Raw genomic sequence first — 61,825 nt, forward strand, 5'->3', positions numbered from 1 at the left:
AGAAATGTTGTGAATAAAGTCATTCTTGTTTATATACATGATAATTATAATTTATATATTCATTTCTTTTCATGCATATATATCTCATTGTGTAAATTGTTTGTCATCATCAAAATGGGGGAGATTGTTGGCCTTCTTGTTTTGATGATGTTTAACAAATAATTTACAACTAATATTGTTTGTCTAGTATTTGTGTTTATTTATTGGGAAAAATGCTTCCAGCCCCCAAAAGCTAAGGAAATGTGCTTCCCATCCCCAAGACTTGGTCAATAGGTGTTTTACCCCTAAAAATAAAGATTCTGTTCTCTGAGCCCCAAAACACAAAACCCAAGAGATTAAAATATGTGAAGACCGTAATACCCTTCTCTCTCTCTTTCTTTTTTTATTAAAATATGATGAGGAATATTTTATTATTTTCGTTTTCTCTCTCTTTTTATCATAATGTACTAAGATGATAGTTAAAATGATTGATGATGATTATTTTATTATTTTTGTTTTTTATTAATTTCGTTGTTTGTATTAGGAGATTGTTAAAGTTACGGGTTAATTGTTAATGTTACGAGTTAATTGTTAATATTACGGGTCAATTGTTAAGGTTCTCTCTCTCTCTCTCTCTCTCTCTCTCTCTCTCTCTCTCTCTCTATCTATCTATCTATCTATCTATCTATCTATCTCTCTATATCATGATATTAATTTGATGATATTGAAATGATTAAAGAGAAATATTATTTTATTATTTTTGTTTTTTATTATTTTTGTTGTTTGTATTAGGAGATTTTTAAAGTTACGGGTTAATTGTTAAGATTATGAGTTAATTGTTAATGTTACGGGTCAATTGTTAAGGTTATGAATCCTCTCTCTCTCTCTCTCTCTCTATCTCTCTCTCTCTCTAACATGATATTACTTTGATGATATTGAAATGATTGAAGAGGATTATTATTTTATTATTTTTGTTTTTTTATTCTTTTTATATTTTTAGAATATTTGTTGTTAAGGATAATGGTTGGTTGTAAAGGTTATGCATTGTTTGTTAAGGTTACGGGTTGGTTGTGAAGGTTACGGGTTTGTTGTTAAGGTTATGGGTTTGTTGTGTAGGTTACGAATTTGTTGTTAAAGTTACGGGTTTAATTGTTATGGTTACGGGTTTAATTGTTAAGGTTACGTGTTTAATTATCAAGGTTACGGGTTTAATTATTAGGTTACGGTTTAATTGTTAAGGTTACAGGTTTAATTGTTAAGGTTACGGGTTTAATTGTTAAGGTTACGGTTTAATTGTTAAGGTTACGGTTTAATTGTTAAGGTTATGGGTTTAATTGTTAAGGTTACGAGTTTAATTGTTAAGGTTACCGGTTTAATTGTTAAGGTTACGATTTAATTATTAAGGTTACGGGTTTAATTATTAAGGTTACGAGAGAGAAGGGATCCATAACCTTAATAATTGACTCGTAACCTTAACAATTAAACCCGTAATCTTAACAATTAAACCAGTAACCTTAACAATTAACCCGTAACCTTAACAATTAAACACGTAACCTTAATAATTAAACCCGTAACCGTAACAATTAAACCCGTAACCTTAACAATTAAATCCATAACCTTAACAATTAAAACGTAACATTAACAATTAAACTATAACCGTAATAATTAAACCCGTAACATTAACAATTAAACACGTAACCTTAACAATTAAACCCATAACCTTAACAATTAAACCCGTAACCTTAACAACAAATCCGTAACATACACAACAAACCCATAACCTTAACAACAAACTCGTAACCTTAACAACCAACCCGTAACCTTAACAATCAATGCATAACATTTACAACCAACCATTATCCTTAACAACGAATATTCTAAAAATACGAAAAGAATAAAAAACAAAAATAATAAAATAATAATCATCTTCAATCATTTCAATATCATCAAAGTAACATCATGATAGAGAGAGAGAAAGAGAGAAAGAGATGATTCATAACCTTAACAATTGACCCGTAACATTAACAATTAACTCGTAACCTTAATAATTAACCTGTAACTTTAACAATCTCCTAATACAAATAACAAAAATAATAAAAAATAAAAATAATAAAACAATCATCATCAATCATTTCAACTATCATCTTAGTACATTATGATAAAGAAAGAGAGAAAATAAAAATAATAAAATAATCTTCATCGTATTTTAATAAAAAAAAGAAAGAGAGAGAGATAAGGGTATTATGGTCTTCACATATTTTAATCTCTTGGGTTTTGTGTTCTAGGGGCTCAGAAAACAGAATCTTTATTTTTGGGGGTAAAATACCCATTGACCAAGTCTTGGGGGTGGGAAACATGTTTCCTTAGCTTTTGAGAGCTGGAAGCATTTTTCCCTTATTTATTTATTATAGACAAACAACAAGTTGGAGGATGGATGAAATTGCGTATTCACGATCATATCCAATGGAGGTTGGCGGAATTATGATATGAAGCCTTACAATTCAAGTTGAAGATCCAAGTTCAAGCTTTATCCGTAAAGTGTACCAAGTCAAGCTTATTGAAGATCAAGATTACTTGGGTAAATTTAATTTTAGGTTTTATATTATGTGTGTTAGTACTTTAAGCTCAATCATATACACATATATATATTTTAGTTTTGTATATATATAGTTATATATATACATATATGTTTTGGTTTGATAGTTTTAAATTTTTAATATGAAACAATTGAATACAATTAAAAATATAGTTCTTGTTTCATACTTATATGCATATATATGATTTCATCAATATCAATTTTATATAGTTCAATGAAATCATATTTTAGTGTATTATATGTGTATTTTGATAAAATACTATATTCATTATTTATAGACTTCATAATAATAGTTTACATCTTTCTTTAAGTCTATAAAATCATTTTGTAATGTTTTAAAACATGGTTAAGCTAAAATGTCAAAACTCATGTGTTCATATTTTCATGTTTTGGACTATTTTATAAAATGATGATATTTCTTATTTGGAAGATCCTTTTTAAAAACCAGTTTTTGTAGCATGTTCATTATCATGTCTACAATCATTTTTCAAAGTTTTACATTTTTTGGAATTTGTTTGATATTTTTAAATAGGATTTTAAAATTAAAAAACAACTTTCAAACTTGTCATTTCTAGTATCAGTTTGCGGTCGACCGCCACGGTCGACCGCCCTTGAGTCCAGAGACTTAGATTGTTTTTCAAAGGCTCATGATCGACCGTGACGGTCGACCAGATGCACTTCAGAGAGTCTCGCGGTCGACCGTGGCGGTCGACCGACTGATGTCCAGAGACTTTTCTCTCTCCTCAGGCGCTCGCGGTCGACCATCGATGTTACCGTTGGCTGGTAACGGCTAGTTCCTGAGCTGTTTTTCTATAGGTTTTTTGGTCAGTTTTGTGGGGGTTTTGTTGAAATTTTGAGTGGGTATAAATACCCCATTGTCTTCAGCTCTCCTACCAACAATGAGAGTGTTTTAAACAAGTATTAACAAGGGTTTATGTTTGGTTTAAGTTTTGTTTAGAAAGCTTTTAAGCAAATTGAGAGTTTGTTTTGTAAAATCAATTTCACAAGAGCTTGAGGAGATCAACCATTGGTGTTTGAGCATCCAACTATTCATCCTCTACCTCTTGATCTATTGAAAAGTTTTCTAAACTCTATTTCTAGCTTTATATCTATTTGTTTGATTATCATTTTGCTAAAGCTAGTTTTATATTGAGTTTAAGATTTGATTAATCTCTTTGTTACACACATCCACATTGAGCTTTTAGTATTTACATACATAGTATATTAGGGTTGTGAGAGATTGTAACATTGAGTTGTGCTTAATTGAGTTCTTGCCTTGTATTAGAGAACAAATCATTTATTGTTATTTGAGAGTGTTGTAGAGTTTTCGGTTAGCTAGAAAACCGTATTGTAAGGTGTGGAGTGTAGACGTTGATCGGTGACCGTTGAAAACCGATATTGTGAGGTGTAAACTTTATTCGGGTGAGCGTAAAAAACCCAGTTGTGATAGTGGATTTCTCCCCGGGAGTGGGGAGCGGAGACGTAGGACGGAAGGTCCGAACTCCATGATCATATCGTTTGTTTGTAATTGCATTGGCGCACCTTTCTTATGCTCACATCTTATATCGCCTTTGTATATTACTTGTTGTTTATATTGTCCACTATCTAGTTTAGATTGTTTACCTTTGTGTTCATTGTATATCCTCGCATATATCTCATAGTATATATCATTGCTAGGATATTGCTCTTTGTTCATATTGATTATTCTTGCTTGTAACATATTGTATATCTCTATTATAAGAATAATTTGTTAATTAGTTTTAATTAGCATAAAATCGAATTAGATTAGCATAAGACCCTAATCACCCCCCTCTAGGGTCTAACAATTGGTATCAGAGCTTGGTGCTCTTTGATTTAAGGTCTAATCGTCTTGAGTTAAAGATCCAAGTTATCTTTTTGTGCTAATCTTATTTTGATTACATTTGTATCCTGCTTGCATATTTTTTACAAATTTTGGATATGAATGATGCATCTTGTTTAGGCTATGATTCTAGTGTTGTTCCTAAATTCAATGTTTTTCCCTATGCTCAATGGTGCTTTAGATTTGATGCGACATAATTATGTACCAAAATTACAAGTGCACAATTGATCAAGTTATAGTATAAAAGTTATCGATCCCACGAGGAAGGTGATTTTAAAAGATTATTAGAATAGGTTCTTATGTTGTGTGCGTGACAAAATAGGATTAAAGAATAAGTATGATTGTGATGAGTGATTGTTGTGAATATATGCAAGAGACAATAAATTGAATTTTAGAGAAAAGAAATAAGAATCAAAGAATAAATGAAATCATAAGGCAAGAAAGAAGAATGAATAAAATCAAGAAATAAAATCAAGAATGAAAAGAAAATTCAAGAAAGTCAAAATGAAGGATTCAATTAAGATATGAGAAATCTAGAATTTAATCTACTAACTAATCTCAATTACAAAATACAAACTATTATCTTTTTATCATATTTCAACTTAGATTTATTAAGCATAGACTATCAAACCATTTAAGGAAAGTATAACCTATTAAATTATCATCTAAGTCAAAATTACTATTCATGATAAGAACAACAACAAGATAGTAATTCTAGAATTCATAAGCATAACCTATCAAACCATTTAAGATAAGCATAGATTATCAAATTCATCTTCCACCAATTAGTTTTCTAGTTGATTATTCTAAACATGAATATTTTAAGTGTAAGAGAATAATTCATACAATATAAATAAAATTAGACTAGTTTCATACAATTCTAAGATTCCTACAAGAATTAATTTCATATCTTAAGAAATAATAACAAGAAGAAAAAGAACTAATTACAAAAATAAAAAGAAAAGAAAAATCTAAACTATGAACAAGAATTAAATCTAACTACAAAGAATTAAAATCTAAACTCAAAATAAATTGCAAAAATTAAATATAAAAAAATAAATCTACTCTACAAATTAAAGTGCAAAAAGAAATAAAAAGACAAGAAAATAAATCTACACTACAAGCATGAATATAAATCTAACTAATAAGCAATAATAAAAAAATTACTAAAAAGAAATAAAAGAGAAAAATAAAAGAAATGCAAACCTTCAAATTGCTCTTCATCTCCATCCTCATCATTCAACAAAGAGGAGAAAAGACAAATTTAAAGTGGAGAAAAATTATTATTGTTAATTGTAACAAAAATTATAATTTTTGGAAGGCCTTCTCAATTAAGAGTAACCCTTCTCTCCAAATGGAGTTACAAAATTTTTCACACCTCTAACCCCTCACTCTCTACCCCTATTTATAGTAAATATCAGTGAATGAGAGCCATTGGATTGAAATCTTATCCAAAAACAATAAATTTTAGCCTTAGATCTATAACAAACTGTACGATATCGATACCCAGCCTTCTCCTGTTGCTGTCCGAGCTTCTCTCTTTCTTTGGGCTTGGGCTTTTTGATTTGGTTTTTCACTTTGGCTTCTTGAATTCCCATTGGGCTTTTCTTCATTTCTTCATACTTTATTGTTTTGATTTTGGGCTTTTGGATAAATTAACAATTTGATTTTCCAATGGGCTTTTTTGGTTCATTTCTTCATTTCTTCTAGGGGTTTTGATGAGAGATGAGATTTTGAGCTCTTATTCTTCATTAACCTGCAAATTAAGATAAAAGCAATTATTAATAGCATATTTATTCATATAAAATAGATAATGAGGGTATAAAATTGTAATAAAATGTGATTATCAAGATTCAAAATATTTGTTTAATCTAAAAATATCAATTTATGGGAAGTCATTGATTGTGCTTATATTGTGCCCACATTGGAGAAATCTAAGTGGAGCAAACATGATAAAAAGATGTTTATAATGAACAAGATTTTGTTAGAATATTTGCTAAATGCTCTTAATTCATTTATGTCTAACAAGTTTGTTCATTTTGATAGTGCTTACAACTTATAAAAACTTATTAAAGCACATCAAGGAGACTTAGAGGCGATCCGACAAGCTTTGGAGGATCCCGCTTCAAGTTCAAAAGGAGCTTCATGCACACGAGCACTAGGCGATAGCCCTAGTGAGGTTTGTGAGTTCAAATCTATTAATGATTTACCTAATGATGAACTTGCTTGTGCTAGTGAAAGATTATTACATGCCTACAAGAAATTACAAAATAATTTTATTGATTTACAAAGCAAGCATGTCATTTTGAAATCCGATCATGAGAAGCTAGCTTCCAATTTTAATATTATTTCTCAAGAAAATGTTGCTCTTAAAGAAAATAATGATATGTTAAAATTAGAAAATGAGAAATTATCATCATCCATTTCTAGCCTATCTCATGAAAATGATAATGCCATGTTAGAAGTAGAGAACATAAAGGATGATACTGCCTCTTCTATAAATAACTATATATGCTCTACTTCTAATAACAATACTTGTATGCATAATGATGAGTTGAATCATGTTAAGGATCGCATATCATCTTTAGATTTAACCCTTAAAATATGTATTGTTAATCATGATAAGCTTATGAACATGTGTGCTAAGTCTCATGCTAAAACATCTAAACATCTTATTCATCATGCACACATGTATAACAAAGTTTACAAATGCTCTATTTGTGACCGTAAAGGTCATTTAGCTAAATTTTGCTATGATGCACACAAATATAAAAATGTCAATGTTCCTTGTGCATCTCATCAAGTTTCTTCATCACATGTACACACACATGCATCCATTGTTCATCACAAGCATGCTCATGTGTATAGATGTGATCATTATGGTCGTTTTGATCATTTGACCGAATATTGTTTTGATTTGAAAAGGAAATCACGTTTGCCAAATGTTACTAGTAGACCACATATGTTTAAATGTGCTTTTTGTGGTAGGTTTGGACATCTTGTAAAATTTTGTTATGATATGTAAAAAACTTCTAAGTTGCAATATGTTCCAAATAGATATTTGTTTAATAATGTTTCTTATTTTTAAAATAATTTAAAAGAAAAATCTTTATTTGTAAATGATTCATGTGCACGAGCTAATGGTCCACAAAAATAAATGGATCTCTTTTATTGCACATATTATAATCAGAAGGGTCATTTGAATGAATATTATTTTGACCAGGTTAGTGCATCACAGGTGCCCAAGAGGGTTCATAACCTTAGGGCTTTGAGCTTAAATGATAGGGGTCATGTCCCTAAACTTTTTGGTACCAAGAATACTTGGGTACCAAAACATATTTGATTTTTTAAACTAAGAATTCTTAGTGTTTTTATGGTTCTTTTTCTTAGTTTTGAAAATTACGTTTTAAAAAAAAAATTGGATATGAAAACAATTTTTCGTTGATAAATTCTTTTGTTTTCATGATTACTAGCTTTGATTTTTGTTGAGAGGTTTGTGTTTATATAACCCCCGGATTTTTTGGGTGTTTATTCTCAAATCTTATTTACCGGGTACTAATAATCTTTATATGGGTGGGAACAAACTTAAGAGCTTGATATATTGTTGCCTCTCTTGCATTTCTTTTATCAAAAATTTTGTTCTGATTTGTTGCCTTGAATTCATTATATAAGCACAAATAGATGATTCAAAATTCAAATATGCTTTAATGTATTCTTTATGTGGTTTGATCAAGTTTTACAAAGAAAATTTCCTTTATTGATCAAATATCATTTTGGGTTTAAATCTTGATTTATGATTTCATTAATTAATTTGTTTTTATTTAAAAACTTTTTGCATGATTTTCATGTTCCTTTTCTTTTGATTTCATAAATCTATTTTTATACATGATTTTTTATGTTTATGTTTTGAGATACATTATTTCAATGGTACATCCATATGTGTTCTCATTATTTTGTAGTATGTGAGTGATATTTAGCATATTCATCTATGTTTGCTCACATATGATTGCCTTAGCCTTCATTTCATATATTCTTTATGACATTTTGATAGGGGGAGTATTCCCTATTCTATTATTGTTTTATACTCACCCATGCTTATTTGTAGGGGGAGCTTTCGCTCTCTTCATTCTTGGTGTTTTTCCCATTTTGATGTTGTCAAAGGGAGAGAAATATTGTGAATAAAGTCATTCTTGTTTATATGCATGATAATTATAATTTATATATTTATTTCTTTTCATGCATATATATCTCTTTGTGTAAATTGTTTGTCATCATCAAAAAAGGGGAGATTGTTGGCATTCTTATTTTGATAATATTTAACAAATAATTTATAACTAATATTTTTTGTCTAGTATTTGTGTTTATTTATTTATTGTAGACAAACAATAAGTTGGAGGATGGATGGAATTACGGATTTACGATCATATCCAATAGAGGTTGGCGGAATTGTGGTATGAAGCATTGCAATTCAAGTTGAAGATTCAAGTTCAAGCTTCATCCACAAAGTGTACCAAGTCAAGCTTATTGAAGATCAAGATTGCTTGGGTAGATTTAGTTTTAGGTTTTATATTATGTGTATTAGTACTTTAAGCTCAATCATATACACACATACACGTTTATTTAGTTTTAGGTTTTATATTATGTGTATTAGTACTTTAAGCTCAATCATATACACACATACACGTTTTGGTTTTGTATATATATAGTTATATATATACATATATGTTTTGGTTTGATAGTTTTTAAGTTTTAATATGAAACAATTGAATACAATTAAAAATATAGTTCTTGTTTCATACTTATATGCATATATGATTTCATCAATATCAATTTTATATAGTTCAATAAAATCATGTTTTAGTGCATTATATGTGTATTTTGATAAAATACTATATTCATTGTTTATAGACTTCATAATAATAGTTTACATCTGTGTATTTTGATAAAATACTATATTCATTGTTTATAGACTTCATAATAATAGTTTACATCTTTCTTCAAGACTATAAAATTATTTTGTAATATTTCAAAACATGGTTAAGCTAAAATGTCAAAACTCATGTGTTCATATTTTTAGTTTTGGACTATTTTGCAAAATGATGATATTTCTCATTTAGGAGGTCTTTTTAAAAAAACAGTTTTTGTAGCATGTTCATTATCATGTCTACAATCATTTTCTAAAGTTTTACATTTTTGGAATTTGTTTGATATTTTTAAACAGGGTTTTAAAATTAAAAAATAGCTTTCAAACCTGTCATTTCTAGTATCAGTTTGCGGTCGACCTCCACGGTCGACCGCCCTTGAGTCCAGAGACTCAATTTGTTTTTCAGAGGCTCCCGGTCGACCGTGACGGTCGACCAGATGTACTTTAGTGGCGGTCGACCGACTGATGTCCAGAGACTTTTCTCTCTCCTCAGGCGCTCGCGGTCGACCATCGATGTTACCGTTGGCTGGTAACGGCTAGTTCCTGAGCTGTTTTTCTATAGGTTTTTTGGTCAGTTTTGTGGGGGTTTTGTTGAAATTTTGAGTGGGTATAAATACCCCATTGTCTTCAGCTCTCCTACCAACAATGAGAGTGTTTTAAACAAGTATTAACAAGGGTTTATGTTTGGTTTAAGTTTTGTTTAGAAAGCTTTTAAGCAAATTGAGAGTTTGTTTTGTGAAATCAATTTCACAAGAGCTTGAGGAGATCAACCATTGGTGTTTTAGCATCCAACTATTCATCCTCTACCTCTTGATTTATTGAGAAGTTTTCTAAACTCTATTTCTAGCTTTATATCTATTTGTTTGATTATTATTTTGTTAAAGCTAGTTTTATATTGAGTTTAAGATTTGATTAATCTCTTTGTTACACACACCCACATTGAGCTTTTAGTATTTACATACGTAGTATATTAGGGTTGTGAGAGATTGTAACATTGAGTTGTGCTTAATTGAGTTCTTGCCTTGTATTAGAGAACAAATCATTTGTTGTTATTTGAGAGTGTTGTAGAGTTTCCGGTTAGCTAGAAAACCGTATTGTGAGGTGTGGAGTGTAGACGTTGATCGGCGACCGTTGAAAGCCGATACTGTGAGGTGTAAACGTTATTCGGATGAGCGTAGAAAACCCGATTGTGATAGTGAATTTCTTCCGTGATCATATCGTGTGTTTGTATTGTTTATTTACACTATCACTCTTATCTTGTTTATGTTTATTTCACCCTTGTGTTAGTTACACTATCACTCTTATCTTGTTTATGTTTATTTCACCCTTGTGTTAGTTTATATATCATTGCATATATTACCTCTTTGCTAGGATATATCTCTTTATTCATATTGTTTATTCTTGCTTGTAACTCTTGTATATCTATCTTGCAAGAATATATTTGTATTAGTTTTAATTGGCATAAAATCGGATTAGATTAGCTTAAGATCCTAATCACCCCCTCTAGGGTCTAACAATCTTTAGTCTTTCTATAACTGTCACTACATTGTTTAAAGATTGTATTTTTTTTTTGCTAAAAATGTTTGTCTTCTAACATCACGCTGAAACAAATACTTAACAATTAAAGTTAACATATGAGCTTTACAGCTAGCATCAAACAATTAAAGTAAACATATTAGGTCTAAAATTAACATCTAATGATTAAAATAAACATGTGAAATCTAATAATAACAAGTGAGATCTAAATTTAACATCTAACTTTAGAATTTAATATAAAAAACTTTAAAATCAGTTATATTTACTTTATCACATGTTAATAGACCTCACATGCTAATTTGCTAACTTTAATTATTAGTTGTTAACTTTAGTTGTCTCAAGTTAAATTAGATGTTATATGTTAACTTTAAATATTAGATGTTAACTGTTTAAGTTTAGTTGTTATTTTTAACTGTTAAGTATCAACTTAGGTGTGACTTTAGGAGATAACTATCTTAGGGAAAAAAGGATCTTTATTCGATGCTGCAATGATTGTGGAAGAAGGAGGAGAGATGATTGATGAAAGAATAAAAATAACAAAGAAGATGTTATGGCGGTAAAAAAATCAAGAAAGGATATGAAGAAATAGAAGAAGGGTGTAATATCAGAGATAGTGTGAAAGAGATAACGGCTGAGGAGGAGAAGAATTTAAAAAAAAATATTCATGGGTTCATGAAAAAAATAGAGCTGAGAGATTGAGGGTAAGAGTTGGTTGGGATAAAAGATATTATTTCTCAATGTTGATATGACAACTATTGGAGCTTTTTCATATGAGAAGTTGGGTCAATGGGTCGAAATACATGATCCAAAGTCAAAATGAATTAGATCACATGAGAGCTCTAATTTTGGGGCGTGGACACAAAATATCCTTAATTGAAACAATAAACAATTTTAAAACAATGGGAAAGAAATTTATGGAGTAATGAAAAGAAAGAAAAGTATCCACTAACAACTGTGCGAGCAATCAGTTCGATTTATCCAAGTTAAAATTCTCTCAAAATGAAATGAATGAAAATATATTTCAAATCATAGTGAACTGTTAAAATTCAATCGATTCAACCGATTTAACCAGTTCAAACCACTTAATGCTCACCCTAGTGGTTATCTACAATCTATCCTAAATAAAATTACCCCGATTTGATACCCTAATAATGGCGTCATATGATTTTAGGGCCTGTTTGTTTGCCTAAAAAAACTGTGAAAAGGAGGAAATGAAAACTGACAAGAGCGCCATCTAGGATTTTTGTTTCCAACCTTTTCCATTTCATATGTTTTGTTCGTCAAATGATTTAAAGAAATTGGGTTGTAAAATGGGGGTCCATGTCATTATTTGTAGAAATGTGTTTTCAGGGGTTTAAGGCTTGAAAACGGGTGGAAATGTTAAGTCTTGGAATAAAAAAAGAGAAGGGAACGAGGACTGAGGTGGCGTGCTTCAAAACAGGTTTCTTCCTTCAGGGTTATCTTCACCGCCACTGAGTGCTTCCCCCTTCCGTCTCTTGCCTTTGTTTTACCATTGCTCTGATCCTTTGTCGCCATTTTTTCCCTCCATTTTCCCTAAAAAAACTTACAACCAAAAATGGTCTGCGCTTAGAATGCATCGACGAACTTTTGGCGTTGTTTGCTGGGTTGCTGCTCCAGATCTAGTAGAAAGTAATGGTTTCTGGACAGATTTGTAAATTTCCTCCTCTTGTACTTGTTGCGGTGTAGGCAGATCTACACCCGTTGAAGCCTGATTATTGCTTGTTATTGGGGTTTCCCTTACCGCATTCATCTAGAAGTTCGATCTCTATTTCTCGTTATTATCCCTTGTAGAAAAAGCAGTTTAGTTTAAATGATTTTTAGCATACATCTGATTTTGAGTATCTAACGTATTCTATTAATTTGAGATTTGGTTTTTATTAGATCTTAACAACTGCTGCAGGCAATTAATTGACCAGATTCACATATTTGTTATCTAACCTGTTATTTGGTTTTTATTAGATCTTAAGAGCTGATTCTCGAATTTGTTATCTATTTAATTTTTTTAAATAGAAATTATCTAAGATTTAGGGGTCAATGCTATGAGAATCGATCTGCATTTTTCTAAATGGTGTGCTTCATTTTGTTGTTTTTTGGAGTCCATTTTGACAATCTGCACCTCGTCTTTTTCTACTCTTATCTCCCAGTAATTAACATGCACACATATATTAGCCAACATTAGCAAGCTATTTTCTATCTCTGCTGTAATATCAAGTTTGTTCGAGAGCAGAATTCAATTCTTCAGTTTAGCTATGGTTATTTTTTACGGTTTGGAATTTAATGCGATGTATCTATAAATTTAACTGATGGATAGTTCCAGCTGAGTTTAAATGGGTTGCATAGAAAAATATTTTGTTGCCTAACACCAAAACAACTTACTAAATTTCATTAGAATTTTACAATATATACTTTGTGCCATTTAAAATGATGTGAAGCAAATTATTTACTAAAATCTCAGCTGCTAATTTTGTTTGTGTAATACATATCAACTGCTTATTATGTAGCTAGGTACAATGACAGTTGCCAATGATATATTGCTTGTTTTGTTAAGCTAGAATGAGTATTATCAAGTCCAAAGCCCTACTATAAGCATTTCTTGTAGGGGTTTATTACGTATCTTTTTGGTTTTTAATGTATAATTCTAATTGCTAAGCAAAAAAAATATAGATGGATGGTGATTATGATAATGAAGAGAGCGTTATAAGAATATGTGTTGGGGATGCATTTTCTATCATGGTTCTAGTGGTAACATTTTTAGGAGAATGAAGTCTCATTGCAGATCGATACGATCTGGACCAAGTGCAGAAAGACTAAGGTATGAAAAAACTAGGGCAGAGTTGATGAGTTGTATATATCACGGTTATAGTGATAGCTGTCAAAACTTTGTTAGAATGCGATCAGGTGCTTTTATTAAACTAGCAAAGATAATGAGGACAAAACATCTCCTAAAGGACTCAATATTTATAACAGTAGAGGAGCAGCTTGCTATAACGTTGAATATATTGAGACATAAATCCAAAAATCGTATGATGAGAACACAATTTATACGATCAGGGGAGACAGTTAGTAGATACTTCAACAGAGTATTGTAAGCAATTTCGTGCATACAAGGCTGATATATGAAACAAGTACCAAATGAAGTGCCTCAGGAGATCCTAAACAATCCATCCTTTTATCCTTTTTTCAAGGTATATCAACCACTCTACCTACTAGCACAAATAATTCTCTTAACAAATCATTCATTACATTAACATAGCAATTTGTACTCTATAGGATTGCATAGGTATGATAGATGAGATACATGAGGATGCTATGCTACCTGCTTCACTTGTTGCGCGTTTTAGAGGGCGCAAAGATGTCACACAAAATATTCTTGCGGCTTGCACACCAAACAAACTGTTTACCTACGTTTTAGCTGGGTGGGAGGGGCCGGCTAACGATTATAGAATCCTTCAAGATGCTCTATCTAGACCACAACCATATGGCTTACTGGTGTACACTGGTAACAATCTCGTAAACTCAAAAGTAATTGCTCATTAGTCTAATATTCCTCACTAATATTTACACAGTCATATCTCATTAAAATACTTCACATTATGTAGGTAAATATTACTTGTGTGATGCAGGGTACACAACCCAACCGGGTTTTATATCCCCGTATCGGGTGTTCGTTATCATCTAAAGAAATTCACGGGGAGAACACCTCAAAATAAGAGGGAGTTATTCAATCTTAGACATTCCTCTTTGAGGTTAAGGATTGAAGCTACCTTTGGTATATTAAAGAATCGTTTCAAGATTCTCATAGCAAAACCCCACTACCCCTTCCAGGCCCAAGTCGACATTATCTTGGTATGCACGGTTCTCCATAACTACATTGCAACAGTGGACCCAGACGATGACTTGCTGAATGAGACTATCGACATCGAAGAGGACGATACTGAAGAGGCAATTAATGAAGAAAACAACGTTATTGATTTCTCGCAGTCCCAAACAGTTAAAGAACAAGGTGCCTCAAAGAATGAGTGGAGATCTCGCAGAGATCAAATCGCTTTGGACATGTGGATTGACTATTATAGTAAATTCCGACATGGTGACACGACTGAGTCTGCGGTGTGATTTGATACTATTCCCTTTATTTGTTAGTAGTTCGTTATGTTTGTAGTTATTGTAACTTAATACATTGATGTTGTGCACTGTGAATTGCCTATATGACTTTGCCCACTTATTACGCACTTTGTTCTTATTGCTACATTAACATGTGTTTGGTTATATCCAATTGTGTAACTTCTTTCTTGGTTAGGGCATCAATGTCCACTATGGTCTGTGATGGCTATCATGTTTTGTTCTTAATGTCATCTACTACATTTGTTTACAACACATGTATGATGCTTTCCTATCACGTACAACATTTGTTACTCTATTCCATTGCTATCATTTAACAATACCCACTTTTTCCTATTTTTTGACTAACATATGACTTGTTGGACTATAGGAAATGGCTGATAATGCAAACAATGATGAGAATGAATTGGCCAATGTGAGGACTACCACTCACTCCCCAACAGCTAGGGGCCCACCACCCTCTCCCTTGTTTCCGGCAAGCAGTGGGTTCAATCACTCATTCAACCCCATATTCTAGCCATCCTCCCCCTACGTGCAATCATCCTCTGTTTTTCCAAATGTCCCGCATACCGATGGTAACTTTTTCCCTATGCTTCACCCTATTTCATCTTACATACACATGCTCACTAATGCCCCATCTTTGCCACACCCTTTTTAAGGCTCCAATTCCACCTGATACTTTTATTCTCCAACTAGTATTGCAGGGACTACTTCTGATTCAGGTAGCAATAAACGGTTGGAAAGGGATGAAGTAGTAGCCACTTCAGCTAGTACACAAAAAAGGCCAAAGCTGTTGTCCATAAGAAAAGAAAAATACCACTTGTTGAAGCAGCTGCAGCTGTGTCCCCAATCAGATGGTGGACCTCTACTCATGATGACATGCTCATACCATTTCTTGCCAATTTGGTAAGGTCTGGTCTTAAGCCAGATAAACACTTTAAGCAACATGCATTTGCAATGGCGGCAGCTGAAGTGAACAAGCAATTTGGTACATCATTTGTTACCAAAAAGTGTTGTTAACCATATGAAAATATTACATTCTTGGTTTCAAGACATGCAAGCTGCTCGTAATATTAGTGGTGCAGGTTGGGATGATGAAACATAGACAATCATGTTGGATCCCGAGAGTTTTGATACGTGGAATGAGGTAAATGAAGCGTGCATCTCTTTAAAATGTTGAATGTTTGACTAACATATAATTCCCCTTCGTTATACTGATGATGTAATTAATGCATGCAGGACAAAAATAAGAGTAGGCTTAAAGATTACATCAATAAGCCGCTGAAACATTATGAGAACCTAGCTATCATCTGTAGGGATGATCAAGCAAGAGGTAACTTTGTCAAGGCCTCTGTGGAGAAATTTGGTGGGTACGATGCAATCAACGTTGGAGATGATGATGATGATCAAAATGTTAGCATGCTTTTGAATCAGAAGTCACATCCCACAATTAACTTTTTAGATGAAGAGAATCAATCTCAAACCAACAATGATAAAGCATCCAACAATGACAGTCATAAGAAAATACCTTCGGTGAAAGGTCGCACGAAGAAGGCAGACTTTGGTCATGACATCATGCAATAAATGGTGGATGAAGTTAAACACTTTTCCTTATCTCTCAACCTTGTTAATCAGCACTAGACTAAGAAACTGTCCACAGCCATCTTCAGGCACAAAGAAACTTATCCAATAGAAGTCCTGGAGCAATTTTATGATACCACATTTGAAAATAAAACCACAGCGAGGCATTTTATAGGTAAGAGTGACTTTGGCCAAAGGGCTTTGTTGGACAATTTCATGAAGATGCAAGGTGGAAGAAGCTAGAATGGGGATGAAGGTAGGCGTTTACACTTGTGCTTTTATACTTGCACTGAAATTTTTTGTCAAACTTGATGATTTCATATATATTTTGCAGGACCAGTTTGGAGCTAGCTATATCATATATATTTTGCACGCCAAAAAAACATGAGGCTATTATGTTGTTTAAACTTCTAGATCTGGTATGTTTGTAATATCTTTGAGAGCACACGACTCATCTGTTACAAAGGCACAGTCATGAGCTGGCTATGTACCCTGGTTTGACACAATGTCACACTTTATGAATTCCATGACTATTGCTGGTTTGTTATTTGTGCACTTATGACTTCAGCCATTATGACTCATTGCTGGTTTTGGGTTTTAGGGAAGAACAAGCTGCCTTATTTGTGCAATGATGAAATTAGCTTGTTTGATATTCTAACCTAGTGATTATTGCAAACAATTATTTAGCGTAGCAGTCCCAACCTCCAATTATTGAGCTAAGAATAAAGTTTATCGGGCATGCAGCCAACATTGTGATGTAATCGTTTGCTGATGATGAATATATAATGAAGTAGGTCCATATTTGAGCACAAAACTTGATCCTCTCTTTTATCACACTACTGTTTATTTGTGCAGTTTTGACACCCTTTATTCCAAACCTGATTGCTTAACTACATATGCTGTTTCCTAGTTAGTTTTAGCTCATTTTGTCGAAAATGTTGTGCTTGCTTAGCTACATGTGCCGATTCCTTGTGCTTTTTAACTGTTTTGTTCTTATAAACTACTCAATACTTATATGTTTTATCTTTGTACACACTGCTGTTTATTTGTGCAGTTTTGACACCCTTTATTCCAAACCTAATTGCTTAACTACATATGTTATTTCCTGGTTAGTTTTAGCTCACTTTGTTAAAAATGTTGTGCTTGCTTAGCTACATGTGCTGATTCCTTATGCTGTTTTGACTGTTTTGTTCTTATAAACTACTCAATACCTATAGGTTTTATCTTTATACACATTGCTGTTTATTTATGCAGTTTTGACACCCTTTATTCCAAACCTGATTGATTAATTACATATACTGTTTCCTGGTTAGTTTTAGCTTACTTTGTTAAACATGTTGTGCTTGCTTAGCTACATGTGTTGATTCCTTGTGTTGTTTTGACTGTTTTGTTCTTATAAACTACTCAATACATATAGGTTTTATCTTTGTATGTTTACCATGCTCATTTGCCTCACTGCTTCATGCACCAGTTTTAGCTAATTTTTTGTTATCTTTCAGTTTGTTAAACAAGTTAAGATTGCTGAATTCTTGAGCTGCTTTCACTAGTTTGCCAACTCTAAACCTCTATACACTTATTAGTGGTTTCTGAAATAATCAAATAGTACATGTTACTTTTCCAACATCATTAGCATATATATTCATGATTTGGCTCACCTTGCTCTAAAACATTTTTTATTGCTTCCAGTATCTCTCTGGGTTGAACTTTTGGCAATGTTTTATGTGTTTTCATTTGTCTTGGTTCAAAAAAGTCTGGGTTGAACTTTGAAAACAGTTTTGAGTGGTACAAAGGATATTGGTTGCAGAACACTTTTGTTTCACAAGATCTGTTTTCTCTTTATTTTCCGGTTTGCCCAGTCCCTATTTGTGCAGTGATGAATGTCATATTTTCTGATATTCTAAACCAGTAAATATTACATGCAATGATATGACGAGGCAGTCCAAACTGATAATTGTCTAGCTCAGAAATATAACTGTGGAATGCAGCCATCATTATCATGCAATCGTTTGCTGGTGATGAATATATGATGAAGTTGACGTATACCTGAGCACAATTGCTTATCGTTCTCGCAACTGCGTTATAATGCTTGCACTATTGACTTTCTCATCTTAATTTTTCATGCATGAAGTGCATAAAAAAACTGAGAATAATATCTTTTTGGCTAACATGTGTTTTTAGAGACTTGGCTCTTGTTTCTTTCGTACTTCACAAGACTGAGTTTGCTTGTATGTAATGACATTTACGTGGTTGTGAAGTATTGGAATAGCATTGTTTACAAAAAACAAAATTGTTGAATTGCATTATATTTTCAAAACAGAATTTTTACATAGCACATTTTCATTAGATTTTCAATGTGCAGATTACAATGTTTACAAGAACAAGAAAAATACTAAATATCCCTAAGACAACAATATATTTCTTTAAGTAATCAACTTGTTGAATTGCATGCTTCAATTTTCTTCGCAAATGCTTTGTTTCCAGCTCTTTTAATTCTGAAACTGATTGAAGAAAGGCTTCTTCTTTTCTGGTTTCACTCTTTTTGATTTCATGTTCATCTTCGGCCCACCAAAAGAATTTACGTGATCTATTTGGGTATTTGACACAACCCCAAAAATATTTACCCTTGTTCGAACCAATTTTGCACAACTTCAATGGTGTTGTATATTGCAAAAGCAGTTTATCTCAGGAGATTTGTCTGAGATCTTTGGGATGCAGTCATGGCTAAGCACTGACAGTGAACGAGGCCATTGGGGAATTTATTTGTAAAGGGTGCACCAAAATGAGGAGGCTGAGGTAAATGGAGCAAATGGCTTTGTTGCAAAGGAGAAATAATCAGGCACCACTACTATTTAGCACTGATATTTGACCGTTGCAAGCATTTGTTGAGTGTGCAGTTTTTTAAATTAGGATCGTTGCTAAATATGTACCATTAGGAGAAATTGTGCAGTTTTGGGAGCGGTAAGCTCACCACGGTTTTGGCATTCAAGGTTTCTCAGGTTGTAATGTTTGTGCATACCAAACATTGGAAGTGGAAATGTGAAAATGGGAGATGATTTCTTGTTTTCAAATTGGTGAAACAAACATGTGAAAACAAAAACTTACATTTTAATCAATTGATTTCACTGTGAAACAAACAAAGAAAATCAAAACTGGGAAACCCCAATGAAATGTCTTGAAATCATTTCCTTTCATATTTCTGTTTTCTCTTTTTTTTAAGAAATGTACCAAACATGCCCTTAAAAGAATTTGAGAAGAAAATTATCAGTGAATTTAATGGGAGGGGGAAAAAACTCGGCGACTAATCCCGCAGCCGTGTTCCCAGCAACGCTTCGGTTTCCCCATCGCTGTCTCGGCAGGGACAACGTAGCGTCGGAGGTGGAGCGAAAGCTGGACATCAAGAAAATGACAATTCTACCCTCGTTATGTAACGTAATAACAAAGCCAGCTTAATTTGGTCGAGTGCGAAAATAATTAATTGTTGCGCTCCTCACTGCCAATTTGACAAAAGAGTACCAAAATCTGTTCCCGATTCTTTGTCGGCAGAACATGGTGTTTTCGTCAAAAGTTGGTTTTGCTGTGGAATTCATTATATCTTCGGTCGATTACAATAAATTCAAAAGAGATAGCCCTTTTATAAGACTTCTTTTACACAACAAAAGGAAAATTACAACTTTTTAGAAACAAACGCAGGATCGTTGTTTGGATCGCTGCTTGCGTGGGATCTTTGCCTGTGTCGGGAGCGCTTTGACTCGTGGACCACCAAATCAAAGATTCTGATTGAATCGTGAGGGGTTAAGTGATTCTTCCTTCGTTTATCGAAGTGAGAATTTGAAACGAGATCTTATCAAAGTAAGATAGTCGTTCTTCTCGAGATCAAGTCAAAGCTCGAATCTCAAGGAATTACCAGAAGCTCAGAAACTCTGCTCTCTCTGCTCCGAAGTGCTCAAAAATGATCAGCCCCCCTCAAAAATGGCCTTCGGAGGGTATTTATAACCTCCAGGACAAAATCTGCTTCCGAGACAGTGTTTGCTGTCTCGGCGGCCGAGACAGCAAAGACTGTCTCGGGTTCCGAAACAGTAAAAGACTGTCTCTCCAAACAGTAAAACACTGTCTCTCCAAACAGTAAAACACTGTCTCTCGAAATAGTAAAAGACTGTCTGGCGATACAGTAAAACACTGTCTGGCGCCCGAGACAGCAAACACTTGTTTCTTATGTTCTTTTGATCTTTGGATGATCTCCTTTTAAGCTGTATTTGGATATCCATCAGCATTTTTTGACGCTTACAGATACCCCCTCCAAAGTATTCCAGACTCATTCCTTTATAGAGGAGTCTGGGATACTTTGGATAAGATGGGTCTAACTTTTAATCCTTTCAATACTTGATTGAGTAGATCGTACGGGAGGACCCATAAATGGCTTCAACTCTTGACTTCTTCATCTTTTAGCCTATTCAGTGCTTTGTAGAATAACTAAAATTCCTTCGGTGCTGCGTTTATCGCGTGACCGTCGTCGAAGTCTTAAACTAGAACTGCTATTGAAGAATGAAGAAATAGTTTATACTCATATACTTTATTGGAGTGTTCGGAAAATAGTTTAACCTCATATACCCATTAGGAGGTAATCAGGTTATTCTTAAGAATATTATGAGTAATATTCTCCAAAAACTTCCTGTTAAGAGTAGGGAAACAGTTTAGACTCGTGTACCTATTGGAGTAACATGATCTCTTTTTTGGTGGTAGAGATGAACCCAATGATGGAGAGGAAGAATTTTATATTCTATCTCCTGGTCTCTTGTTTATTGGTAGAGATGAACCCAAAATCGGAGAGAAAGAATTTTATATTCTATCTCCTGGTCTCTTGTTTGTTGGTAGAGATGAACCCGAAATCGGAGAGGAAGAATTTTATATTCTATCTCCTGATCTCTTATTTGTTGGTAGAGATGAACCCGATGATTGGAGAGGAAGAATTTTATATTCTATCTTCTGGTGCAAAGAAAACTCGAAGTGGGATCTCCACCTAGAGAATCTGGATTGGTTTGAATAATCCTAACTGTCATCAGGTTTGATTATCCAATTCAAAGTTGGACCTTTCGTTCTCAAAATGAATCGAAAGGAGATTTTGGCTGTGGTTTTAACTGTAGTAAGGTTTAACCAAGTGGGAGTTTCGAGGTGATCCTAACTGTAGGAAGGTTTGATCACTCGATTTATGGACCTCTCGTTCATTGAAGGAATCGAGAGGGGATTTTGGCTTTGGTCCTAACTGTTTAAAGGTTTGACCAAATAGGCAGTGAGATGATCCTAACTGTTTAAAGGTTTGATCGTTCAATTTGTGGACCTCTCGTTCATTGAAGAAATCGAGAGGGGATTTTGGTTTTGGTCCTAACTGTTTAAAGGTTTGACCAAATGGGAATTCGAGACGATCCTAACTGTTTAAAGGTTTGATCGTTCAATTTGTGGACCTCTCGTTCATGGAAGGAATCGAGAGGGGATTTTGGTTTTGGTCCTAACTGTTTAAAGGTTTGACCAAATGGGAATTCGAGACGATCCTAACTGTTTAAAGGTTTGATCGTTCAATTTGTGGACCTCTCGTTCATTGAAGGAATCGAGAGGGGATTTTGTTTTTGGTCCTAACTGTTTAAAGGTTTGACCAAATGGGAATTCGAGACGATCCTAACTGTTTAAAGATTTGATCGTTCAATATGTGGACCTCTCGTTCATGGAAAGAATCGAGAGGGGATTTTGGTTTTGGTCCTAACTGTTTAAAGGTTTGACCAAATGGGGACTTGAGATGATCCTAACTGTTTAAAGGTTTGATCGTTCAATTTGAGTGGACCTCTCGTTCATGGAAAGAATCGAGAGGGGATTTTGTCTTTGGTCCTAATTGTTTAAAGGTTTGACCAAGTGAGGACTTGAGACGATCCTAACTGTTTAAAGGTTTGATCGTTCAATTTGGGGACCTCTCGTTCATGGAAGGAATCGAGAGGGGATTTTGGCTTTGGTCCTAACTGTTTAAAGGTCTGACCAAATAAGGGTTTGAGACGATCCTAACTGTTTAAAGGTTTGAAATCACCGTGGGGATGTAGTGTTTATCACTTTGTTTGTAATGATCGGGTTATCCCTAAGAAAATTACATATAGCATTCTTCCGAGAACTTCCCGTTACATGAACCAACCACCCCCAGCTTCCTTCGCGAAACTGGGTCTAACATCATACTGATTTACATGACCGGGTTATCCTTAAGAATATTACATGTAAAAATTCTCCAGGAACTTCCCGTCAAGAGTGGGAAATAGTTTAGACTCATATACCTATTGGAGTATCGAGGAGCAGTTTATACTCGTATACTCTTTGGAGTGAGGGAAAATAGTTTATACTCGTGTATCCAATGGAGTTGGGGGTCATTTTTATTTGGCTTGTTTCGCCGTTATGACACCGGAGTCAATTAAGGCTTAGATTTTATTTTTGAGTCCAAAGCAAGTCTCGGTGGGATGAAGAACCCTTTTGTGGTATGCACAGTAGTTTGGATTCGTAACCCTCTTAGCTCCCTCCTGATCTTTAATAGGTGGTAGCTCAATCTTGTCGTTAGCGAGGAGGTATTTCAAGATGGCTGGAGCTTCATCATCTTCGAAAGAATACTCCTTTTGAAACCTCGGATCGGGATTCGCGTTACCAGTGATTGCAGATGTCGTCGATCGGCTTCTCTCAGCTTTCTTTCTTTTAAGAAAATGTTCAGCTTGTTCACCACGCATTTTCAAATCTTTCCAAGTTTTGGATGGTACGACCCCCAGGGCTTCCAGGACATCGATAGAGAGATTATTGTGGCATGTTTGCAGGATGAACTCCTCTGTAACAGGATCTCTGCAATTCATTGCCTTGTTACGGAAGCGCTTGACAAAATTGTCGACTGACTCTCTGTCTTTTTGCTTCTCATCCAAAAGGGTTCCGATTGACACTTCGGTGTCATCATCGAAGAAATTGCTGAGGAACAAACTTTCCATGTCATCCCAGCAATTAATGCTTCCTGGCTTGAGACGTCGGTACCAATCGAAGGCGGGCCCACGAAGGGTGCTAACGAATGACCGGACCATTAAAACCTCATTTCCAGAGATCATGCCCAAATGAGACTTGAAATAAATCAAGTGATGAGTAGGCGAGTTTTTCCCGTCAAACGGTGTGAAGTTAATCAAATTGAATTTTGCCGGGTACGGTATTGAATCCCATTCTCTTGGATAGGGATATGGAATACCCGTCTTTTTCACTTCTTGAGCCGTCATCAAAGCATTGACTTTATTTTTAAGTTCTTTCATTTTCTCGTCATCGTCTATGTCTTCATTCGAAGGACGTTGAGGAGAATGAGTTAGGCCACCCCCTGTAAGAGGTGCCATTGAACCACCCCCAATATCGTTATTAGGAGGGTGCGTTAAACCACCCGCAGCGTTATTGCTATTGGGAGGTGTATCAGTCATAATGACTTTATCTACTTCTGGATCACTATCATCTGCCACATTCTGAGTGTGGCGGCTGGATTCAGCTCGCTGACTGGACTCAGGAGGTTGAGGCCGTTGAGTTAGCAATTCTCTCATTTGTTGGATAGCTAACTCCATCTCTGTCTCCATCTCAGTCTAATTTCTTCACGTTGCTTCGTTAGAGCTTCTTGAGGAATTTGAGCAAATTGATCAGAGGTGATCGTGAGGACTTCTCTGGTTTGTCCTGTGCTAGATACCGTATCATCCGAAGCGATCGCAGAACAAGTGTCCGAAAGCTCATCCTCTGATGACATTCCTTCATGCATTCTCTTGTAGTCCCTATGTCTGATGGCTCCTAACTGGAGTCGGGACATCCGTTTGGCAATTCTTGAATTGACTTTTCCTCTCGGGGAAAAGTCAGGATTTGATTCACTTGAATACCATTTAGATTTTCCTTTATCAGCCATGTTGATGGTGACTTCAGGGAATTTGTCATCTTGGACAGCTGATCTTCTTTTGTGAAAATGTCTCGGCTTAGGCTTCGACATTTTGGTGAAAAGACTGTGGAATACCGAGGCTCTTCGTGGGATGACTTCTCGTTTTGTGTAGTTATATTCCGACAATGCTGCTTTTATAAGTCGCGCACAGGAACAATGAGAGTTTATTTCTCGAATAATTCTCTTTTGAAATCTATTCAAACCCACAGCTTGATAGTACGATTCATCGGTATGATTGCCGGAAAATCCTATCATCTGTTGGTATGACCTCCCAGGTATAACGATGTCTTTTGGCGAACACGTTTTCTTCTGGGGGTGTAAAACCTTGTTGGCATTCTCAGGACAAATTATTGTTGCCTTTGAGCGATCCAAGGTTATTTTAGGAGTCACACGTTTAGAACCACCCCTTGCGGATGTGGAGTTTTAACGGGCTTCGAATGCTGATTTTGCACAACTCCAGACTTTGGAATCCAAACTTTGCAGAGTTTTGGTGATTCTTTGGCCACCGTTTCCTTGTTTCCTTTTCGTCTTTGTTGTAAGAGAGCACGGGCATGAGCAGCGTTTGTACGACGCTTTTGTATGCGTTCTTTGAGGGTCGAGCGAGCCCTCTTGACAAAAGTCCATTCATCTGTTGTGAGTTGTGCAGAGATATGAGTGATTGGTTGTTGAGACAACTGAACCACTCGATGCCTCCTCGACTTTAGGTCCGCGTGATAACGAACCCCGTCGGTTTGTTCCAAGGCCTTAACTATTTGGCGAGCGCGGCGTTGACGTTGTCTCTGACGAGCCCTCTTCGTCAGTGCCGGTGGGCTTTGATTCAATGACTCTTTAACTAGATAAAAGTCATTGTGAGCAGAGGTGTTGCGCGTAAAATCCTTAGCAACAATCAGGCGAGAGTCTTCATTTTGTGCCTTCTTTGGCATGTAGGTCTTCCTCAATTGTGAGATCCTCTTGTACTTACGAGACAATGAAGATCTTGAAGAGGATGATGAGAGATATTCCTCAAATTTGGTTTGGTCGAATTCGTATTCGACCATGGATTCAACTGGAATCTTGATCGGCTGCGACACGACGGTCTCGGCCGCGAGACCGTTGGCTCCCACTGTGGTCGCCAGTTTGTTTTCGTCAAAAGTTGGTTTTGCTATGGAATTCATTATATCTTCGGTCGATTACAATAAATTCAAAAGAGATAGCATTTTTATAAAACTTCTTTTACACAACAAAAGGAAAATTATAACTTTTTAGAAACAAACGCAGGATCGTTGTTTGGATCGCTGCTTGCATGGGATCTTTGCCTGTGCCGGGAGCGCTTTGACTCGTGGACCATCAAATCACAGATTCTGATTGAATTGTGAGGGGTTAAGTGATTCTTCCTTCGTTTATCGAAGTGAGAATTTGAAACGAGATCTTATCAAAGTAAGATAGTCGTTTTTTTTGAGATCAAGTCAAAGCTCGAATCTCAAGGAATTGCCAGAAGCTCAGAAACTCTGCTCTCTCTGCTCCGAAGTGCTCAAAAATGATCAGCCCCCCTCAAAAATGGCCTTCGGGGGGTATTTATAACCTCCAGGACAAAATCTGCTTCCGAGACAGTGTTTGCTGTCTCGGCGGGCGGGACAGCAAAGACTGTCTCGGGTTCCGAGACAGTAAATACTGTCTCGGAAATCCTCAACCGCCCAGCAGTTTTCTTGTAACTGCCTTCCCATGTTTTACAACTCCGTTATTTTGGCAGTTATCAACGTGATTCTCGCCCACAACGTTCCCCACGTTCTTGAACAGTTGGTGGCCACGTGTCGGCGGTTACAAAACAGTTTTTGCCAAACAATAAACACTGTCTCGCACGGTGAGACAGTAAACACTGTCTCGCCTGCGAGATAGTAAACACTGTCTCGCACGGCGAGACAGTAAACACTGTCTCGCGTGCCGAGACAGTCTACACTGTTTTTTGTGTTCTTTTGTTCTTTAGATGATCTCCTCTTGAGCTACATTTGGATATCTTTCAGTATTTTTTGACGCCTACACATGGGAGACCTCAAATTACGAAATCGACCCATCACACCTCTCTCTGATTAGGATATCACCCTCACTGTTGTTTGGTATGACTAAAATGCCCTTCGTTAAGAATCGGATAGGTTCGAGACGCATATTTTGGCTGTTTGATTTGTGTTATACTATAATTTGTTACATGTTATGTTGGCTTTATTTTGTTACGAAGAGGTTTTTTTTTATCATGACCCAAATTGAGCATAAATTCTTCAATAAAGTGAATTAGTAAGGTTCATAAAGGAATTGAGTTATGCAAAAGAATTTATATAATTGATAGATGAAGTGATGAAAAGACACATCATTAGCCTCTGAGAATTAAATTATTCTTTTAAAAGATCTTCTTAGGCAAAGTAACAATTTCTCTACCAAAATGCTCATTTTGTAAATTTATACTTGTTGGGTTAAGAGTGGGAACTTATAAGAGAATATTTTGATTCAATAAAAAGTTATAAAAGTAATTCTGAAATTGGATTAGACAAAGAGATATAAACTTACTTTATCGGAATTCTCGTGAAGTACTTAAAAAATCTATGTGATTTGATATACACAATTAGTCGCACTTGCTAAGTTATGCCGCATATTATTAAAAAAAAAACAAAACAAAGTAACTTATGTACCAATATATTATGTTGTTTTTTAAACTCAGGGGATCAATCAAAAATTTATCTGAATAATCATAAAATATATATCCGTTTTTATATGAGATAGATCCAATGACTTCTAATTACCTCTGTTCAAAATGAGTATTAATTTACTTAATAATTCAAATATAGAATTAAAGTTCAATTTTTGAGTGATATCTTCCAAATTTTCTATTTAAACAAATATGGTGGAGATTGGAGACCTGTTACCAAAAGGGAAGAAGTAATTGTATCCCTCGCTCGCTCGAATATGATTATTCCAACAACTTGGATTGGGGTGGCATTTTTGTCATATTAAAAAAAAAGCAACACGAAAGCAAGTAAGTATCCCATTCTCACTTATACCCCATCAAAGTAGTAAATAAAATAAATGCAGCTTTCAAAGTACTATAAAACCCCAGGGACAGTTTAGTCATTTCGCACCAAGTACAGTAGGGAATTGGTTGGAGGGAGGAAGAAGGAAAAAGTGAAGAGGTGTAAGCTATATTTTTTTAGCCCCTCTCCCTTCGTTCTCCCTCTCTCTCTCTCTCTCTCTCTCCCCCCACTCTGATCAGCAATGTTCCCAGCCCTAAAGATACTTCAATTGGTTTGTCAAGGTAAATTTATTTCTCTCAGTTTCTATCTCTGTCGTTTTTTCTTGATTCATATGTAAATGGGTAAGTTTAGATCTCTGATTTAGCAATTAAATTGGTTTTTTTTTCTGGAAATGGAAATGTGGGTCTTTGTTATCTCGGCGATTTGGGATCTGGGGAGGTAAAAAGAGGTGATCTTTAAAGGTTTAGACTTGGTTGCTGATGTTTTGATGTTTATTAGATTTAGATAGATTAGGAATTGAAACGTAAGTTTGTGGATCTGGGTTCTCTGCTACATGATTTAAATCTGTGAGAAATATTTGAAGATTTGTGGAGTTATGATCTGGCTAGTGTTTGATGCTTGGGGAACTGGAAGATGCCGTAGTTTACTGTAGAGATCTGGTTTTAGTACACAGGTTCAATGTGCTAGAAATGCAGTGAAGAGGTTAGCTCTTTAATTTTTCTTTATTTTTTTCAAAAATATGTGTGGGTGGGATCAGTGTGATCCATCCCAAAGATCATTGTGAGAAAGGGAAAAGTTTTTATTTGATATTAATGATTTGTTATTTTCCACTCTGTTTGATTTTTGCTGACATAGAAGCTACTTTAAGTTGACTTCATTCTTGGTGATCAGTGTCTTGTCCTTTTGGTGGAGTTGGTACAGATCTTACTCATATGTATCCAAATTTGAATGATAGAACTGAAAATATAGGTCTGAGTTGTCCAAATCTTTTATATGGTTTAAGGGGTGTTTTGATACTGCATTTCTTGATCCTTATTAGGAAAACACAGAAGTCTACTTGGTGTTGCCCAATCGTTCTCAAGCAACAAATGAACTGGTACGTCAAGAGTGCCCTTGATTATTGATGTGGATAGATCTGACTTTAGTTGAACGGTAAGGTTGGATGGTCTTATGATTGCCATTTTGGAGCGCTGAGCTATTTGATACCTTGAAAAGCCAAGTTGACCAATGTCTTAGACTGCTTATCAGGTTGAGGTGCCATAGGTTTCATCAGTTATACTCGTCTTGTTAAACCAGCACCCCATAATCCGCAATCATATACTTAGATTATGGTTTAGCGCACATAACATGAAATGATTATACGTGAATGGACTAATGGGGTAAGCATAGAATGTTTTAGTTCTATGTTAAACATAGGTATAGTTCTATGTATGTTCTAATTGAGAATTTATAGCCTGTATTTTTCTTTTAAGCATCGACACTCATCTGGTAGCAACCAGCCACCACTTCCCATTTTCCATATTTCTCTAGCTGGTCCCTCCTTCCTCAAAATTTGAGCCTTTTTTCGTCGAGTTCTCCTCCCTTACCCCTTCCTCTCAAGCTGATCTCGATGAATTTATCCATTATCTGTTAGTTATCTTTAGGATGTTACAATTATCAGATTTTCAAGGTTACACCATTTTATTTGAAAGCGTGCCTACATGATGTCTTGTTCTAATAAATGAAGGACAGCATGTGGTATTGCTAGTGGTGGGAGGAAGCTCTTTATGGTGATCTCGTTTGCATGTACTTTTGCGATATGCTTCCTATATTTTTGGAAGTTGATAGCCATTCAGTAGTGTAAACAAGATGCTATACTCTAACCTGTACAATTCCTTTGAATGACTGGTTCGGGAGATTCCTTTTATTTGGTGACTTAGTTCTGTTTAATATAGAGAGCCATCAAATTAGTAGTTACATGTGATTAAAAGGATGGAGTTAAATTCACCAGCTTATGAGTTAGACAGCTCATGTAAATTTATATTTGGGTTCTTGAGATTGAGATCCCCAAATCTCATCTATTTGGATACAAGTCCCCCAAATCGTCATATTTGGATACAAGACCCCCATATCTCGCCTATTTGGATACGAGTTTCTTGAATATTGTTTGCTAGGATACAAGTCCCCTGGATTTCGTCTATTTGGATACAAGTCCCTTGAAACTATTAAGTTTTTGAAATAAGTCCTCCATCCACTTAATCCATTTTATAATCTAAAAGAAATTGGCTATTGATTTCCTTTTTTCATTTTTGCCTTGTACATATCCTCTTGCTAAGGTAAGGAATCCAATGTATCCTTTGAACCCATTGAAAACCGGCTTTATCTTGCTAATGTTTTGAAAGTCCCTCCAATTTAAAGTCCCTAACAACCCATTTACTTTAGTTGGGTTAAGTGGATGGGAATTAACATTTTTTTTTTTTTTGGGGGGGGGGGCTTTTTTTATGGTTTTGAGAATTGTATTCAAATATGATGATTTGGGAGACTTGTATCCAAATAGGCGAGATTCATGGAATTTGTATCTAAAATACGATGATTTGGGGGGATTTGTTACCAATACATGAGATGTTCAGGTCTATAGGACATCCTCTGTCTTTTCTCTAAGCTGTTAATCTGGCGGTAGTTTGATCATTGTTAGCTTCTGGGTACACATGCCACATTTGTGTTGTGCATAACGGAAATTTCGTCAGCACCTCTGGTGCACAACAAGAGAGTAGATCTCAACTAAATCCCTGTTTCACAAAGGAAACAAGAACCGAAAATAATATATCTCAACAAAGTGGGATATACCCTCTCATCAGTTCTAGGACTGACTTGTCGAGAGAACCTACAAGGTATTACAAATCACAGCAAGACAAACTATTTTACGTGGTTCGGCAAGTTGCCTACGTCCACGGGACAAGGAGGGGAGAGATCTACTATTAGAGGTAGAGAATATAAGTAGGGTGTACAATCTTTCAACCTAAACCCTCAAACAATCTCTCAAATCTCTCACAATCTCTCTCAAAAGAGCTAAAGGAGTCTCTGATTTTCCTGTTGCACGCAGCCCAAGAAAACCCTCTGCCTTTGCACAGCCGAAAAAAAGATTTGTCGTTTTTGTATGTCGCCTTTTCTCTCTACACCAAGCCTTTGCACACACTGCACAAAATCTTATGCAGCTATATTTATAGCTAGTCAAATCGGGTGGGCTTCTTCTTTTATCCGCTGAACAACACGAGAAAACAGCGGATCAAGTCTCTTCACGCGGAACTTCTTAGCCTTTCACGCGTTCACTTTTGCTGGTTCTTAGCTCTTCACATGAATTGTGGTTGGCTTCGATTAGTCCAGGAAATAAAACATTGTTTCCCTCTATCTTTTCGCGAGTTAAAAAACGTGTCTCTGGATCTATCATGAGACACATCCAAGTGTGACCCCCACTTGCCTTTCTCTCATAATTTGAGGGCATCGATTACAACGAGATATTTTCACCCGTTGTGAAGCATTCGTCGATTCGGATTTTATTGGCGTTGGTGGCACAGTTGGATTTGGATTTGGTCCAGATGGATGTGAAGACAGTCTTTCTATACGGAGATTTAGATGAGGAAATCCACATGACAATCCTTGGGATTCAAAGCTGTAGGAAAAGAAGATTTGATTTGCAAGCTAAAAAAGTCTTTTTATGGATTGAAGCAATCATCGCGACAGTAGTACAAGAGATTCGACAGCTTCATGATTGGCCAGGGGTACATGAGGAGCCCATATGACCCATGTGTTTACATACACAAGCTACAGGATGGTGAGCACATATATTTGCTTTTATATGTTGACGATATGCTTATTGCTTTCAGGAATTCTTCGGCTATTCGAAAGTTGAAAGAGGAGCTGTCATCTGAGTTCGAGATGAATAATCTTAGAGAAGCAAAAAAATATTGGGTATGGAGATTGAGAGAGACATGGTGAAGGGGAGATTAAAGCTTACACAGAAGAGTTATTTGTAGAAGATGTTGAAAAAATTCAGCTTTGATGGCAATGCAAAAGCAGTTAGCACTTCATTGGCTCTCCACTTCAAGCTTTCAGCTAGTCTGTCGTCTGTTTCAGTTGAGGACAGAGATTATATGTCGAAGGTCCCATATGCCAGTGCAGTATGTAGCTTGATGTATGCGATGATGTGTACGAGGTCAGATTTGTCACATGCCGTGAGCATGATATCGAGGTACATGCACGATCCCGGGAAGGGTCATTGGGAGTCTGTGAAGTGGATTCTACTGTATGTTAAAGGCACCGTGGATGTTGGATTGATTTTTCAGAAGGATGGGAAGAATGGGCAGGATTGTATTGGTTACGCGGATTCAGATTATGCTGGAGATCTTGACAAGCGTCGGTCTACTTCAGGATATGTGTTTATATTGGCAGGAGCACCAGTATGTTGGAAATGTACACTTCAGTCTATAGTGGTTCTCTCTACTACAGAGGCGGAGTATATGGCGGTGACTGAAGCTGTTAAGGAGGTTTTGTGGCTGCGTGGATTATTGGAGAACTTGGGGATTACACAAGAGATCTTTCGGGTATATTGTGATAGCATGTCAGCTATCTATTTGGCGAAGAACCAGGTTTATCATACGCGCACGAAGCACATCGATGTCAGATTTTACTTTGTTCGTGACGTTTTGGATAATGAAGACGTCATATTGGAGAAGGTCCACACGAAAGATAACACTGCAGATATGTTGATCAAAGTTATTTCAGGTGTGAAGTTTGGTCATTTGGAGTTTTTGAACATTCTTTGGTGTTGAGGCCTTTGGAGGCCCTTTGGGTGAATACGTGAGGCTTGATTCCTTAGGCAAAAGGATACATATGCAGTCTTTATGATGCAGCCGATTTGATGAGTTGGTACTGACATTTGGAGAGTGTTCGCATTCTTATTTGGGTTCTCGACTTGTTGTAGATTGAGTCCGTTATCGTGAATTATTTCACTTCGTACTAAACGCAACAAGTGAGACATTTGGTTTGGTTGGTATCGGCTCAGTTTTGGGAAAACTTCACTGAGATGAAGAATTGTGAGGGGAGAAAGGCAAGTGGGGGTCACACTTGGATGTGTCTCATGACAGATCCAGAGACGCGTTTTCCAACTCGTGAAAAGATAAGGGGAAACAATGTTTTGTTTCCTGGACAAATTGAAACCAACCACAATTCATGTGAAGAGCTAAAAACCAGCAAAAGTGAACGTGTGAAAGGCTAAGAAGTTTCGCGTGAAGAGACTTGATCTACTGTTTTCTCATGTTGTTCAGCGGACAAAAGAAGAAGCCCACCCGATTTGACTAGCTATAAATATAGCTATATAGGGTTTCGTGCAGTGTGTGCAAAGGCTTGGTGCAGAGAGAAAAGACGGCACACAAAAACGACAGATCTCTTTTTTGGCTGTGCAAAGGCAGAGGATTTTCTTGGGCTTCGTGCAACAGGAAAATCAGAGGCTCATTTGGCTCTTTTGAAAGAGATTGTGAGGGATTTGAGAGATTGTTTAAGGGTTTAGGTTATGAGATTGTATACCTTAGTTGTATTCTCTCCCTCTAATAGTAGATCTCCCCCCTCCTTGCCCTGTGGACGTAGGCAACTTGCCGAACCATGTAAAATAGTTTGTCTTGCTGTGATTTGTAATAGCTTGTAGGTTCCCTCGACAAGTCAGTCCTAGAACTGATGAGAGGAAGAGTGTATATCCCACTTTGTTAAGATTTCGGTTCTTGTTTCCTTTGTGAAACAGGGATTTAGTTGAGATCTACTCTCTTGTTGTGCACCAGAGATGCTGATGAAATTTTCGCTGCGCACAACAATCTGAAATTGGTTGAAGCTGTCACCGTTATCCTTTCTCAAGCATGAGTATTACACTACCATTTTACTGTGATTCTAAATAAGAAAGTGAATTTCTGATGTTACCAATGAGAGCATAATTTGCTCTCAGTTTATGGTAAACTTTAGCGTTGGCAGAATTTGCTCTCAGTTTGCGCTAAACCTTAAAGTGGCTATGTGCAGAAGAACTGTTTCGTTGGCCTGTGGCATAAATGTTTGTTTCTTGTGCCATTTTCCAGATTCTTAACTTGGCCCTTTAAATCCTTATTGACTTGGTTAAAGCTTCATATCTATGCCTTTTTGCCTTTTTTTCATTAGATATAGTTCTGTGCTTTTTCTTTTAGCTGTGGGGTTGCTGAAAATCTTACTTTTGGTGCTTCATTTAATCAGTACTAGTGAGTGTTAGGAATGCATTTGTAGTTTGCATAAACAGGTAATTTTCTTCTGTTCATTTCGCTCAGATTTTCATGGCAATGAGTGTTAGGATTAATTCTTAACATTAGTTTTGCACTGCATAACCCTTATCAACTGGAATTGGATATAAGTTCTCAAATTTCTTTTTATTGTTGTATTCAGATGCTATTTTGCTGTAGCATGTGGTTTATGATAGCTAATCCATATTGATATCCTTTGGTCTGATATTCTTCTTCTACTGCATTCATAGCAACAATTTCACTTAGGATTTGTTTTTGCTCTCTCTTTTAGTTTCTTGTCCTTCAATAGCGCTAAGTTTTTCTGTTGTTGCCGCTTCTTCAGATATATCAGGATGATGATGATGGACTGTTGTACTTTGTTTTGATCATTGTGCACATAACTAGACCACTGTATTATTTGGGATCATAAGTAGCATAAACTAGCGGACCATTTAAACCAAGTTCAATGGGCTCCAGATTTCCATCTCATCAGCTTAGCAATGGCCTCTATGTCTCTGGCCGGCCTGAGCAGGCAAAGGAAAAGCTGCCGACTATGACTTCTGTGGCGATGCCTTACACTGGTGGAGATATCAAAAAATCTGGGGAACTTGGAAAGATGTTTGATGTGCATGCAGAGATATCCAAGTCAAGGAAATCGGGACCCCTTAATGCTCCCTCCCGAACTGGATCATTTACAGCTGGCACAGCACACTCGGGACAAATGCCAAATCCCAGCAGCCGGTCTACACATTTCTCGGGTCCCGTTCCATCAGGTTCTGCTTCATCCATGGTTACCGGAGGATCAAAACGGACCAATTCTGGACCTCTAAATAGGCAAGGGGAATCAATTAAGAGGTCATCTGGCCCTCAGTCTGGTAGTATTCCGATGGCTCGGCAGAATTCAGGTCCCATTCCAATGATCCCGGCTACTGGCCTCATTACATCTGGCCCTATTTCTTCTGGTCCACTTAATTCTGCTGGTGCCCCTCGTAAAGTTTCTGGTTCTCTTGATTCTACTGGTTCTCTCAAGCTACATAGCCTCTCTATTGCACATAACCAAGCGGTCACGAACCTAAGCCAGGAGGAGGAGTATTCATTTAAGAAGAGCTTTCCCAAGGCAATACTTTGGTCCGTGATTCTTCTATTTGTTATGGGTTTCATTGCTGGTGGGTTTATTCTCGGAGCTGTTCACAATGCCATCCTTCTCATTGTTGTCGTGGTTATTTTTGGTGCTGTTGCCGCACTTTTTACTTGGAATTCTTGCTGGGGTAGGAAAGCCATAGTTAATTTTATCAGCCGGTATCCTGATGCTGAGCTTAGAACTGCTAAAAACGGCCAATATGTTAAAGTATCTGGGGTATGTGGAGCATCTTGTTCATGCTGTAGATCCCTTTACAAATGCTTGCTCTTTACTCCTGAATATTAGGCTATTAATGATCATTTTCGAGTCTCTGTTACCAGGAAAATAGAGTTCCATGATATATTTAAAATTTCTTGCAGGTAGTCACATGTGGAAATGTTCCTCTTGAATCATCATACCAGAAGGTTCCAAGATGTGTGTACACTTCTACAAGTTTATATGAATACAGGGGATGGGATTCAAAGGCCGCAAATTCCCAACATCGCCGCTTTACTTGGGGTCTGAGATCAGTGGAGGTTAGCATATTGATATTCACGTTCTACTTATTTAATATTCACCTTAATGAAGGTTAACATAGCCACTTTGATATTGCAAGTGAAATTCTTGATGCAATAATTTGACTTTGATCTATTTTATTCTGGAGCTACAAGCCTACACCTCTTGTTAACCTTCATTAAGCAAAAAAAGGGGAAAAAAGGAGGAAGGACCTCTGTCTCTGGTTTTCTTAGTGCATAATCTATTCATACATGATAGACATCGCTCTGGGAATAATTTAGTCCGTGAGGTTGATAACTAATGCAAATCTTCTTTGTTCATAATTATAAAATTTATGAACTTGTAATTGCATTAGCCAAATTTTTTGTACATACCATCTTACAATATGAAAATTGTGCAGAGTTGCTCTTGCGTCAATAAATTCTGATGCCGCATTCCCCTTATCTTTGTTGCATGTATTTGTAACTTCCCATGAATTCCTGCAGAGGCATGTTGTGGACTTCTATATCTCCGATTTTCAGTCTGGTTTACGAGCACTGGTAAAAACCGGTTATGGAGCAAGAGTAACCCCATATGTCGATGATTCCACTGTCATTGATATCAACCCGAATAACAAGGATTTGTCTCCCCAATTTCTCAGGTGGTTGGGGGAGAGGAACCTTTCAAGTGATGGGCGTGTCATGCGCCTCAAAGAAGGGTAATCTCATCCTGACATTTGTTGCAAAGTATCTATTTGCAGAGATTAGATCCAATTCCCTTTTTTATTCAGTGTTAAATTGAATTTTGTGTTTTGGGGATATTAGAATGTGAGACGTAATCAATTGAGGTGGTTTGATCATATGCAATGGAGGGTATTAAATGCACAAGCGAGGGAAGTAATGAGCTTTTATAATTAAAAGGGGCAAAGAGGACAAGAGGTGGACCTAAAAGAACGTGGTTTGTAGCATTTAATAAGAACATGATAATAAGGCTATCTAATAGAGCTAAATGGCGGAATAGGATTCCTATAGCCGATCCCAATAAAACTAGTTACTCGTTCAATTTAACTCAAATCCTAAGCTTTATATGCAAGTTACTTTGACCCATACAAATCTTTTTTCTTCCTTCCCAAAGTGTCAATATTTGTAGCTTTTTGAATTTGGTTTTCATTTATTTCTTTGCCCTCATCTGCACCATACTCCTTTTTCATCAAGATGATAACCTTGGAGAATTATTCTTTTAGTGGCAAATGCTCTATGGGAGGATTTAATGGAAACGCTCTTTAGGTTGTATTTCTTGTATAGTTTGCATGGGAGCTCTAGGTATTCTTCTGATTACCACTTGTTCATTGTCTTCTGCTCTCAGATACATCAAAGAAGGCAGCACTGTGAGTGTCATGGGCGTTGTCCAAAGAAATGACAACGTTCTGATGATCGTTCCTCCATCTGAGCCGTTGTCCGCTGGTTGCCAGTGGTCCAACTGCATACTTCCAGTGAGCCTCGAGGGTATCGTCCTCAGGTGCGAAGATACTTCGAAGATCGATGTTATACCAGTATAAATGTTGGCTGTTGTTTCTGCTGATGAAGGAGATGATTTTTGTATAATGGGTTTGAGATCTGAGAAGTGTTGCTTTTTTTCTTTGTTTGGTTGTATAGCTTCCTTTTTTTGGTTAATTCTTCCTATTTTTAGCTAGGCTTGAAAGCTTTTGTATTTTTAACTAAGGTGTGTTAATGAGTACTGTAAAGAGCATCCTTGATATTGCTTTGATGAGGTGGAATGTGGAATATGGTATTCTATTGAAAAGCTCAATAGTGTTCTTTTATTCTTTCATCTTCGCTGTCAACTTTGTGAGCATGTATGTAACCAGAGTTGATTGAATAATTAGTAGAACAGTTTGGTTTTCATTTGCTTAGATGCTCCTGCAATGCAATTCAACTGCTTATCTAAGCAAAATTAAGAATGTTTTAGTGTTCCTTTATGGCTCTAATAAAATATGAATATTCACATATCTATATGTTTGATTGTCAAATATTTGTAAACTTGTGTTTAAATATAAATAATTTTCGTTTGAAGTTTTTAGATTGTGATGTTGATAAATACTAATCAAGATTTTGCAACTGTATCATTTTTTTCAATAACTCAACTATATGAATTTTGAATAGTTAAAAGAATCAAACTTTTAGTTTTTTTTTTAAATCAGAATCAAACCTTTTAAAAAAATTTGGAAATGTAAGAATTTTGCAGCGTAAAAAGTAAATGAATTTTTAAATCAATTATTCACAAACTATATGAATTAAATCACATAGAAAGAAATTTGTCAAATTTGAAGACCATTTTGAGTATGGATTTGCATTTGGAAGTGGTAGATGTATACAAATATACATACCAATGGATTCCATTCGGTTAGTCCTACGTATAAATAGAAAATTAGAAAAACATAAAAAAGAATTATATTGTATTCTAACAGTATAAGAAAGTATTTTTTCCATACTAATTTCTTTACATCTTTAATATTTTAAATTAGTCATTCAAATCATTGAAATTGCTATTAGATCCCCTAACTCGTATATCACTCTTAATTGGAAGAATTAATTTGAAATAATTTATAAGAACTAGCTGACGTAATAGTAATACCAATGACTCAAAGAAACTAATTATGAGGCAACTTAAAAGAATCGCGGGACATAAATGGCAGTGACAATGATATGACGTACCAATGTCAAAATATCAAAGACGTAATGGACCCATGTAGAAAAAGGCCTATAAGAATATATCCAAAAAAACCCTCGTCAAATTTCCGTTACAGAATAGACACTTCTCAAAGAATAAAAACTTACACGATCCCACTGTAGTACAAGCATCATCGAGTATCTTATCTAGATTCATTGAAGGCCACAAAGCCATCAAACTACAAAAATTTTCCCTCTTCTTTCAAATCCCATAAAATTTTCTCCCTCTTTCTCCTCTCGACTCTCAACAGCCTCTCTCTCTCTCTCTCTGTTCTCTGAAACCCAACCAACTCGACGAACAATGCCCGCATTGAACCTCAGCGTCAATGTCCCAGTGGACCCTGTGGTCGCTTCTGACATCCTCAAAGACGCCACCAAGATCTTAGCCAAAACCATTGGCAAGCCTGAATCTGTGAGTTTCATTGATTTCCTCTCTCTTTGCTTTCTGGGTTTCTTTCTATTTGTTGTTTAGTTCGGTGTATGACGTCAGGTGTTTGATGAAATTACTCTGTGAAAGCTCCTGGCTGCTTAATTGGTTGGTCTGTTTCCTTTATATTGATGCTCATTTTTCTTAATACCCAAGTGCAGCACTGTTGACATGAAACTCTATTTCTTGCATCCTTCAGCCATTGGGCTCGGCATTGGTGACATGAAAAAAATTTTTTTTGCCCAAAAGTTATTTTATTATTTCTGTAGTAGTTTAGTACTGAAATGAGCTTAGCTTTGTCAAATATCATTTCCTTCTATTCTTTCGGGTTTTGTGGTTGTTGAAGATTGGCCTGTATATTTTAATTCTGCGTTGATGATTTTTTTTTTTGTTATTATAGCATGAGAGTCTCACCATTCATGTTATTTGGCTGATGTAAACCTGTATCTAAATAAAAGACAAGTAAAAATACATGCATGTTTAAAAAAACTGTTCTATAGATGTTTCTACATTTTTTATATTGTTTTCTAAGAAGAAGTTTGTCAATATGAAAAGTGATTATCACTTGTTAATGTCACCTTCATAAAGAAAGTAACTGTATATAAGATATGACATATACATAGCATATTTTACATCCTTCCTGAACTGAATTTCTTTGAACAAAAATTCACAAGTAGTCCAATTTTAGATGTTTCCCTTATGTTTAACTTTTCTAATGCATGCATAGCTCCATATGAACCACTAACATTTTCCATTACATATTTATCATTATCACATTGTGTGGCATGAGCACAACTCCCTGTTGAGAGGGGCTCAACTTTGAGAAAGTTTATTAGTGTATATCAACCAGATTTTTTTGAACAAAACCTGACCCCCACCTATTTGACTCTTGTGTAGACTACGTGCAAATGGATTAAAAAATAGTAGAATTTATTTTAATCTTAGAATGAAACAATAAATAAACATTTGTAATTTTGAAAGTGTATTATGAGCCAAAACTTTGTGCAGGGTTCATGCGTTGGCCTGTGTTTTGCTCATAACTAAAGTACAGATGTTTATTGCTTTTCTAAGATAAAAAAAAATCTACTATTTTTTAATCCACTTGCATGTCATCTACACAAGAGTCAAAACAGGAGGGGGCTCATAAAAGCACACTAATGTCATTCAGAAGATTCATTAGTGTTCTTGAGTAAATATTCATCATGACTTGGTAAACTATTTTTCTAATTCTAAATGTTGCTTGAGAACCTTTTACATACGATGAGCATATCTCAGTTCTTCTGAAATCTATCATGATGAAGGCACTTGATGAGGCCCTTTAGTTTTTTTGAGTTGAGAAGTGCGATGGACACTAAAAAAATGTTTTATTATTATTTATTTAGGTTTACGACCCTCTATACTCTCTCTATTACAAATACAGTCTAATACAAACTACTACTATACTCTATCAAAGCATCTCTCTCTTTCTCACTTTCTCTCTTTATTTTTCTCTCTTATTTTGCTCTCTAACTTGGGATGCATTACAAAGTGAAGTGAGTGAGTTATTTGTAGACCTAAGTTCATGTTGGTGAATATTATTGGTGATTAGTAATTACTATTATGATGGTGACTGAGGTAGGTGAGGGTAGGTGGGCTATTGACTTCAACACTTCCCCTTTGCAGCGACTTGTCTATCCACAAATCCAAACAGACTTCGAAATTCTACAACTTTGAATACCTCGGTGCTTTGGTGATTATATCACCTACTTGTTCGTTCGTCTTGATCAGCTTCATTACGATTTTCTCCTGAAGAACTCTCTTGTAGAAAGTGATGATGTGCTTCGATATGCTTTGTTCTAGCATGAAAAACTAGATTCTCGGCCAATTGAATTACAGACTGATTATCACAATGTAAAGCTACCGAGTAGTCTGTGGACTGATGTAGATCACTCATTAACTAAAAAAGTCATGAAGAAGAACGATGCTCGACTCCAGCTCCTTGAGAATCAGTTGATGACTGATGACCTTGTAGTAGAAGATTTGACAATCAGTCAGTACCTCAAGCATATAAAAACATTATGTTCATATATTGCTCAGGTAGATCTAGATTCTAGAGTGTCGAATGCAAGGATGAGAAGAATAATCATCCACCGTTTGAGGCCAGACTACCACGAGTGTCACTATCAATTGTATCTTTGTGTAGCAAAAGATAGTTAACGGTGTCATTGTCAACATCAGAGGCAGAGTACAGATTAGCAGCAATTACGTCTCGGGAAAGCACGTGGCTTTTTTAGTTAATGAAGGATCTATATTAGTCCACAAACTACTTAGTAGCTTTACATTGTAATAATTATTTGTAATTCGATTGGCAGAGAATCCAATTTTTCATGCTAAGATGAAGCATATTGAAGTACATCATCACTTTCTATGAGAGAAAGTTCTTTAGGAGGAGATCGTAATGAAGCTGATTGGGATGAAATGACAAATAGTTGATATATTCACTAAAGTACTAAGTTCTTTAAAGTTTTAGAATTTTTAAGTCAGCTTGAACTTGTGGATAGAGAAGTCACTAGTGAGGGGGAGTGTTAAAGTTTCCAGCTCACCTAACTCAGCCACCGTCATAATATTAATTACCTACCACCAATAGTATTCACCAACCACGAACTTAGGCCTATAAATAACTCCCTCACTTCACCTTCTAATGCATCCCAAGCCAGAAAGCAAAATAAGAGAAAAATAAAGTGAGAAAGATAGAGAAAGAGGTTTGTGATAGAGTATAGTAGTGTTGTAGTAGTCTGTATTAGAGTGTGTTTGTAGTTGAGAGACTACAGAAGGTTGTACTACTAAAATAATAATAATAAAATATTTCTTAGTGCATCCCATTCTTCTTCATCGTCTTGATATATGTGTGATGTTGCAACATTGCCTTCTACTGGTCTTCTTTTGTAGCGGCAATCTCTGATGAAGTGGCATGTCTTCTGGTAATTGTAGCAGCTACAGTCTCGCCTTGCTTGGCGATGATCTTGCTTTGTTGTGATTTTTTGGTGCATGGTCTTCTTGGCTACCTCTTTGAGCTAGCCTTCCCATACTGTTTTTTCTTACGCTTTTTGTTTGTTCTCTTTCATTGCTATTGAATAGTGTTTCGTCTTCAACTTTTATTCAAACGCCATCTATTTGTTTGGCTAGGGCCTCCTGTGTAGCGAGCAAGCTCTCCAACTCCAATAGTGTTGATTGAGTTGGTCAGCCGTGTGTAGTCATAACAAGCCCGTGGTACTCTGGTCTCAAACCATTAATGATTATTCTTCTCATCCTTACATCCGACACTCTAGAATTTGAAGTACTGACTAATTGTCAGATCCTTCTATTGAAAGGTCATCAACTGATTCTTAAGGAGCTAGAGTTGGGCATCGTTCTTCTTCGAGAAGAGTGGCGAGCATATCCTATGCCTCATTCGAAGTTTTGGCATCTCGCATATAGTCTACTACATCTTCTACCGTTGTCTTCAGCACGTACATGACTTTACTAGCCTTTATATTCTATTTTCTTAGCCTTTCACCTATTTCTTAAGGTGTTGAGGTTTCGGCACCACCGACGACCTCCCAGAGGTCCTATCCTTGCAAATAGGACTTCGAACAGGTCTCCCAACAACTATTGTTGTTCTCGTTGAGTTTTTTAAATGTAGCGGTAGTGTTTGTCAAATCCGTCATCATGACAGGGTACTGCTTTAGTATTTCCACGTAAGGTTGGTCCTCGACCAATCAACTTCATGGTCCTAAACTGAGCATGAACTTCGGTCTTCACAAACGCCTGTTGGATCGCGTAGGAGAGAGCTGGTCCCTGATCGTCTACTGCGTTACTACTTGTTGAGTTGAAAGTGTAGTGGACACTAAGATATATTTTGTTATTATTTCTTTAGTAGTATTCTCTCTACTACAAACACTCTAATACAAACTAATACAATACTACTATACTCTCTCTCTGTTTTTCTCTCTGGCTTGGGATGCATTACAAAGTGAAATGACAGATATATTTATGGGCCTAAGTTCATGGTTTGTGGGTACTATTGGTGGTAGGTAATTACAATTGTGATGGTGGCTGAGATAGGTAGGGGTAGATGAGCTGTTGACTTCAACAGGTTTGTGTTGATAACATTGCCATGGACAAATTTAGTACTGATGCTGCAATTAGAAAATCTTTGACATTTTCCCTCTTTGTCTTGATAGCTTCTTAGCATTTCCCATCCACTAACTCTTAACTACAGTCTACACGAGAATCATCCCTTCAAAGATCCACATCCTCTCTTTCAATCGTGAAATAGCGTGCAAATGCACGCACAAATATATGTCTTCATTACGATCAGATATGACTCCAATATTTGTACTGACATTCTTTATATTTTTATTTACTCTTTGTTGGTAATGCAGTATGTGATGATAGTTCTAAATAATGGAGTGCCTATAGCATTTGCTGGAAGTGAAGAACCAGCTGCATATGGAGAAGTTATATCCATTGGTGGACTTGGCCCCGGCGTGAATGGGAAGTTAAGCTCTGCTCTTGCAGATCTCCTCCAAACCAAGCTCTCTATTAATAGTTCCAGGTTCTATATCAAGTTCTGTGACGTTGAGGTAAGCAAGTAACTTGTAGTTTGAGGTTATCTTGTTTGTCTTTCTATTTCGTATTGAACCTGCTATTATGTTGGTGTTCTTCAATGAAGACGTTAAAACCTAAAAACAACCATAGTTAATGAACATTCTAATAAACAAGCGAATTGAATATTCCCTAAACTGTGGGAACAATCATAGTTCATGAATAGTTACTTCGTTAAAATGTTTATTGTGCTTGTTTACTTGTTATAAGGTAAGCTTTTGTCTGATACTAGCATATTAGTTCGTGCAAATGCACGTGCCAGTAACATTAATTCTTTATCTAAACAATCTTTGGTCCTACATTTTAATTTTATTATTATTATTATTATTATTATCATTTAATGTGTATTTACTGTATTTCTAGTAAAATACGCAGGTGCATAATTCACGTGATCAAATTAATAAGAACTTTTTTATCATTCACTGTTGTTTCGTGAGGATATATTAATTTTAGGTTGAAGTAACAACTACTATTCCGGATAAGAAAATTCATCCAATCTTAATCATTTTATTACCATAATTATGAAAAATATAATTTTTTAGTTCTTAAAATATTATTTTAATTCTGTATGATATACACGTTAAATAAGACTTATTTAAAATATGTCATTATCTTAGTTTACATTGTGTTGCATTTTTAGTTTTGTCAATTATATAATTTATAAAAGGTTATGTATGAAATTGTAAATTTAAGAAAAAGATGGTGGAATGAAAATAATAGAACCTTCCATAGAGAGAGAGCGCGTGAGGGGATGCATTTAGTGAGAGAAGAAATGGACAAAATGTATACTCAATTCAAAATTACTAATTTGCCCAACACAAAGCATTAACTTCTCTAAAAACTTAATTAATGATTGAGGAATTTTCAATCATTCCTACACTTTTGCCTACCCTCACATATTTTTTGAGAGTAGTATAGATTATTCACCCTGTTCTTTTTGGCTTGTGTCCGACTCAACCTTTTGAAGAGCGGGTGAGTTTGGCTATTTTTGTGCTGGGTTCCAGACTAAGATGTAGGTTTTTTTTATATATATTTTTATATCAGTCACTTAAATCATTAGAATTTCTATTAGTTTCCTCATTCTTGTATCTTGCCTCTGGTTCTCTTGATTGGAGGGATAATTTGAAACAACATATGAGAAATGGGAAACCAGATAGCAATTTAAATGATTTGAGAGACTAGTTTTCGGACAAGTATAAGAATTAAGATTCCTAATAGCAATTTCGATGATTTGAAGGACTAATTTCAAGGAATTAAATCTTTAAGGGACCGATACGAAATGAACTTTACTGTTATGATGGAAGGGTTCAACTATAAAGTAGTTGAAATGACTTCTTCATAGTTTCAATTTTGCTCTCCCTTATTTATGAAACATTCTCTGTTATAGCTTATTTTAGTATAAATTGTGAAATACTGCAGAGCTAACTGCTCTTTGAAGTGAGACAGAGCCATTCATCAACTCACATTAGAAAAAATAAAATGGATATCCTTTTATGTTCGAACTGATCTCACATCATAATTTTCTCTTCATACAGCGCTCGTTCTTCGGCTTCAATGGTTCAACATTCTGAGCTACCGATCTAGCTATTCTCTGAACGAATATCTCAAAACGAAGCTGAGGACAAGAGATGGCATTCGATTTCTCCCTCCTGTGTAAAATTGATGTTCATCTAATTTGAGTTGGTTTTGGTCGTTGCTGTGAAGAAGTCACAAGCGAAGCCTCCTACGTTGATGTATCAGTTGTTCATTAGTGTTGATATAAGAATGTTTCATCTTTATATTTGATCTTCCTCCCTCTTATTGAGCAATTTCCGCTGCATTTCAATGCCCATGCTCATTCTCACTTATAATGGTATTGCGGTGCTTTTCTGATTGTATTTCTGATATCACATTTTTTACAGCCAAAACCCTAATCATCAAGAAGAATTTTGGCCACCAACACCATTGCATTATTGATTAAAGTAAGTAGAGAACTTGATAAAAATTGCAACCATGTGGAGTCTAATATTTGCTCATGCGATCGACTGACATATAAATTTACCCTCTTAGTTTCAAGATTTGTCAATTTATCCTCAAATACGTTTAAGTCACCTCTTAATTTTCCTGATTACATTATATGAAGGGTGGTCTAAACCAATCGAAGAAATTTGCAGTTACATACGTAAGAAAAACCCAATATTAAAAAAAATTCAAAGAAAAACAAAAGCCTGAAATTCTTATAACCAAATTCTAGCAAGAAAATCCATCTAGGGAACCATTGAGGCAAATTGTTCATGTACCAGAAGTGGACAGGACATTGACAGTTTCAGGTATGAGATAATAATACCTGCTAGTATATTCCTTGGGCAACTTACAAGATCAAGAATTGAATTTTAATTATTAGTAGGGAAAAGCAGGTAACAATTACAACAATACATTTGCAAAAGCTTCTTTTTTTTTTATCTCTACAATCTCTTCAAGCTCTTCTTCCTTGCATCGACCACCTTCTTCCTATCTGCTTGAGGTTTTGCAGCAACTACAGCTCCTTTCTTCTGAGCTGCCACCACTGATGGCCCAACAGCTGTCTCCGCAATAGGAGCAACTGTGTTCTGATCTTGCTCGGTTAGGCCCGGTCCTCTAGATAACGGTGTGGGCAGCAGCAGCACTTTGCCACTTTGAACAAGGTTTGCCTGATTGGCATTAAAAGCAGTAGTTGACTCTGATATCGTACCCGTCTTGGATTTCGGCTTCTTCAGGGCATGAATCCCAGTATATAATCTGAAAAGGAGAACAGAATGTTTGAAGCCAACCATTGATTTTTTCATGTTTCATTCGAATCATCAACAATGTGCATACAACATGCATATTTCATCCATGTCATCAATAACGTGAATTTATATAACGTGCACATAAATTATGAATAGCGACGTGCACATTGCATAAAAAGAAGATAAATGTATTCTATTTTTTTATTTTTTTTTACTTTAGACAAGTTATCTCTTCATTTTCACTTAAATTTCCCCTCAGGCGTTATTATTCATTGTACGGTTGTATTTTTTTGAACTTCTGCAAACAGAAATCAAGTGTTCAAACTTAAGACAACGTATGCAAGGTGCTCACACAAAACATGGACATAGTTCAATCTGATGCTCAAAAGTTACATTGCTTACGAAAAATTATGAGATATTAACTGCATAATTTACTAAATAAACTAAAAGTCAATTTTCTGTCCTTGCACATTGCTTACTGACCTTGCATGCCTAGCATACTCATCGTAATCTTCAAGCAACATTTTACCAGCCTGCTCATTGAGTGCAGACTCAGGGAATGGTTCTATCATTAGGCACCGGACAACCTGTCATCAGGGTTACACAGAATAATTAGGTCAAAGATTACATCTCAGGGAAGTAGAGGCATCTAAGTTGGTGATTGAACTAAAGATGAAAATTTTGCGTTTTAGAGTGAAAATCATAAATTTTAAAATTATATCAATGAAAATTTAAAAATGAGATTTAAATTTCAAATATAAAAATATGCATTCGTTCTTTTCTGTTAAGGAAAAGGAGAAAGAATGATTAACCCACCAGAAAAGAACGTTACCACTCATTAAAAAAATTAACAGTTAAGTTGTCCACATAAGGGGATATACAAGTCATAGTTGATGACTGCTCAAAATACAAAGAAACAATGCAACCACAGAACCCACAGAAATTTGTAACATTTTAAAATATCTGAAAACTGTATTGATCTCCAATACACTAACAGAGTGCACATTGCAATAGAATATATATTCTTCATTACAAGAAAAGGGAAAAAAGGAGCGTTAACTCACAATCAGAACATGTCGCAATCCAAGAGTGGGATTCCAATCCTTCTTCAAAGTATTAACACAAATCTCACCATTTGTCGCAACATTTGGATGAAAGATTTTAGTCAAAAAGTAACCTGCACAGATAAAGGTTACAGATAATCTAAAAAAATAAATAGAAGCAGATTAGTTTCACGCAACTGAAAAAAGGACAGCCAGGTGCACAAAGTTCTTGCTATGTGCAGGGTCTGGGGATAAACTGCACACAGCTGCATGGCTATAATCTACTAGACCTTTGGGAGGCGACTGAGGGAAGTCACAGGATAACAACAATTTCATACGGAACGTGCCATTCTCATATGGAGTTCCAGCTGCATTAAAAGAAAGATATCATGACGTTACTTTCAGTCAGAAGGAATGGCCAATTTGTGCGACCAATTATGGTAATCATCTACCTGGGCCCTCAATATCAGCATATATAATGGAAAAATCATCATCATTAACAACCACTCTAATGCCTTCTGGTGGAGAATCATCAAGACTTTTCAGTTCCTTAGCAAGCTGTTTAATGACATTGGGGGGAAGGTTCTCATTGGTTGCCTGCGGAAATTACTCCATCATTAAATGTTGTGAAGGAATGTAGCCAAAAATACCATTTAGCATGATCAGAATATTTTAACCGTAAAATCGTAGCATTTCATATTGCATAATTACCATATATGTCTGACAGAAATTGCTAGGGGTAACGATATGGCGAGCCCTAAGATGCTACCAACAGACTATATAGCACTTCGATCCACTGGTACTACTCAATGCTTTGATTTGTTCAGATCCACCAGATAAAAAGTTCTGCAAAAGTGTCAGGTGAACAAAAGATCCACTTTAGCTCACAAAGTTCTGGATAAATATTGAATCATGTAAACTAGCTGAACCATGGAAAGTAACAGAACTTGTAACTGTCAGATAATAAATGTAGGGAACTGAGCGCTTAGATACATTTAGATACACCTGGTATAAGTTCCTCAAATGTCTCAGGTGACAAAATTCAACTTCAGCTCAAAAATAACATGATAAATTTTGAATTATAATAGAAAATTGGCAGCAGCAGCAGCAGCAGCATGGAAAATAATAAGAGTGGTAGTCTTCACATAATACTACAGGGAACTCAAGGTTTAGAAATGTTTAGATCCACCTGGTATAGTTGTTAATATGTCAACTGACAAAATTCAACTTCAGCTCAGAAATGTCTGAATAAAATTTGAATTTATAAAAGACTATTGGGAGATGCATCATGGAAAATGACAAGACTGATAATTCAAATGATAATGGTAGGGAACTCTTGAATAGAAAAGATGAGAGAGAATAGAAACCCTAACCCAGGATGGAATACTTGAGCACTGCTATCCCTGAATCTCAAAGAAATACGGAACATCTAGAAAAATACTTTGCAGGTCCTTCTGTTTACGCTTCTACCATCTACCAACTTCCAGGTTGCATATTCACTCAGACAAGCCTCAATGTAGAACATTATTAGATGTGAAACCCTTGAATCCTTGATTGTGAATTCCAACCACAGACTTTTCCCAAAATATTTCTAAAACTACCTTAGGGAGATACAGCTATATTTCCCTTAAAATTTTGAAATTTCCAAGACATGGTCTTTTTCCTATTTAAACACAGGAAAGGGACCTTTCTAATAATGCAGAACATTATTAGATGTGAAACCCTTGAATCCTTGATTGTGAATTCCAACCACAAACTACCTTACGGAGATACAGCCATATTTTCCTTGAAAAGTTGAAATTTCCAAGACATGGTCTTTTTCCTATTTAAACACAGGAAAGGGACCTTTTCTTATCAACTTAACGCACTTAAGATTGATGATGGATAAACAAGTGCCACATTACAGGAGGGATGAAGGACACATCCCATACCCAGGGGGATTCATTTCTTGAATCTATGGAGACCATCTAAGTTATCTGTTGAAGACACATTTAAAAATTGACACGTATGAATACGGTGGCATAGTAACATTTTTCTTGAATCTATGGAGGCCATCTAAGTTATCTGTTGGAGGCACATATAGAAATTGACACGTATGAATACAGTGGCATAGCAACATTTTCTAATTTGCATTTATTTACATACTTCCTTGTACATGCTATTGAATCTGTTTTCAAAAATTAAATTGGTTTGGAAATTAAATTTTATTTATTAACCGACGTTCATGACAACAATTGCACATGTCTAATTTCTTTAAATGCAATAAACATGCTTGGTCCGCTAGCGATAGATGCCATACTCCTTGAGTGTTTTAATTCGCTAGTGCCTGACAAAACATTCAGATTCATAATAGCATTGAAGTGCTCAGCTTACGGAACAACCCGTACTATTCTTCAAGGGACAGAAATTTATTGGAAACAGAAACCAGTTTTGCACATGTCTTAATGTTACACAAAGAAGCTCCAAATTTGTTCACATTTTTATACTACGTTTAATTGCTAAGAAGAAGAATGGTAGGCTTAGCAAGTGATAAACCTTCCGCACACATGTTACGGATGTTTTTGCTCTAACCTGTGCAGCAGCATTTGCAGTGACACATGGTGCTCTAGCGAAAAGGTATAGATTTGAGGCAAGGTAGTTCAAATTTGTTTTGTCAATTTTCAAACCCACCAGGCCACCACATACTATAAACTCAAAAGCTATATAACCCGCAACTCATTTATCTAAATAGAGGCATAGATGGTAAGAAAACCATAAGTTCTACTTCCATCTACTATTTTTCTACTACATTTCGCCCTCCTCTCTATGACACTAACTTAAGCATCGGGGCTCCTCACCTAGTTTCTGCTCGAAACAGCATTGCAACGGCAAGGTAAAGGCAAAATTAAAGTTGCCTCAACAAAGATCAAGACTACAGTAACAAGTAATCATCTTAGGGGGGAGAAAAGATCAAACTTTTGCATCAAAGATTACCATTTAAACAAACAAGATCAGATCTTTAAGCACTAGACCACCTCCAATCAAAGCCCAGAAGGCCAACACAAGATAAAAACTGAACATTCCTAATATAAATCGAATCTTGGACCCGCATCTAAATAATAATGTATGAAAAATACGAAAAGCAGTAAATTTGGTCATCAATGTATCAATGTGATCTAAAATTATAAGAAACTACATTAATTTTGATCATTTAAGGAGAGATAAAGGGAGTGATCGTTCACCAGAGAGTTTCGAGCCCTGAAAATTTTCAAGAGAGATTTCGGGAAATCTCCAGATTTAGAGAGGAGAAATACGTGGCCGTGTTCCACGAGACGAGTACATATACTTCTTGGTGTGAATCAAATCAACCACTTGCTCTTGAAAATTATATGACTAAAATATCCTTTACACGTCGTGGCTCAGTTTGTGTTGCCAGCTGTAAATTGCAGAATTTAGAGGGTACTTTTGTAAGAGCAAGCTGAATTGACGGGAATGTCCCTGAGAATGAGCCGTTTGACTTCAAACGTCATTTGTCGGGCGGCGGGCCCACAAGGGCCGGTGGAGCGTCGGTCCAGTAGCTAGCCGTTGCCGTTTCCAGCTGGCAGCATAATCTGACGGCTGGGATTCAATGGATTAGAATATTTTGTAGATCTGTTCGTTTATGTATTTTTTATCTGAATCATCGAAATTGTTATTTAATCCCTTTAATTCATATAAACTACGCCAGAGGTCTCTTTAATCCCTTTTTTTTACTTTGATTGAGTTAGAGACTAATTTAACATGATAAATTACTATTTTAACCACAATCCATTCATTCTCTCCCAAAATCACAAATTTCCCTCCCTTTGGTTAGGGAAAAAGGCGAGCGTCGAGGAGAAAAGAAAGAAGTTTGGGTTTATATGTAAATGAGTTTGAGTTTGGTTCTTAGGGCCTGTTTGGTTCGTTTCTCGTGTATTGGAAAATGCAATTCTATGTAAAGAAACCCAAGTTTTGGGTTTTCCAATCAATAAATTGTTTGGGTTTGTTTCACACATAATACATGATGGGAAACCAATGTATACATTTTTCTTGTGTTTGGTTGGCATCAAAAAAGGGGAAAAACTTTTAGGGGTTGTTTGTTTTGCTTCTTTTGCTGTCAGTTTTGGCAGGGAATCAGGGGCAAAAGAAACCAACCAAACAGCCCCTTACTGATTAAACATTTCCCACTTTTCTTGTATTTGGTTGATATTGTAACAATTGTAAGTTTACTACTCAGTAAAGACAAATTTGTTTGTGATCGTTAATAGAGGTAATCTTACCAAAAATAAAAGTGCAAATATAACATGAAAAACCAGTAAATAGCCAAATCCATCATAAATATCTGATAAACATAAAAAATCAAAAGAAACATGTAATAACATGATTAATTTAACTGTTATGAACTACGTACCTGATTTGATATGAAAAATACATATTTGAAAGGAAAAAATCATATGAAACCTATAATAACATGATTATTCATAAATTTATGAAATACGCACCTGAATTAGCAAAAATTTCTTATGAGACCTGTAAAAACCTATAATCAACCTGATTAGTCATAATTATTTATATGACATGGAAAATTGCATCAAACCTGAAAATATCATACAAGTAGATAATTAGGGACTGTACTACAAGAAACAAAATCAGTTAGATTTCAAAACCATGAGCGCTACAAAATCATGGGCAAAACCAACAGAAAATTTACTGATCCAAATTAATATTGTCAGATTCAACACCCAACAACCAAGTAAATGTACCACTCCATATACATCTATAAAACGCAATGTTTGCATACAAAATGTTAATCAAGGAAAAAATATGAGTAAGAAAAGTAAAGATATTGGTGAATCTTCATCTGCACCATCAGCAAAGATAAGAATATTTAAAAAAAATTATGATAAAAATAGAGTTGTTTATTTTAAAATGTCAATTTACTATATTTTTTATCAGCGTGGAAGGATTAGTAAACCTAAACAAACCTTTGAAGAATGGATTGCCTATATGGATGAAGATCGAGAGCAAGATGAGATGTGGGATATCATGGAATTAGCAGAAATTATGCTAAGAGTTAATGCTGTAAAAATTATAGACGGAAACGGAAATTGGAAGTGTCCTTACTGCAAAGATATACCCAACATGTACTGGAACAAAAATCAAATCCTAACACCCGCGCGTGATGTTGGTTACAATAAAACTATTGGCAATATGAGTAAGGATTGTATTAAAGAGCATCGTGGACTAGAAATCTATTTATAATCGCTAAAATGAAAGCAATGACATGTACTACTTTGCTACTATCATGTACTACTATGCTATTTTATGCATGTTTTAATTTGAATGAACTTCATGACTAAAAAATCATGTGAAAATGTTTGTTGATATCATATTAAATATACCATCCACATATTTATGAATTCTATGGCTGAGGGCTCAAAACTTAGTCAATATCATCATTGTTAGCCATCAAATACAATACCAATAAACATTGAAGGTTGCTAATCTCAGACTATTTGACAATCATCATAGACTAAAAGTAAAAAGTCACCAACTAAAACTCACAACATAACAATATTTTCATTAATAACTCACAGTAGTAGTCATCCAATACAATGTAGATACATTGTAGGTTGCTTACATACAATTTTTTTAGTTGTCATGTATATGGTGACTTATAAAGTTCCTACAAACACAAGTTCAATGTAAAATTAGTCTTCTACAATCATCACATAATGTTGGTAAATATGCACATGAAACCATAGGTTTATAGTTGAAGCACAACTATTCTACAATCATCACATAATGTTGGTAAATATGCACATGAAACCATAGGTTTATAGTTGAAGCACAACTAAAATCAAAGTCATACAAATAATTACACATGAAACCATAGGTTTATAGTTGAAGCACAACTAAAATCAAAGTCATACAAATAATTACTACCTATTACAATAATATGTTCCATCATCATAATGTTCCACATGCACATAAAATTGAAATAAGTAATATGGCTAGTAAGTACGACAAAAATAGATATAAACATATCAAACATCATTCACAAAATCATAATTAAGAAATAGCAAAAAACACCAAACAAAATTATAATCCTGCTATTTTCGTTTCACTAACTCAAATCATACAAAATTAAAACTAAAAGAAATACTAGTTACATATGTTCTGTTTGTAGGTTTGCATTCTTCATATTGACTAGTCTTTCAATATTTCTATGTAACACTTGCATATGTTCTGTTTGTGCAAGCTATGTTCAGGACACAAAACATGTATTCTTATGCTACTTTGTTCAAAATTGAAGCTTCCTCGTCTCTAGATTATCTTGCAATGTCTCATTTCTTCATTTTTGTTACCTCAATCCTTCAAACATGCATTCAAGAATCATAAATGTGCAGATGTAGACATTTTCAATCTCACAAACGTAAGACTTGAACACAACAGTTAGAAACATGTAAAATGTTTATAGGCCAAAGTCAAACTAACCGCAAGATACATTAACGGTTCTGTCTTCCAAGAGTTTAAACTCTATCCAATAATAGCTATTATTTGATGTAGGCGTAAACCTGTATCAGACATGGACATTAATTTTGTCTGGCATATTTGTCTTAGCTTGCACATTGTGGGAGCAACTGCAGAAGGCAAATATGTACCTATTTTCTTACTAAAAACTGGAAGAACCTAGTCAATAATAAGGATATTTGCATTTAAAACATTTGAGAGAAGGAAATGTTTGCAGTTTCCCATTGTTTGTTTACTTGCTAATCTTTTTGTGAAGCACGTGACCATGATGTGATCAGGAGATCACATGAGCGTTTAAAGTTTCGTGTGGAGGCCACTGACGCATGATTTACAGCCTCCCACACCCGATTGCTAACAGACCGGCCCACCCGCATATTGAAGCTATATAAATAGCTGATTAATCAGCTATTAGAGTAGGCAAGCAAGGGCGGCTTTGTGAAAGGTAAGAACTGCAGAAGAAAAAAGCGGCGGCTGCAGGTGTGTGCGGCTCGTGCAAAGGAAGAAAAAGTGCAGCGTGCAGAGTATTTTTGGTGGTTATTCACAGAGAAAAATAGAGTTGTGAGGGATTTGAGAGTTTGTTTGAGGGTTTAGTTTGAGAGTGATTGTAAACCTTATTTGTAATCTCTCCCTCTATTAGTAGATCTCCCCCTCCTTGCCCCGTGGACGTAGGCTATTTGCCGAACCACGTAAAAGTTGTGTTCTTGCTGTGATTTGTAATAGCTTGTAGGATCCCTCGACAGGTCAGTCCTAGAACTGATGAGAGGAAGAGCCGATATCTCACTTTGTTGAGATATCCGCTTCAGATTCCTGTTTCCTTGGTGAGACATGAATTCTTACGATCTAATCTCTTGTTGTGCACCTTGCGCACCGGAGGTGCTGCTGAAATTTCCGCTGCGCACAACAAGTGGTATCAGAGCTCTGGGTTGGATTTGAGAGCTTGTTCGAAGGATTCGCTGAAGGATTCCTATTTGAAGAATTAGATCGATAACATGGGAGAAACAAGCACATCGGGATCGTCTCTTTCGAAGGCGATACAGAGTCTGAGCATCAATAATACAAAAATTAATGTTCCAAAGTTTGACGGCAAGATCAATTTCGGTTTGTGGAGGTGTCAGGTGATGGACGCCTTGGATGCACAAAATTTGAAGGAGACTCTTGAGTTACAAGAGAAACCCGCTGATATGGAGGACAATGTTTGGAAGAAAATGAATAGTAGGGCTTGTGGAGTTATTCGGTCATGCTTGACGCCGGATCTTATTTATGACTGTATGTAGAGAAAATTGCAAAGAAGAGAATAAAGAAAATGTGACTTTGATTCCTTTGATCTCGGTTACAACTTGATTACAAAAGAGAGGAAAACGAATTTGGTTTTCCCCTTTGTTTAAAACTGAGTTCTTCTTGGCAGCGATGGAGTGCTTCCTTCGATTGATTGCGTCGAACTTGCTCTCCGTTGACGATCCGACCGTCTTTATCTCGTGGGAACGATGAACTTTCGTGGAAAGTTTTATGAATAACTCTGAATGAGTTTAAGAACTCTGAACGAGTTTGAACTCTGTGAATAGAGTTGTTGGAACCGAAAATTCGGTTAATAATCAAGCTGTTTTTCTGTTGTTGAAGGATTCTCTCAGATTTGATTTTCTGAGGTTGGTTCAAAAATCCTATCTCCAAGGATTTCGTTGCTGTTGTTGCCGAATCTCCAAACCTGAGTGGTTTTGATGATGAAGAATCCAACCCTTGATCTGATTATCAAAAATCCGATCCCTTCTTAGGATTGAGACGCGAGGTTGGGTGTTAGCTGAACACCATTGAACGCGAGGGTCGCTCGCGTTTAGCTTGTTGCCTGCTTGGAGACGCGGGGGTCGTTGTTGGCTGAACCCCTACGAACGCGAGGGTCGCTCGCGTTTGGATTGTGGCTTGGCGACGCGGGGGTCGCTTGCGTTTGGATTGTGGCTTGGCGACGCGGGGGTCGCCTTCATTTCCAAAGTTGTGACGCGGGGATGACATCCGCGTTCCAGAAGGAGTTAGTTGACTTATAACTTCCTCTGTAGAGCGTTGCAAGGACCGTTGTTCAGTAATCCTAGCTTTAGCTGTTGTGGGGTGTGAAAGTCGTCAGATTGTAACTTTCACTGTAGATTGTAAAGACTGCTGAATAGAGTTTTTATCAGTTGTTGGAAGTGTCGTTGAATTGTAACCCTTCTCGATCTATGTGAAAAGTCCTCTATTTGCTGCTTCCGATCACCGACCCGAAAGCTATTTGATTGTAGCTTTCGTTGTAGGAGCTAGACGGGAATCAACATCTATAGTGTCTTGAAGACGAATATTTGCCCACAGCTCTCTACCAAGCAACTCACCAACTAAGTCCAACCTTTTATTTCTGAAATCATCCCATTGCTCATCAACATCTCATGCTGTTGTCGCAGCCATCAAGATCAATCATCTTAGAAATGAGGCCGTGTTTGTAGTGGTTGCAGAGTTGCGAATATAGTGATTAGAAAGTCGTCTGATTGTGACTTCCATTGTCGGAGCTTGTTTGAGTAAGCTATCTATTGTGATTTTTAGACAGCCTACAGAACCCCCTCCAAAGTTTTCGAAAGTTCGCGGTTGACTGGGACGAGTTACGGATGCAGTGATTTAGAAAGTCGTCTGATTGTGACTTCCATTGTCGGAGCTTGTTTGAGTAAGCTATCTATTGTGATTTTTAGACAGCCTACAGAACCCCCTCCAAAGTTTTCGAAAGTTCACGGTTGACTGGGATGAATTTTCGGAATACTTTGGATCTCAAAATTTAGTGGATTGATTGCTTCTTCCGTCTGATCGAGCCAGATGATTTCGATGTTGTCGATTGTAATCTATCTGTACCCCTCCAATAGACTCCCCAGTGGAGTCGTTTGTTTCTTCCTGGCTTTGGTCGCTTTGATAGCCAAGAAATTGCTATCATAATGGTCCCAATACAGAGATCTTTTCTGTACTTGAGGATTGGAACGCGTGGGTGAGCTCAGCGTTGGGAAATTTGAACGCGTAGATGAGCATCGCGTTTGGAAGCTGAACCAACTCGAACGCGAGGGTCGAGTTTGGGCAGGCTGATGGCCTCGAATCCCGTCCGTTACGATTTGACAGCTCATAGCTGTCTATAAATAGACCGCTAGGGGTCAAATCAAGAGTCATTCGACTCTTCTTGAAATTTTAACGAAAAAATTTCGTTCTCATCTCCGGCGAACACTGCTCATCTCCTCCGACGAGATTCAATGGCACCCAAGAAGCCCGTCGCTCCCAAGTCTGATGCTGCTGCCGCTCGAGGGTCTGCCTCGTCAGCGCCGGCCGGCGGCGCTGCTGCTCAGGCGGATATGCCGCCCCAACTCCCTTTGATTGGCGGTGAGTATGACCTCCATGGCCATTAAACTTGCTTCGGCAAGTTCTGATCTTGAGATCAACGAGGAAACTCGTTTCAATAACGCGGGGCTGGACTCCGTCGTTTCATCTTTCTTGACGCGGGGGTCGACCTGCGCGTCTGAGATTTTTGACGCGGGGTTCGACCTTCGCGTCCAAGCTTATCTGACGCGGGGTTCGACCTTCACGTCTGAACTTATCTGATGCGGGGTTCGACCTTCCGACCTTCGCGTCTGAACTTGTCTGACGCGGGGTTCGACCTTCGCGTCTGAACTTGTCTGACGCGGGGTTCGACCTTCGCGTCTGAACTTTTAGTTGTCTAACTCTTTTCTTCTTTTTTTATTTTGCAGTGCGCCATACCAGCGAGCCTCTTCTTTTTCGCCACCACTTTGGACATGAAGGTGGTGCAGACATGAACATAACTTTCAGCTCGCGTTTAGAACTCCCGGTTTTCCGGATGAGGGAGAAGAGTCGCATTGAATTGATCACCCAAGCTTCTTCCGACACTCTTAGGATATTGGTTACGGACGCTCGACTTGAAAGCCCAAGCCGTAAGCCCATAACCAAACCTGGATATCTCTTCGGGGACTTTGTTGACTTCAACGCAAGCACTGCTTATGATGGGGGCTATAAGTGGCTGCGGAGAGTTGAGGACCGCAACCTTTTCTTGCCCAACATGGAGAGGATGTTCCCCATATCTTATTTCCAATGCGCTTCTGTCCCGAGGCGTATGGATTGGCCCCTGGTTAAGGATCAAGATGGGGTTGCTCTCGGAGCTCTGACTTTCTATGGGGTTCGCCCCGTTGGTTATAATCGGTAGGTGACAGCTTTACGGCCGAGTTTATTTGCTAAGGAGTATCCCCTTGGCGAAGTACCCAGTCCGGCAAAGACCTTCGTTAAGAGGTTCTTGGAAAAGAAAGGAGAGTTTCCCGCGCAAGGATTTAGAACTCCTGGCTGGGTTCATTCTCCGGTGGCGGGATGGTGGGCCCAGATGACCAAGTTTGTTCTGAAAGAGTTGGAAACTCCTCTTGCCCAAGCTGGATTGCTAGTTCCTATTTCTTCTCCATACTGGAGAAGTATAATCCTGATAGTTGCACTTTCTTCACCCCTGTGGGGGAGTTAGGCTTCGCTCTTCACGAGATGCATGAAGTCTCGGGTCTTGTTCTCGGGGATTTGCCGTATGAAGAGTTCGTTCCGGGATCGGCAGAACTCCAGATTTTAAAGAAGACCAGTCCGGAAATTTATGCCACTCTTTGGGAAGTCATGTGTCACTTCCACATTTGCATGCAGCTGACGGGGGCCCGTGGAGGTGGCATTAAGCAAGTGTCTTGGGCAGAATATTTATTTCATAACTTGACCACTAAAGGGGCCTCGGTGACCCGATTGCCCGTCAGTACTTTGGAAGAGGTTCAGGCTCGTATTGACGACGCTACCTCCCATTACACTAACGAGGCCAAGGAAGATGTTTTCCCGGCTCACACAGAGTTTGAGAGCTTTCATTATCAAGCTCTGATTCCAATTTCCGACGCGGCATTGCTAGCTGGATTCTTGATGCTGTGGCTCAAACGTTGCGTCGTTCCTACCAGGCCGATCGATGCCCTTGCTATTGAGGTGGTCTACCCGGCTGTTCTCTTGGCACACGGGAGACCTGTGAGCCTCCTCAGCGCCATGGTGGGTTGCTTACAGTATGGACTGCGGGAGTTGGCCTCTGACTTTGTTGGTGTTACAGAGGTGGAGTCTGAGGGTCACAAGACTTTCAAAACTCCCAATCCCAGGGTACCAATGCCATATGCCTATTTGATGGCTTGGTACGTGCTTCACTGTCCTCCTTTGATGAGTGCAGCCTCTCCCCCGGAAGACTCATTCATCCCATTTGTGCAGCGACTAGAGTCTGCAAAGTGGGAAGGGGGTTAGCACGGGACACCAATTTCCATATCTGCCGCTGTTTCCCTGATTTTGAGGGTGGTGTCTATGGAGCCGAATATCAGGATATGGCAGGTCCTAATGGATTCACTCAGCTGAGCGGGGGTGTTTTCCACTGGCTTCTATCCATCAGGCCAGGCTACCTGATCTTTCGACAAGGCGCCAACTGTTTCGTCGAGCCTTACCAACCCTACAGGTTCGCTCGCCAATTTGGGTATGATCAGTTGTATGTCGGGAACCCTCGTCCTCAACTCTCAGTTATAGCCAACTTATATGAAGGAGCCAGGGCTTGGTATTATTCTGTGGCAGGTTGTACCAAAGCCATCTTCAAGCTTCCCCACAAAACTGCTAATTCCTATACCTCCATCAGCTTCTGCAATTGGTATTACGCTGCTTCTCAGACTCCCAACTTCAACTTGAATACATCTTGCCTGAAGGACATTAGGCATATGTATAATTCAAGAAAGGGGTCTAAGACGTCTCGCTTGAGGGGGATCGATGAGTTTCTATCCATCGAGAGTCAGCCTGCCGAACAGGAAGAGGAACAAGGAGCTGAGCCTGTTCCAGTGGAAGAACAACGAGCGGCTGATCCTCCTATGACAAGAGCAGCGGGGAAAAGAAAACTTTCTGCTGATGAAGCTGGCCAGTATGATAAGCAGATCCGTCGAAAGTTGCTGGTGGATTCTCCCCCCAGAGGCCAACAAAAATCCAAGTTGATGGCTGAGGCCATTAAAGCTGCTAAAGATGACGAACCACAGGAATCATCTGTGGCTGGCCTGCCGCATAGAGCGGGACTTCGTTCTCATGGTCCAGCTCTGTCGGGCGAAGGTTCTTCTTATCATCCTCCTGAGGACGAAGAAGATGAATTAATGGTTGCAGATGCAGAATCTGCTCCGGTGATGGATCTTCCTAGGTCTCCTGCGTTGGAGCCAGGGGGTCTCGAAGATAATCCACCTCCTTCTCCTTCAGCATTAATGTCACAAGCTGATGATTTAATGCCTAGTCCTACAACGGGACTTATGAAAAGCCCAGCCGCTGGTGCAAGTCTTCCGGAGTCTTCAGCTGTTCCGGGTGATGAGGAGCGAGTTGACTATGACGACTCCCCAGCTGGTGATGCAGTTGACAGAGATAGAGGTGATGAGGACGCTGATGTTGGCAACATGTCAGGTGAAGGTGAAGATGACGATGAGAATGATTCCATTGATGACGTCACCACTTTTGATGATGATGCTCCCAAGGTCCCGTCTGATAAAGCATCAGGTTATACTCCTTTTTATCTTACCGGTAAGCTTGGTTTGTTTCGACTTCTTCCACATGCTTTTTCTGCGTTCCGACCGTTTTTTCGTGCAGGTTCACCTACTCCCGGGACTACTTCAGCTGCTCCTTTAGAGCAAGAACCTGCGCAAGTGTCGGCTCCTTTAGAAGAGCAACATTTACCTGGTTCTCCTACGGCGACTGTTCCGCCTGTAGCGTTGCCTGAAACCACTGCCGCTACTCCTCCTCCGGAACAACAGCTCATGCAGGTATCAGCCCCTATGCAAGAGCAATCCATGCCTGACCCTTCTGTAGTGGCTACTTCACCAAAAGCGGTGATGAAGATCTCGCTCACCCCAACGGAGGCTGGGCCAAGCTCTTCTCAAGCGAAAGCATTGATGGCTTTGACCTCAAGCCCTTCGCAATTGAACATTTCAATCGCCTCTGCAGCTTCAGCACCTGGATCGCCTGCTAGTCATCATCTTAACGCCTCCATCTCAGCTGCTGAAGGGGTATCTTCAGGTGCAATTGTCAGTCTCGCTAATGCACCTAAATTCCTCCAAATCTCCTTGGTGTACCTAAACAGTCTTGCGAAGACGGTAGTCGAGTCCTTGATGAATGGTCAAGGAACTTTGAACTCCTTTCGACCTCTGCTGGAAGCAGGCTTAAACGGGGTCAGGAGTGTGGGCGAAACTCGATGGTTCGAACGCTGCTCAGAGATTATCCTTCGTTTGGAGGCGAAATTACAACGCTTCGAGACCATGGGCCATAGTGACCTTCAGCCGCAAATTATGTCCACTTTGGCTAGTCTTCAGGTCGCTGAGGTGATACACCGAGAGACGCTAGAACGGGACTTAGCTGAAAAAGAGCGTCAGATTGCAGAGCTTCGTGAGCGTAACACTCGGAAGCGAGAAGAACTAGAACGCTCAACTGCTTCTATGAATTCGCTTCGGGACAGACTGGTTGAAGCTGAAGCCGAAGTCCTGCGATTGAAAGCTGAACTCTCCCGCGAAGAAGGCATTGTCAACATCCTTAGTACCCAGAATGCAGCTAGTACTTTGGAGTATCATGCACAAGCTCAGGCTCTGGAAGACGTCAGAAAGGAAATGGCGGCCATCATCATACCCAGCGAGGATGAACTTCGAGCAAAGGCTGAAGCTATGGTGCGAGCTAACCACGAGGCGGAGTTAGCTGAACTCAAGGCTCAACTCATCTCTTTTGATTTAATGCATGAGTGAGTTTGGTTTCTGTAATGTTCTTTTGACAAGAACAAAGTTTGTTTTGTATCACTTTCTTTTGGTTCTTGAATAAAAAGTGATATTGACTTCTCATTGTTTCTTGCATTTATCATTTTTTGATTTTAAATACAAGTCACGAGAAATGCCTGAGATGTATTCCTGACTTAGAATATACCTCCACAATGGTTCTGTTGCAGAGTATATATATATATATATAGAGAGAGAGAGAGAGAGAGAGAGAGAGATTAATGGGTATCCTTGTCATAGGAGGGGATTTCCTCCTATGACGCCTCTAAAATCACATGATTGAGAGATATTGTGGATGATCCACTCCGTTGAACTTGATCTACATATTCTAAAACCCTAACACACCAAGTTTGGGGTAAACCCGTCATCGTTTGACCCTTCATCCACTCGTATCAATTTTAACGGTTTTGAATGAATAGAACTTTTC

The 61,825-nt window shown here is 37.0% G+C and overlaps 3 protein-coding genes across 4 annotated transcripts; 2 read left to right on the forward strand and 1 right to left on the reverse strand.

The window, feature by feature from the left end:
• Positions 27,706-37,296, forward strand: LOC109849884 (uncharacterized membrane protein At1g16860-like). Of its 2 annotated transcripts, XM_020419776.1 has the most exons (6): positions 27,728-27,860; positions 28,619-28,675; positions 34,195-35,208; positions 35,352-35,507; positions 35,973-36,184; positions 36,832-37,296. In XM_020419776.1, the coding sequence occupies exons 3-6, from the start codon at positions 34,318-34,320 to the stop codon at positions 37,022-37,024; spliced, it is 1,452 nt and encodes a 483-aa protein (XP_020275365.1). In that variant the 5' UTR covers positions 27,728-27,860; positions 28,619-28,675; positions 34,195-34,317; the 3' UTR covers positions 37,025-37,296. The 2 variants fall into 2 exon arrangements, with proteins under 2 accessions (XP_020275358.1, XP_020275365.1); XM_020419769.1 differs by lacking the exon at positions 28,619-28,675 and having other exon boundaries at positions 27,706-27,860.
• LOC109849899 (macrophage migration inhibitory factor homolog) lies at positions 38,323-45,125 on the forward strand. The gene is made up of 3 exons (XM_020419786.1): positions 38,323-38,607; positions 43,026-43,226; positions 44,784-45,125. The coding sequence occupies exons 1-3, from the start codon at positions 38,497-38,499 to the stop codon at positions 44,817-44,819; spliced, it is 348 nt and encodes a 115-aa protein (XP_020275375.1). The 5' UTR covers positions 38,323-38,496; the 3' UTR covers positions 44,820-45,125.
• Positions 45,494-50,405, reverse strand: LOC109849909 (ubiquitin-conjugating enzyme E2 22-like). Its single transcript, XM_020419793.1, has 7 exons — positions 50,260-50,405; positions 47,750-47,884; positions 47,491-47,635; positions 47,329-47,406; positions 47,060-47,172; positions 46,479-46,582; positions 45,494-46,005 (listed from the first exon to the last, which is right to left on the reverse strand). The coding sequence occupies exons 2-7, from the start codon at positions 47,750-47,752 to the stop codon at positions 45,693-45,695; spliced, it is 756 nt and encodes a 251-aa protein (XP_020275382.1). The 5' UTR covers positions 47,753-47,884; positions 50,260-50,405; the 3' UTR covers positions 45,494-45,692.

The sequence above is a fragment of the Asparagus officinalis genome, chromosome 1 (genome assembly GCF_001876935.1).
Source record: "Asparagus officinalis chromosome 1, Aspof.V1, whole genome shotgun sequence".
In the NCBI taxonomy this organism is placed as follows: Eukaryota; Viridiplantae; Streptophyta; class Magnoliopsida; order Asparagales; family Asparagaceae; genus Asparagus; species Asparagus officinalis.

What these genes read in the sequence shown, in the direction of transcription:
- LOC109849899 (XM_020419786.1), top strand. Translation starts at nt 38,497, where the DNA reads ATGCCCGCATTGAACCTCAGCGTCAATGTCCCAGTGGACCCTGTGGTC. An exon ending in CCATTGGCAAGCCTGAATCT is followed by an intron (nt 38,608 to 43,025) that starts GTGAGTTTCATT and finishes TTGGTAATGCAG; the next exon opens with TATGTGATGATAGTTCTAAA. An exon ending in TCAAGTTCTGTGACGTTGAG is followed by an intron (nt 43,227 to 44,783) that starts GTAAGCAAGTAA and finishes CTCTTCATACAG; the next exon opens with CGCTCGTTCTTCGGCTTCAA.
- LOC109849884 (XM_020419769.1), top strand. Translation starts at nt 34,318, where the DNA reads ATGGGCTCCAGATTTCCATCTCATCAGCTTAGCAATGGCCTCTATGTC. An exon ending in GGGGTCTGAGATCAGTGGAG is followed by an intron (nt 35,508 to 35,972) that starts GTTAGCATATTG and finishes GAATTCCTGCAG; the next exon opens with AGGCATGTTGTGGACTTCTA. An exon ending in GTCATGCGCCTCAAAGAAGG is followed by an intron (nt 36,185 to 36,831) that starts GTAATCTCATCC and finishes TTCTGCTCTCAG; the next exon opens with ATACATCAAAGAAGGCAGCA.
- LOC109849909 (XM_020419793.1), bottom strand. An exon ending in CCCTCAGTCGCCTCCCAAAG is followed by an intron (nt 47,173 to 47,328) that starts GTCTAGTAGATT and finishes TTATCTGTGCAG; the next exon opens with GTTACTTTTTGACTAAAATC. An exon ending in GATTGCGACATGTTCTGATT is followed by an intron (nt 46,583 to 47,059) that starts GTGAGTTAACGC and finishes CCCTGATGACAG; the next exon opens with GTTGTCCGGTGCCTAATGAT.